The sequence below is a fragment of the Muscardinus avellanarius genome (assembly GCF_963383645.1).
Source record: "Muscardinus avellanarius genome assembly, chromosome: 7".
Taxonomy (NCBI): Eukaryota; Metazoa; Chordata; class Mammalia; order Rodentia; family Gliridae; genus Muscardinus; species Muscardinus avellanarius.
Genome location: NC_137793.1, coordinates 32987084 through 33057235, shown reverse-complemented (window position 1 = coordinate 33057235; position 70152 = coordinate 32987084). Strand labels below are relative to the sequence as shown.

At 51.3% G+C, this 70152-nt stretch overlaps 2 protein-coding genes across 3 annotated transcripts; one reads left to right on the top strand and one right to left on the bottom strand.

Annotated features, from left to right (window-relative positions):
- Positions 1-10856: 10856 nt before the first annotated feature.
- CD74 (CD74 molecule) lies at positions 10857-19836 on the top strand (the record flags this gene model as incomplete). Of its 2 annotated transcripts, XM_080698287.1 has the most annotated exons (6): positions 10857-10933; positions 16528-16700; positions 16829-16908; positions 17383-17445; positions 18117-18212; positions 19795-19836. In XM_080698287.1, 6 exons carry the CDS (start codon positions 10857-10859, stop codon positions 19834-19836), a joined length of 531 nt encoding a protein of 176 aa, XP_080554413.1. The 2 variants fall into 2 exon arrangements, with proteins under 2 accessions (XP_080554413.1, XP_080554414.1); XM_080698288.1 differs by lacking the exon at positions 18117-18212.
- Positions 19837-22880: 3044 nt separating this feature from the next.
- TCOF1 (treacle ribosome biogenesis factor 1) lies at positions 22881-66129 on the bottom strand (the record flags this gene model as incomplete). Its single annotated transcript, XM_080698680.1, has 28 exons — positions 22881-22926; positions 23492-23586; positions 25235-25771; positions 27101-27281; positions 27824-27909; positions 28351-28597; positions 28869-28982; positions 30392-30510; positions 32477-32663; positions 38697-38804; positions 39492-39578; positions 40455-40658; positions 40755-40976; positions 41131-41244; positions 41407-41535; positions 43687-43881; positions 43965-44192; positions 44367-44576; positions 44694-44906; positions 45006-45227; positions 45631-45825; positions 47329-47535; positions 51957-52030; positions 52609-52792; positions 54031-54104; positions 58400-58539; positions 62759-62814; positions 66022-66129. 28 exons carry the CDS (start codon positions 66127-66129, stop codon positions 22903-22905), a joined length of 4560 nt encoding a protein of 1519 aa, XP_080554806.1. The 3' UTR covers positions 22881-22902.
- Positions 66130-70152: the final 4023 nt, after the last annotated feature.

Here is a 70152-nt window from a genome sequence, read left to right as displayed (position 1 = left end):
AGCCAGGACTCATACAGTTTGTGTAAATCCTCTGAGACTTACAGGGCTGTTTTAACAATCAAGTGAGAAACCACATGAGATTCATTTATATTCCATCAAAAGAAGTGCCTGTGCACAACTATAATCGCAGCTACTCTGGAGGCTGAGGCAGGAGGATCATGAGTTTGAAGCCAGCCTGAGTAACCAAGTGAGATCCTGTCTCAAAATAAAATATCAAAGGGTTGCAGATGTAGCCCAGTAATAGAGCCCTTGCCGCACATGTAGGCTTTGATCCTACCCATGTAACACACACACACACACACACACACACACACACACACACACACGACCAGAGCTCCCCAGTCAGGAGCTCAGGCTGTGATTCAGAACTCCACTCTATCCCGCACCCCACTGTGTGGAGGGTAGAATGAGCAGAGGGTGTGGTTCTGGGGAGCAAGAGGAAGGGAGGGTGGCAGGGGTTTGGCCCGGCTGTCTGGAGAGGCATCCCCTAGGCCATGCTGCCTTCAGCGCCTGCTCCTCCCCTCAGCCTCACGGCGTCCTCTGCCCACGGGCTCCCTTCCTCAGTCCACAACATGCCTGCACACCGGTGCCCGCTCCCAGCTGCGGCCACACCTCTGCTGGCTCTGGTCAGCGTCACCAGTGCCCCCACGTGGCCACGTCCAGTGGGCACTTCTCTGCACTCGTCTGGTGTATCCCTGGGCGGTGTTTGGTATTGGTGGCCACTCTGTCCTTCTGAGCTGGGATCCATGAGGGAACCTTTCTGCCCTGCTCCCCTCAGCCCAGTTTGGAAACATGGGGGATCTTTATAACGCGGCCTCATCCTCGGGCTTTAAACATGGTGCGCGCTGGCATTCACAGACGTACATCTTCGCTCTTTTTTTAACGTCTCAGTGTGGTATCTTCAGCTGTCTACTTGGTGTCTACACGTGGGCGTCACAGCAGAACCCAGTCAGTCAGAACAAATCTCCGTTCCAGAATGTGCTCTTCTCGAATCTTCCCCAGCGGTGACCATCTCACGGTGCCACGGCCACAGGCTCTGTCTTACGTCTCCCTTCTCCCTCCCGTAGCAAATCCTAATATTTCTCCCTTCCAAACAGCTATGGAAAGCTGGGTGAGGTGGTGTATGTAGGCAATCCCAGCATTCGGGAGGCTGAGACAGGAGGATCCTGGTTCGCTGACAGCCTCAGCTACTATTTAGTGAGGCCCTTTGCAATTCAGTGAGACCCTGTTTCAAAATAAAGAATAAAAGAACAGGGCTGGGGGTGTATCTCGAAGATAGAATGTCCCTGGGTTCCATCCCTAGTACAGAACAAAAACATAAACAAAAACAACTATGGAAGCTGGGCATGGTGGTACATGCCTGTAACTTCAGTGCTTGGGAGGCTGAGACAGGAGGATCATAGGTTCAAAACAAGCCTCAGGAACTTAGTGAGACTCTGCTTCAAAATACAAAAAAGCTAGTGAGGTGTGGTACCACATGCTTGTAATCTCTGTATTTGGGAGGTTGAGACAAGAGGATCACAGGTTCACAGCCAGCCTCGTCAACCTAATGGGGCTATATGCAATTTAGTGCGATCCTGTTTCAAAATAAAAAATAAAATAGTGCTAAGAGTGCACTTCAGAGGTAGAAATCCCCTGAATTCAGTTCCCTGTACAAAAAAAAAAAAAAAAAAAAAAAAAAAAGTTCAACGGGCATGTTAGGAGGCTGAGATGGGAGGATTACAGGTTCGTGGCCAGCTTTAGCAATTTAGTGAGGCCCTCTGCAACTTAGGGAGACCCTGTTTCAAACTAAAGAAATAAAATAAAATAGGACTGGGGGTGTAGCTTAGAGGTAGAATGCCCCTGGGTTCAAGTTCCAGCACCAAACAAAACCAAACAAAACCAAACCAAACCAAGCCAAGCTATGGAGGCCATTACCTGCTGTCCATCTCCGTCACCACCAGCAGTTACCATATCTTTTCTGGAGGGCTAGTAGGGATTGAACCCAGGGGCATTCTGCCTCTAAGCTATACTCCCAATCCTTTTTATTTTTTATTTTGAAACAGGATCTTGATAAATTGCTGAGAGCCTTGACAGTTGCTGAGGGCTAGCCTCAAACCTATGATCGTTCTATCTCAGCCTCCCAAAGTAGTAGGATTGCAGGCGTGTACCATGGCGCCCAGTTCACCACCGTCTCTAACCTCCTTTGACTTCTTTTTTTTTTTTTTTTTTTTTTGCGGGTCTAGGGATGGAACCCAGGGGCATTTGACCTCTGAGCTACACCCCCTGCCCTATTTTGTATTCTTTATTTTGAAACAGGGTCTTACTAAGTTGCAGAGAGCCTCACTAAGTAGCTGAGGCTGTCCACGAACCACAATCCCCTGGTCTCGTCCTCCGGAATGCTGGGATTACAAGCGTGCGCCACCACACCTGGCTTCTTCTTTGACTTCTAACTAGCCTCCTGACTCCTACTCTGCCCCCTTAACTCTCTATGCCCCCACACATAGCACCCCCTGCCCATTGCCCTCTGCCATCTGGTGCACTGTGCTCTGAATCACCCCCAAGAGGCTGGAGGCCTGGCTGACATTCCTGGCCTGTGTCTTGTGACGTGAGTGACATCTGAAACCCTTCTGCTTTCCCCCCTGCCTGCTCACTGCACTTCTTTCTGTTCCTCAAATGTGCCAAGGACTTCCTGTTTTAAGAACATCATCCTCTCTCCCGTCACTCACAGGAGGGCTCAGCGGCACCTTGGTCCCACCCTCTCTCCATGCACAGTCGCCTGAGCCAAGTGCACTCTCCAGTCTCATCTTACGCTCTTTGTCCCTTTCCCCCACGCCTCACTGCTACTGCATCAGGCCACAGCTTACCTCCTGAGCACGCTCCCTGCCTCTGAGCTCGGCCTCGGCCCAGCCAGACTGACTCCTGGGCCTCGAGCCCACCCCCCAGCCATCGCAGCCTGCACTCCTGCCAATGCCTGGCTCCTGTACAGACCCGACCTCACTCCACCAGGGAGTGGGCCGTGGCCCTTGCCGGTGTCCTGGCTCCTGTTTCAGATCAGTGCTTAAAACATGTGGTTGAAACCAGGCATGATGGTGCACCCTGTAATCCCAGCACCTGAGAGGCTGAGACAGGAGGATTGCATGTTAGAAGCCAGCCTCAGCAATTTAGTGAGACCCAGTTTCAAAATAAAAATGAAATAGGGTGTGGCTTAGAGGCAGAATGTCCCTAGGTTCAATCCCCAGTAACACACACACACACACACACACACAGTGGTGGCGTGCATACCTGTAATTACTTGGGAGGCTGATACAGAAGGATTGCATTTGCAGGTTTGAGGACAGCCTCAGAGCAAATAGTGAAACTCTCATTAACCTAGTAAGACCCGGTTTCAAAATAAAAAATGGAGCTAGGTGTGGTGGACTCATGCTTGTAATCCCAGCATTTGGGAGGCTGAGACAGAAGGATGACGGTTTGCAGACAGCCTCAGCTACTACTTAGTGAGGCCCTTTCCAACTCAGTGAGGCCCTGTTTCAAAATAAGAATAAAAAATAGGGCTGGGGTTGTAGCTCGGAGGTAGAATACCCCTGGGTTCCACCCCCACTACCACAATAAATTAATAAATAAATAAAAATTGAAAAAGGGTGTAGCTTATAGGTGGAATGCCCCTGAGTCCAATCTATTCTCTGTGTTTAGTATAAATTAAAATTTGGGCCTAAAGGCAGATTCTAGTTAACAGATTTTTTTTTTCTTTTTTTGTGTGTGTGGTCCTGGAACATTCTGCCCAGAGGCGTCCTACCTCCAAGCTATACCCCCTCGGCCCTTTTCCTTCTTTTCTTTTTTTGTAGTACTGGGGATAGAATCCAGGGGTAGCACCCTAGCTCTTTATATTTTTTATTTTGAAATAGGATCTCACTAGGTTGCTGAGAGTCTTACAACATTTCTGAGTCTGATCTCAAACCTTTAATCCTCCTGTCTCAGCCTGTCTCAGGAAAGCAGCTTTCCCTGTTTGCAACTGGGATGACAGGTGTGTACCACCATTACCACCATGCCCAGTGGGTTAACAGATTTTTTTGTTTTGTGGTACTAGAAATTAAACCTAAGAGTTTAATTAAAGGCACATGCCTTTAATCACAGTGCTTGGGAGGCTGAGACAGGAGGTTCGCACAGGTTCAAGCCAGCCTCAGCTACTTAGTGAGGCTCTCAACAACTTAGTGAGACCCTGTTTCCAAATAAAATATAAAATAGGCCTGGGAGTATAACCCAGAGGTAGAAAAGCCCCTGAGTTCCACCCCCAGTACCATAAACATACAAACAAACCTGAGTATTCTACCTCCAAGCCACACCCCCAGCCCTATTTTTTATTCTTTATTTTGAAACAGGGTCTCTCTTAAGTTGCTGAGAGCCTCACTAAGTAGCTAAGGCTGGCTATGAACCTGCGATCCTCCTGTCCCAAGTACTGGTGGGTTAACAGATCTTTAGCAAAGATATTGGCCAGCTGATGCTGAGGGCTATCATCCTACCCTACCAGGTGGCACATAAAGTCAGGTCGTCTCACCACTGGTGTCACTGCTTGACGTGGTGACAGCAAGATAGCATTTTCTTTTTTCCGGTTGGGGCTGGAACCCAGGGCATTCGACCTCCGAGGTACACCCCCTGTCCCATTTTTTTTTTTTTTTTTGGTGGTACTGGGGTTCCTGGAAGCCCTTCTAACTCCAGGCTACACTCCCAGACCTATTTTATATTTTTATTTGGAAACAGGGTCTCTTAAACCAGCGCGGCTGGCTTCGAACCTGCACGATCCTCCTGTCTCCGCCTCCCAAGCGCGGGGAATTACAAGCGTGCGTCACCACGCTGGGCTGATACTGAGGTTTTAACCCAGGGGCATTCTACCTCTGAGCTACACATCCAGCCCTATTTTATGTATTTATTTTGGAACAGGGTCTTGCTAAATTGCTGAGGCTAGGGGTAAACCTGTAGTCCTCGTCTCAGCCTCCTAAGTACTGGGATTAGAGGCATGCACCATGGTGCCCGTCTCCGTAGGTCTTTTTATTTTTATTTATTAAATTATTTATATTTAGCCAAAATGTCCTTTATTTTTTGTAAGCATCCAGCATTTGTTTACACACACACGCACACACACACACACACACGCACATGCACACGCGCACACACACTTTTATTGATACATCGTAGTCTCATGTCCCAGTGCAGTTCAGCAAGATAACATACTTGCACACAGCACTCATGAGCCCCTCAGCTCTCCCCACACATGACATCGAGATTGGCTTTGGTGTTCTCACACGGGTACGTAAGTCGGTGGAAGTGTTTTCTTCATTAATTCCCTCCCCCTGCTCCCACCTTCCTCTGGACTATCTCCCTTGCTCCTCTGGGCTTTCTCCTCCGTTATCTAGTTTCCCCTGTGTCCTGTCTTTCTAAAGAGGCAGGTAAAATGGCTCTAGGTAAGGCTGGCATTGTTCTATGGTTGGCTAGTTGGAACCCCTTCAAGCTGACTCCTTCTACAAACCCCAGGAGTCTTCGAGGCTGAAGAAGATGTCCCACACACCTGACTTTCCCTCCCAGCTCTGGAAGCCACTTTGGAGCTGGGATGTGGCTCCAGGCCTGGAGCTCCTTAGTTTTTAACACTCCTGCCTGGCTGCAGGGCCAGTCCCGCCTTTGCAGATCTTGCCGTGTGACCCTGGGCCAGTCCCTTCCCCCTATCAGTCAGATTTTCTCATCAGAGTCGTGGGGAGCTAGATTCCACCACACCCCATCTCCCCATAAGTGTGCGGCATCCAAGTCCCCTGCCTCCTGTCACTCTGTCTCCCTCCCCAGTTAGGCAGGGGAGGGTGGGACAGGGCTCCTTCAAGGGGCCTGTGTGGCCTGGGAAACTGGGACCTCTTACTCAGTTAGGGAGGATGAGAAGCCATGACCCAGCTTGCCCTGGGACACACAGCCTTGGGACCCACCATCCCGACTGGAATCAGGCTCCAGCCCCCCATGGGCGAGGACAGGTAACCCCGGGGCCACCCCAGCCTTGTCCTCCAGCCCCCCGTGGGCAAGGACAGGTAACCCCGGGGCCACCCCAGCCTTGTCCTCCAGTTGCTTTAGAGAGAAAAGGCTTTGCACCGCCCTGTCATCAAAATCAGCCTAGAATCTATTGGCTTTGATGTATTTTTTCTTTATTTTAAATTTAGTTTTTCTTTGTATCAAAGTTATGAATTCACATAGTTTAAAGAATCAAGTACTCCTGCAAGGCTTGCTGTGAAATGTAGCAGATACTAACCCTCTTTTAAAAAATTTTTAATTTGTGGTACTGGGGATGGAACCCAGGGGCATCCTACCTCCGAGCCACACCCTAGCCCTATTTTTTTTTCCCTTCCTTCCTTCCTTCCTCCCTCCCTCCCTCCCTCCCTTTCGCAGTTCTGGGGATGGAACTCAGGGCCATTCTACCTCTGAGTTACACCCCAGCCCTGTTTTTATTATTATTATTATTATTATTATTATTATTATTATTATTTATTTTGAAACAGGGTCTCACTAAGTTACAGAGGACCTCACTAAGTAGCTGAGGCTGGCCGTGAACCTGTGATCCTCCTATCTCAGCCTCCCAAGTACTGGGATTGCAAACATGTGCCACCACACCCAGTTCCTATGTATTTTCTATATGACTTCTGTTTTCCCAAGAGTTAGTAGTGATCTTTGTCTTTCTTTCTTCCTTTCTTTCTTTCTTTTTTGCGGGTCTGGGGAGGGAACCCAGGGAAATTTGATCTCTGAGCTACACCCTCTGCCCTATTTTTTATTCTTTAATTTGCAACAGGTTGCAGAGAGCTAAGTTGCAGAGAGCTTCACTAAGAGGCTGAGGCTGTCTGCGAACTGAGATCCTCTGGTTTCAGCCTCCCGAATGCTGGGATTACAAGCGTGTGCCACCACGCCCAGCATTTTTTTTCATTTTCTACAAAATTATTAAAATTAAACCTCCTAGCTGGGCATGGTGGTGTACACCTGTAATCCCAGCACCTGGGAGGCTGAGTCGGGAGGATCTCAGGTTCATGGCCAGCTTTAGCAACTTAATGAGGTTTTTCAGCAATTTAGTGAAACCCTGTTTCCAAGTAAAAGATAAAATAGGGCTAGGGATGGAGCTCAAAGGTAGAATGCCCCTTGGTTCCATCCCCAGTACCACATATACACACACACACACACACACACACAAATTCTATCTCATATTCTCCATAAATGATTTTAATTGCCTGTTAGTTCATTCAGACACGCGCTAGATATCTATTAATTTTATTATATTTGGGCCTGGTCCAATCTGGACTTGTTTCTTTTCTACTGGTATTTTTTTTTTTTTTTTTTTTTTTGGTACTGGGGGTGGAACCCAGGGGCATTGTACCTCTGAGCTATGCCCCCAGCCCTAGTTTTATTATTTATTTTGAAACAAGGTCTCACTAAGCTGCGGAGAGCCTCACTAGGCAGCTGAGGCTGTCTGCGAACCGCGATCCCATCTCAGCCTCCCCAAAGCTGGGATTACAAGCGTGCGCCACCACGCCCGGCTCTACTGGTATCTCTTCTGACTAACATCCTGGGAAATCCCCATTCTTGAAAAAGCTGAGTTTTAGTTTCCTGTTATCCCGTGTCTTCATTTTTTTCTTGGCAAAAGTTTTCATTTTTGTGGAAGACACCTCCCTGAGGTCTCCAGAGGATGGGCGTTATGAAAGAGTTGTGTGTGTGGTGCCGGGGATGGAATCTAGGGGCATTCTTGCCTCTGAGCTATACTCACAGCCCTATTTTTTATTCTTTATTTTGAAACAGGGTCTCACTGAGTTGCAGAGGGCCTCACTAAGTATCTGAGGCTGCCTGCGAACCGTGATCTTCCTGTCTCAGCCTCCCAGGTACTGGGATTACAACCGTGCGCCACCACGCCCGGCTTGGAAGTCATTTTCTTATAGGATTTTGAAGGCATTGCTTCATTACCTCGGTTTCCAGGGTTATTTCTAAGAAGTCTAAAGTCACTTAATGAGACTCCTAGCAACTGGGCCAGAAGTCTGACCCTGTTTCAAAATAAAAAACAAAAACAAAAAAACAAAGCAAAACAAACAAAAGTGGTTGGAGGTGTAAACTGGAGGTAGAATGCCTCTGGGTTCAATCCCTAGTACTCCCCCACCCCATAAAAGCAAAGTCAATTGATTTATTTATTTTATTTTATTTTTTTGTGGTACTAGGGTGGAACCCAGGGGCTTTCTACCCCTGGGCTACACTCCCAGACCCATCTTATATTTTATTTGGAAACAGGGTCTCACTAAGTTGCTGAGAGCCTCACTAAGTAGCTGAGGCTGGCCTCGAACCTGTGCGAACTTTGTCAGCCTCCCAAGTACTGGGATTACAAGTGTGCATCTCCATGCCCAGCTCTAAAGTTAATTTTAAAAAAGAAAAAATAAAAAACAAAAAAAAAGTCTAAACTCATTTTTATTTATTTATTTATTTTTTTTTCGGATCTGGGGATGGAACCCAGAGGCATTTGACCTCTGAGCTACACCCCCTGCCCTGTTTTTTATTCTCTATTTTGAAACAGGGTCTCACTGAGTTGTGGAGGGCCTCACTAAGTAGCTGAGGCTGGCCACGAATCACGATCCTCCGGTCTCAGCCTCCCAAATGCTGGGATTACAAATGTGCGCCACCATGTCCGGCATAGTCTTTTTATTTTTGAAACAGGGTCTCAGAGGACCTTGCTAAGTAGCTGAGGTGATTCATGAACCGCGATCCTCCAATCCCAGCCTCCCAAATGCTGGGATTACAAGCATGCGCCACCAAGACTGGCTTCCCAGCCCTATTTTAATTTTTTGGTGCTGGGATTGAACGTAGGGGCATTCTACCTCTGAGCTACACTCTGAGCCCTTTTTTTAAAAAATTTTGAAACAGAGTCTCACTAGGCCATGAGACTGAGGCTGGCTGAGAACCTGAAAGTTCTCCTGTCTCAGCCTTTCAAGTACTGGGATTTACAAGCATGTGCCACCATGCCTGGCTCCTATTTTATTTATTATCATCATCATCATTATTATTATTATTATTATTATTATTATTATTATTATTATTATTAAGTACTGGGAATAGAATGTAGGGGCATTCTATCTCCAAGCTACAACCCCAGTCCTATTTTTTTATTCTTTACTTTGAAACAGGGTCTCACTGAGTTGCAGAAGGCCTCAATAAGTAGCTGAGGCTGTCCAAGAACCACAATGCTCCTCTCTCAGCCTCCCAAATGGTAGAATTACAAGCATGTGCCACCATACCCGGCGAATCTGGACTTTTAATCATGGCTGCTCTTGTCTTGTCCCTCAGGTCTTTCTACCTTCCTTTATGTCTTCTATCTTACTTCAAAACTACACAATTTGAGTATTAAGAGGGAAAGAATAGCCAGGCGTGGTGGCTCACGGTTATAATTCCAGTACTTGGGAGGCTGAGACAGGAGGTTCGCACAGGTTCGAAGCCAGCCTCAGCTACTTAGTGAGGCTCTCAGCAACTTAGTGAGACCCTGTTTCCAAATAAAATATAAAAGATGGTCTGGGAGTATATCCCAGAGATAGAAAGTCCCTGGGTTCCATCCCCAGTAACACACACACACACACACACACACACACACACACACACAGAATAGTGTGGCCAAGAATATGGATGCCATCACTCCTTGGATGTACAACCCTGGGCACATTTGTAGCCTCTCCAGGCCTTGGGGTCCTTACCTTGGGGTCCTTACCTTAAAACAGCTGATAGAGTGGGCAGTAAAAATTCTTTTTTTTTTTTTTTTTTTTTTTTTTTTTTTTTGCGGGTCTGGGGGTGGAACCCAGGGGCATTCAACCTCTGAGCTACACCCCTTGCCCTGTTTTTTATTCTTTATTTTTGAAACCAGGTCTCACTGAGTTGCAGAGGGCCTCACTAAGTAGCTGAGGCTGTCCTTGAACCGAGATCCTCCGGTCTCAGCCTCCCAAATGCTGGGATTACAAGTGTGTGCCACCACACCCGGCTTGGCAGTAAAAATTCCATAAAGCCAGATGTAGTGGCACATACTTATAATCCCAGTACTTGGGAGGCTGAGACAGAAGGATCACATGTTCGAAGCCAACCCCAGCTACTTAGTGAGGCACTCTGTAACTTAGTGAGACCCTGTTTCAAAATAAAGAATAAAAAATAGGGCTGGGGGTGTAGCTCGGAGGTAGAGTGCTCCTGGGTTAATCCTCAGTACCACACACACACACACACAAAAGGACAAAAGAGAGCTTAGTAAATTGTAGAAAGCATTGGTGCTAGCACCTTGAGACCAGGGACTCGCAGGCAGGAGCAGAGGGGACACCGAGTCCAGCCTTCTCCCCCATTTTGAGATGACAAAGCTGGGGCCAGAGAGAAGAGGACTGATTTAACTAAGCTCAGAGAGATTGTGCAGCCCCTTTCTGCCTGGAAGGGCAGGGGAGACAAAGGCACTTGCTGCCTCAAAGTGATTTTCTGTTTAGGAAGTGAACATTTGCCTTTTTCTGGAAACATCCAAAGAGCCTTATGAATACAAAGGTCTGCCCGGAAACAGATGACGAGGGCCCCAGACAGCCAATGGGATCGTGCCGGCCTTTCTACCTGCCCGGGGCTCCCCCTCCTCATCCTGCCCCTCAGAGGCCAGCTTTGCCTGAGTGGGGATTTCCAGCTTGGTGGCTTTCACTTCCACATCTGCCAGGTGGGCGGAGTGGCCTCCTGTGGACGAATCAGAGTCCTCCCAGCACAGAATTCAAGAGGTGAGCCAGGGGGCCAGGGTCTCAGATACTCAGGCGGCGGCAGCAGCAGCAGCAGCAGCAGCAGCAGCAGGAGTTGTGGGAAGAGCAGAGGCTGGAGCCATGGAAGACCAGCGTGACCTCATCTCCAACCATGAGCAGCTGCCCATTCTGAGCCAGCGCCCTGGAGCCCAGGAGAGGTATGTAGGAGTTCCCAGAGACGGCACACACGTCCTGGACTGCACAGATGTGCGCAGGTACCCGGAAGGAGCATTGACCCTAATCTGCAGCGAGGCTGCTTTGAGGATCCGACTCGGACACTGACTTTCGGATTGATTTTGAGCAAGTCTCTGCCTCACTCTGGGCTTTTTGTTTCTCCTCCTGTAAAATAAGTTTTTTTTTTTTTGTTTGTTTGTTTTGTTTTTTTGCCCGTGCGTGAGTGTTATGTTGCTGGGGACTGAACTCAGTGGTATTCTACCTCTGAGCTACACTCCCAGTCCTATTTTATTTTTTATTTTGAAACAGGGTCTCTCTAAGCTGCTAAGGGTCTCGCTATATTGCGGAGGCTGGCCTCAAACCTGCGAGCCTCCTCTGGGATTACAGTCGTGTGCCGGGGGGTTCTTTTAGAGCAGAGGTTTGTAACCTTCCTTGCAGGGTGCACGCCCTCTAATGAAAACCAGAAGAGCCCTGGTTCTCTTGCTGGAGTTTTACACAATACTGAAGTTTCATAGTCTGCTCCCCTTCCCCACCCTGCTGAAGCTGGGCCATGAACCCTAGGTTAGAAAACAAAAACTTGGGCCGGATTTTGAAGATGTTTTGGATTCCAGCAGAGAGCTTCTAAAAGAAGATGGTAGAAGCTGCTCCTTATAGAGGGGCTTCCCTGATGGACCACGGGGCCTAGGAGTCAGGGTCAAGGGAATGTGACCTGCAGGTGTCCATAGGGCAGATCACAGCAGCAGCCCAGAGATGAGGGAGGAGCGCCTGCTAAGTCTGCGAAGGGTTTCAGGGTGGACGGGGTCCTGCTTCTGCCTTTGTCCTCTTAAGGCAAAAGGCTGGCAGAGCCCTCTAGAGGGCCCTAGACCCCTCTCGTAGCCCCAGATGGCCTCACTCATGTGTTCTCCCCATAAAGAACCCCAAAAGGCTGGAATGTAGCTGCCCTAATGCCTCTGCTCCCCCAGTCTCCAAAAGTAATTTGCTAGCTGTGGGGACTTACACCAGAGGTGATGTCAGCGGTTGCCAGGCAGAAAGGGGCTTGGGAGAGGCACTGAGAGGTGTCACGAGGAGCGGTGTTCTGGAAGACAAGGTAACCAGATATAGACCAGTAGAGCCGCAGAGTGTGAAAACCCCGGGGAACCCATGAGGATGTGAGGACTGGTGCTGGCCCAGGCTCTGCCCTCCTCTCTGTGACCTGCCTCTCTCCCATCTCAGTATGATAGTCAATGGCAGTAGTTCCCGTCCACTCTGTCCACTGGGCATTGTAACCAGTTCTCAGCCACTGGGAGTTATTTCAGTGATTACTTGCTAGACACATAACTAAAAGCTAAAGTCAGCCTTTTTTTTTTTTTTTTTTTTTTTGGCAGTACTGGGGATTGAACTCAGGGGTATTCTACCTCTGAGCTACTCTTAGCCCTTTTTTGTTTTTTTATTTTGAAACAGGATCTTGCTAAATTGCTGCAGCTGTCCTTGAAGCTGCAATCCTCCTGTCTCAGCCTCTTAAGTACTGGGATTATAGGCACTGGATACCACACCCAGCTAAATTCAAGCTTATTTCTCACATTCATCCTATGGGTTGGGTACATCTATTTTATTTATTTTTTTTGGGGGGGAGATAAATTTATTATCCCCAAAGTTATACAAAAGGAAATTGGGGCTTCAAACTTGCGATCCTCCAGTCTCAGCCTCTCAAGTTCTGGGATTACAAGTGTGTGCTACCACACCCGGCTTAAATTGGGGCTTTTATTGGTAAGTAACTTACCCAGTTATCACATCTCGTGAGTGTTAGAGACAAAATTTGAGCCAGGACTAGTTTGAGTTCATTCTTCCATCTGGTCCCCTTTCAAAAGGCATGGTTTATGAGGAGTGGGACCCCTCCAAGCTCAGGCCATCCGGTGAGTTGCAGACCCAGGGGGGCTTGGTGTTCAGAGAGGGAACCCCCCTCCTCAAATCCTGTCTGGTTTTCACTTTCGTTCAGTTATTGCTGCTAACGCTGGCCTGGCTTTGTATGCTCAACCCATTCCAGACTGGACCCTGACTTGGAGCCTTTCTTGAGCAGTTCTGCCTAGCAACACCTGTTGTCATGATTCCTGCTGGTTCTGGTTGGTTCTCTTTGGCTCCTGACTTTCCCCCTCCACAAGGAGGTAGTGCAAAGGAGGAAATAAAAAGGGGGGAGGTGACAAGAGTTGGCACGATACCAAAGCCAGGGAACAAGCCAGAGGTGATGACGCCTACCTGTAACCTCAGTACTTGGGAGGCCCAGATAGGAAGATCTCAAGTTTGAGGCCAGCCTCAACAACTTAGTGAGGCTCTGTTTCAAAATAAATAAAAAGGGCTGGGGCTGTAGCTCACAGGTAGAACACTCCTGTGTTTGATCCTCAGTAACACACACACACACACACACACACACACACACACACACACACACACACACACACCAGGGGAGAAGCATTCCGAAGGCACAAAGAGGAAGTCAGATGTTAAACTTATCTATGAACTCCTCTGAGAATAGTACTGTCATCCATGTAGAGCGCCAACAGTGTGCTAGGTGCGCCGTAAGAGCCTCACCCCGATGATCTTAATTAGCGATGCGCTTACTCAATTTTACTCTTGCAGAGGAGCTGAGAAAGGCAGAGCCAGGGCTTCACCCCAGGCCACCTGGTCTCATCTTCAGTATGAATCTCTCCACTGAGAAGCTGAGGTTCAGAAGAGGCAGGGACAGGACTTCCCCACGCTCCTGTGGTGGGAGGTAGAGCTGGGGCCAGAATTGGACGTCAGGCTGGGGAGGAGGCTCGGGGGGCTGGGGCAATGGTGTGAAGACCACGTTGGAGAGTTTGAACCTAGGCAAGTCTGAAGACAGGTGGGTTTTCATATCTATAGAGTGCAGGCCACCTCTTCCTTGGGAAAGACAAGAAGTAGAATTTTCAGGCAGGCTTGGTGGTGCACACTTGTAATCCCAGTACTTGGGAGGAGGCTGAGACAGGAGGATCACAGGTTTGCGGCCAGCCTCAGCAACTTAGTGAGGCCCTCCACAACTTAGTGAGACCCCGTTTCAAAATAAAGAATAAAAAATAGGGCTGGGGGTGTAGGGGGTGTAGCTGGGAGGTAAAATGCCCTTTGGTTCAATCCCAAGTACTGCAAAAAAAAAAAAAAAAAAAAAGAAAAGTAAACATTTGTTTCCCCCTCCTGTCCAGTTAGTCTACTCCCACAGAATTTTTTCTTTCAGAATAACTCCCTTGGGGTTGGCTTCAGTCCAGAAAGCACAGGGCTCTCAGGCAAAGCCAACGAGAATGAGCTCTGTCTGTGACGTCATGGGTTACTAGGCAGAAGGGTCTCCTGAAGTTTCCAAACCATCCTTGCTGGTGGCTAGAGTAAGCAGGGCACAGACTCATCCTGACAACTTCCAAGGGGTCTGTCTTAGTCTGTCTGTGCTGCTATAATAGAATACCACAGATCTGGTTATTTATAAAGAGCAGAGATTTAGCCAGGCGAGGCTGAGACAGGAGGATCACAGTTCTCAGACAGCCTCAGCTACTTAGTGAGGCCCTCTGCAACTCAGTGAGACCCAGTTTCAAAATAAAGAATTAAAAAATAGGGCAGGGGGTGTAGCTCGGAGGTCAAATGCCCCTGGGTTCCATCCCCAGACCCGCAAAAAAAAAAAAAAAAAAAAAAAGGGCTGGAGGTAGAAGGTTCCTGGGTTCAATCCTTAGTACAACAACAACAACAACAACAAAAAAAAAAAAAAAAAAAAAAAAGAGAGAGAGAGAGCGAGCGTGCAGAGATTTATTTCCAGTGATTCTAGAGGCTGGAAATCCAAGCTCAGTGTAGCAATCTGGTGACAGCTTTCCTGCTGCATCCTCATGCAGCAGGCAGAAGGGCACAAAAGGGTGGTCACGCCCTCTTAAAGGGCCCCTAATTTCGTTCAACTCCCAACTCTATCACATTGGCAACACCTGAAGTTTGGAGTGGACACACTCAACCACAGCAGGGTCCTGGTAGTCCTGCTGCACCCCAGGGTAGGTAGAGGTTTGATAACAGACCAGGAACTCTCAGAGTCTTGGGGCAGGACGGGATCCTTATATCCCCACACTGTAACACGTGCATACATCCTCAACCCCTATCCACAGCCCACAATCGCTTGGGCTCCCTGAGAGCTGAGGGTCGGGCTACCCCACATTGTACAAGAGCATAGAAATTCCCGCGGGTCACACAGGCGCAGGCACCTATATTTCTGTCACGCCCCCCCCAACCCCAGTTGGCAGCTCACTTCTCCTTTCCAGGTGGGCCATATTCTCTGCTGATCAGGGCCCATTTCCTTCCCTTTTCTCTTTAAATCTGACTTTAAAGTAGACGAAGAGGGTTTAGTAAAAATCCCCTTCCCTTACACAGTAAATGCATACATCTTCTTTTTGTTTGTTTGGGGTTTTTAGTACTGAAGATTGAATCCAGAGCCATTCTATTTCCATGATACACCCCAGTCTTCCTTCCTTCTTTCTTTCTTTCTTTCTTTCTTTCTTTCTTTCTTTCTTTCTTTTTTTTTTTTTTTTCCGGGACTGAGGATTGAACCCAGGGGCATTCTATCTCCGAGCTACACCCTCAGCCCTATTTTTTTATTCTTTATTTTAAAACAGGGTCTCACTAAGTTGCAGCAGGCCTCACTAAATAGCTGAGGCTGGTTGCAAACCTGCAGTCCTCCTGTCTCAGCTTCCCAAGTACTGGGATTACAAGCACATGCCCCCATACCTTGTGCATACATCTTTTTTTTTTTTTTTTTTGGTGGTACTGGGGTTCCTGGAAGCCCTTCTACCTCTGGGCTACACTCCCAGACCTATTTTTATATTTTTGTTTAGAAACTGGGTCTCCTAAGCCAGTGCGCGTGGCTGGCTTCGAACCTGCGCGATCCTCCTGTCTCCGCCTCCCAAGCGCGGGGATTACAAGCGTGCACCACCACGCCCGGCGTGCATACATCTTTTTGTCAAGTCAAAACTAACAAAACCCCTCTGCTGCCGGGCGTGGTGGCACACACTGTAATCCTGGCATTTGGGAGGCTGAGACTGGAGGATCGTGGTTCGCGGACAGCCTCAGCTACGTAGTGAGGCCCTTCGCAACTCAGTGAGACCCTGTTTCAAAATAAAGAATAAAAAATTGGAATGGGGTGTAACTCGGAGGTCGAATGCCTCTGGATTCCATCCCCAGACCCACAAAACAAAACCAAACAAAACCACCACCACCAACAACAAAAAACCCTCCGCTGAGGGCCTCCCTGCTCCCCAGGGGATCCTCGAAGCAGAGGAAACCTGGGAGACCATCCACTCCGAACTGCCACTGCACTGAGGCCCTGAGAGGGCAAGGGACTTGGTCTTGTTCTTCCCCACTTAACCTAAGCCTGGGCAGCTCCAGGATTTCCACTTGGGAGGACTTTGGGGGCATCAGCGAGCGAAGGCGGGGTTGCGGTGCCCCCAAGCTGCATTTCCACAGCCAGTTTACGGTGTGACATAACAGTGGTGTATGCTCCCCTGCGCCCACCGGCCCTGGGCAGCTCTGGGGATTCTTGTGTGACCGCTCCCCTCCCTCCCCACAGCGGTTGCAGCCGTGGAGCCGTGTACACAGGCTTTTCTGTCCTGGTGGCTCTGCTCCTGGCTGGCCAGGCCACCACCGCCTACTTCCTGTACCAGCAGCAGGGCCGGCTGGACAAGCTGACCGTCACCTCGCAGAACCTGCAGCTGGAGAACCTGCGCATGAAGCTCCCCAAGCGTGCGTGCCCCTGCCTCCCAATGCCTGCCCCGCCCCGTCCTGTCCCCCGTTCTTGCCCACCACCCTGCCCTCCCAGCGCCCTCCTCCCTGGGTGCTGGCCCACACTCACGCTGTACTCTGCCCCACAGCTGCCAAGCCCTTGAGCCAGATGCGGATGGCCACCCCTGTGCTGATGCGGGCGGTGCCTATGGGAGGCCTGCCACAGGGGGTAAGAGCAGCCCCCGGGCAGTGGCAGGAAGACCTGACCTGACCTGGTTGGAGGACAGGCAGCAAGGAAGGGTGGGGAAGACGGCTGAGCCAGGAAAGGCCCAGTGGGTGTGGGGGTCCTGGCTGCTGGGGGAGGATCAGGGACCCCTCAGGTCTCCCCATGGTAGTGGGTCTCTTGGGGACATCCCTGGGAGGAGAGCCAGCCCTCCAGCTTACCAAGTACTTTTAATTTTCCATCGTGTCTTACAGTCCCCTTCTCTTCTCTGAGCCCTTGAATTAAAAATGGCCCTGCTCACAGCACTGACCCCGGGCAGTATGAGGCGGGAGGGCGGCAACTGGTGCCAGCTCTCCTGTGTGAGGGGGTAGAGATGCGCCCATGGAGTGCACCAGGCTTGAGTCTTATCAGACCCTGCTGCTGGCTCCACTGTGGCCCCCCAGGCCACTGCCAGTGACCCTCTGTTCCCTCCTTCCACAGCCCATGAAGAATGCCACGAAGTACGGCAACATGACCCAGGACCACGTGATGCACCTGCTCCTGGTGAGTGTGGGGAGCCAGCGGGCGGCCCCGCGGCCCACGCAGCACCACCCCCAGCTCCCTGTAAACCCGACACGTGCCCCGGAGGAGTGCAAGGGTGGCCCTTAAACACCGAATGTAGTTCAGACTCCCCCAGGTTTTAGATGGAGAAACTGAGGCCAAAAGCTGTGAAGGGACTTCCTAAGATAGCCCTTCTCTCCTTTGCAATTTTCACTGCCTGTCGGCTCTGTGCAAGGCTCTGGGCCACAGGGAAGCAAATGCAGCTTTGTCTCCCCTGAAGCCGTGGGATCCCACGCTAGTGAGGGCGCCCCGGGCAGTTGTCTAGGTGATAAGAGATTACGGGCGACTTTTTGAGAAAAGAGGCAGAGAACCCAACCTAGCAGTGGTGGTCAAGGCAACCTTTCTGGAGGAGGTAAATATGACAGATGGGTAGGTATCTACAGCGAGGGAGAACTGGAGGGTCTGGTAGAGCTGGTCTGGAACCTGGATCCCACCTCCCAGCCCCGGGGCCAGGTAGGTGTGCAGCTGGACAATCCCTTCCCCCTCCTATCATGATGAGGTCCAGGGTCCAGGCTTGGCACTGCTCAGGTCCACTCCTTACCAGGGAACACGGTCTGCCCATTTCACCTCCCCTGCCAGGGAGCTCTTCTTGACCCTTCCTTCCTGCTTTGCAGAAATCTGATCCCCTGAAGGTGTACCCAGAGCTGAAGGGGAGCTTCCCGGAGAACCTGAAACACCTTAAGAAAACCATGGATGGGCTGGATTGGAAGGTCTGTAGGTTTCCCCGCAATGGGGCCTCATTTACAGTGTCTCCAGTAGGGTTGAAAAGATATGGGGAGGGCTGGGCTGGGGGAGCCCATCTCTGGAAGCTGCCAAGGAGCTTTACCAGGACTTACAGACTCCCGGACACTGAAGATTGCTTGGAGTTGAGGAACCTCCCAGACAAAGCCCTGCGGGCCTTTAAGGGGAATGATGCTGTGGCTGGATTCTGGGTGTTAGGGTCCTGTCCAGTCCTGCGTGCCTGATTCCAGGGGCTTGTCTCCTGTGCCTGACCCCTTGCCTCTGCTCCCATTAGATCTTTGAGAGCTGGATGAACCAGTGGCTCTTGTTTGAGATGAGCAAGAACTCCCTGAAGGAGGGACCCACCGAAGCACCAACTAAAGGTACAGGGAGAGGCACCAGGGCTCCTTTGGCCCTCCTACCTCGGCTCTCACTGCCTCTCTGTGTTCCCTCTGGGCTTGGCTGCCTGGCCCCCTCTTGTCTATACTCTGCTGCCACACCTTAAGTGCCCACAGGATACAGGGGCTTCCAGTCACAAAGTCACCTCCTTCATAGAAGACGCTGTGCAAGAGGGCCTGGAATAAAACCAGCACAAAACACACAGGTCCTCGTCAGGACACCCAGCAGTGCCCAGCACCGTGCACCAGGAGTGTTTAGCCCCAAAGCCTTTAAGAGCGATGCAGTCTCATCCAATTTGCTGTGTGCTCACAGTAACGGGAAGCTCAGACTTCCAACGGTGTCCACTACTTCATCTAGGAGTCAGAGTCATCTGTAAGCCACCAAACTTTAAGGGCTGTCAGAAGAAATGGTCCTGTTGTAGGGTGAATTAGCAGCACAGCCGTTCACTTCTTTGATCTAGGACCTTTCGGGTCTAGGCCGGTTTCCCCATCTGCAGTGGGCGGAGTGAGCTAGGCCAGTAGGCAGAAGGCATCAGGCTGGGGAGGGCTGTGTCTCTGGCTCCGAGACCAGCCGCGCTCACCCACTCACTGTCTTCATCATGCTTGTCGCTTTAGTACTGACCAAGTGCCAGGAAGAGGTCAGCCACGTCCCTGCCGTCCACCCGGGCGTGTTCCGTCCCAAGTGCGATGAGAATGGTAACTATATGCCGCTGCAGTGCCACGGGAGCACCGGCTACTGCTGGTGCGTTTTCCCGAACGGCACCGAGGTCCCTCATACCAGGAGCCGTGGGCGCCACAACTGCAGCGGTAAGCAGGCCTGCTGGCCAGCAGCCAAGGACTAGGAAGGACTAGGAAGCTGGAGGGGCGAGGTCCCTCCTGGCACACAATGCCGGGGCACGGGATGGCAGCTCCCAGGGGCAACCAGCCACGCGCTTACGCTGATCCAGCACACATCTGGGCACTCCTCTGTCCTCGTGTATCCACACATCTGCCCACGGCTGCTCTCCTGCATCCAGTGGTCCCAGGCTGTCTCACCGCATCATCCCTTCCTCGGCCTTGCTCACTTGGCCCCGCCACACCGCAACGCCCCCTCTCCTGGCTGAAGCCTGTGCTTAGCTTGGGGCCAAGGTAGACAGGCCTGCAAGTAACAAATGACTCTGACGCTTCTTCGCAGAGCCACTGGAGATGGAGGATCAATCTTCTGGGCTGGGTGTGACCAAGCAGGACTTAGGCCAAGGTAAAGGCCCCGAGGAGGGGGATCTGGACACCTGTAGCTCGACCCATCCTGATATCCCTGGGACTGCGGGGTGGGGAACATGAATCTGTTGGGCAGTCCAGTAGCTGAGCAGGAACAGGGGAGGGTGGAGGGCCCTGGCTGCTCTGCAGACCTAAGGTGCTGGGAAGGGGCAGGGACAAGCAGGGGACGCCAATCCTCACCTGCTGCTTCTCTTCCTGTAGTCATCATGTGAGAACATAAACCGTCTCCGGCACCCAGTCAGCTCTGCATGGCCACAGCTTCTTGTCCCCCAGCCCTCGCCCTGACTCCCACCCTGCACCTGATCCTACGAGACCCTAGCAGCTAGCTCTCCACTGCCCTTGAACATGACCCAAACAGCACAGGTGAAGAAGACACAGGAGGGCCTGCTCCCCAACACCCACCCACCAGCAGAGATGCAAAGCCTGAGGAAGTGGGCCCAACTAGGAACACCCCCATCTCTGACATCACAGCAGTCTCCAACATGGGGCTCAAAGTACAGGTCTGTGGACAGGAAGGGACCTCCCCAACCCTGGGCCAGACATTTTGCTATGCTCTCTCCTGGCCCCCACCCCTTGCCAACAGCCCCTCTTTACTTCCTGCCAACCCCCTGCTCAGACAAGCTTGTCAACAGCCCGGAGGGCCATGGCTTATGTAAGAATAAAAGGTAATAAGTAGAACATTCTGGCTCCTGGCTCTTCTACTTGGATCTAACTCATTTGCCCTAAGGATGTTAAAATGAAGACCCTCATCTGGGAATGAGAATGCAGCCCAAGGAACCCACAGGGAGACCTATGGGTTTGGGGCTTTACCCCTGGACAGACATACTTGGTTCCACATTTAATACACATGAATACTTTTCTTCCAAAAAGCAGGCTTTTTTTCATTTCCATTGTTGGGGATTGTTACCCAGGGCCATGTGCATACCATGCAAGCGCTCTCTGAGTTACACCCCCAGCCTCAAAAGTAGGCTCTTGCCTATAGTTTTTTAAGCACAAACTCTTCTTGGTCCAGCTTCCATTTTCCCATGTCCCCAATTTCATTTCTATACTAAGAACAACACAAGTATGATGACAGATGGCAACCAACACAGGGCCTCAGTGTCAGGAATGGACAGGAAGTGGGGGCTGTGGAGGAGGGGTGCCCAGGAGGCCTGCGGCTGGCAGCCGCTCAGCTTGTTACTGCCAGGAGGGGGCGCAGGCTCTACGGCCAGGTTGGTTGACTTAAGTCCCGGAGGAGCCAGAAACCAAGAACATTAATTAGCAAAGCTGCCCCATTTCTTCAAGTTTCAAGACTTGTGGAGCCAGGAGTGCCTATAATCCTGGCTACTTGGAAGCCTAAGGCAGGAGGATCATAAGTTTGAGACTGGCCTGGGTAACTTGGCAGGATTCTGTCTCAAAATATAATAACAACCAGGCGTGGTGGCGCATGCTTGTAATCCCTGTGCTTAGGAGGCTCTCAGCAACTTAGTGAGACCGTTTGCAAATAAAATATAAAACAGGTCTGGGAGTATAGCCCGGAGGTAGAAAGCCTCTGGGTTCCACCCCCAGTACCACCAAAAAAGAAGATAAAATAACAAAGACTGGGGATGTAGCTCGATGGTAGAGCACTTGTCTAGCATATACGAGCATGAAAAACAAAGTTCTGTGCATCAACACAGTCCAATGAGACCACTTCTCTGCCACCTCTGATCTAAACCAACACATTTACAGGGGAGAGATGAGAGGAGGGGAGGCGGCCCAAGGCGCGCGTACAGGTGGACACCAGCCTGGTCTCCAAGCCATGTCCCATGCTCCCGCGTTGCCTCAGAGCAAAATCTCCAGGAACTCTGCTGCTCCACACCACGGGGCCAGCAGCTGGCATCTCTGCTACCCGCCCTTACCTCAGCCTCCGGTCCTTTGACTTCTTCCACCTCTTAATTTTGTCAGCACACAACCAGTTACCTGGATGCGAGGATGACTCGCTCCTAGTATTTTCTGTTCCTACTGCACCCACCACAGCCGTTCTTCACCACTTGCCTTGGAGGGCCTCACTCAAGCCCTGGCTCTAAAAGATGCTCCCTGAGGCCTCTTCTGCTTCTCGCCTCTGGGAATTCATTCAACCTGCTGTGGCATCTGGAGACCAACCAGCACCACTCAAGCTCCGTTAGGCTTAGATGCTGTGTCCTTCGAAGTCCTTCCCCCAAGGCAGCCCTGGGGGCTTCAATGAGAACAGCCTACCCATCACCTGCTCACAGCATCCCAGAGCCTCCACGCAGCATGGCTCCCTCACCTCCCATGTCAGCAGGACCGTCTTTCCCAAGTAGCCAGCTACACAGCTTGTGCCCCAGATGCACTGGAAATGTACACTTTGTGAGTCTTTTATTTTGAGTTCTTTTAAAAAAGAAAAGCCACAACTGGAAAAGCTGACAAAAAGGACGAGGCCTTGGGATCAGCCAGAGACCAAGTGCATGGGATGAGCACAGACCTGTCCCTGCTGGGTCTGCGGAGCGAGAAGTCCCGCGCCTCTGGGCTTGTGGGATTTGGAGGGGAAGAGGCAGATCACTTAAAAAAATATAGATACTGTACACCTCTGTAGGAAGTGCCCCGTGTTGGGGAGAGTGGGGCGAGGTCCCGGGAGCTGGGCGCACCTTCCTCCTCAGGCGGGCCCCTGCAGGCTCATGGTCTTGGCCAGCACAGGTACACTGTGCTGGTGGTCGTCTTCTGTCCCAAGCCATAGTGCACAGAGGTCAGAGGTCTGGGGATGGTCACCACTCCGCTAAGAAATCCCTGTGGGAAGGAAACACCTGGACGTTAAGACTTCCTGACCTTGATCTCCATCAAATAAAACTTGGCCTTTCTGGTGCCAAACTTCCCCCAGAGCCTGTGCTGGCCATTGCTGTTCTGGGTCCTTCTGATGCTCAGCTCAGCTCCTCGCACCACCCCACTGGCCCTACTGACCCTGAGAAAGCGAACCTGCCCCAGCCCCGGGCCTCCCCAGAGTTGCCCAGATGGGCGGGAAGCGCACCTGTACCTCCGGCTGGGCCCCTCACACGGTCTGCTCTGCTGTCTTCTGTGAGAAGAGAAGTATGACAGGCGTTTTCTGAGGTCTCTCCCCACGGCCCCACCTACTGAGGACTGGTGGTACCCCAGGACATGCCAGGTCTACGAGGATCCCTGGGGACGGGGGCAGCACCCTCCAAAGAAGGAGCCCAGGGCCTGCTGTTCAACTCTCCTGCCACAAGAGGCTCTGCTGGCCCTGGAGATGCATCCACACCCAAGAAGCTGCACCTCTGGGAGCAGTGCAGCGTCTGTTCAGGGGATTGGCCGCTACCCGTAAAGTGGACAGGTGCAGGAGTGTCTTCAGGGTGGACGCCCTGCCAGCTGGGGCACTTGAAGCCCGGGTCATGGTTCCTCTCACCTGGAAACCTGTGACAGGCACATGGTCTCCCCCTCCCTCCCCATGGCCTCTGGAGCCTGGGGAGGGACCACACCCTCCTGGACTTTGTTACCAGGTCTCCTTTCGGAACTCTCCTTTTGGAGAACAGAAGTGGGACAGAGATGGGTCTGGGTGTGGGAATGGCTAGCGTTCACTGGACCTGGGCCCCTTTCTGAGTTTCCTCAGGAACTCATTCTACCTTTTTCTTCTTTTTCTTTGGAAATGGTGAGTCAAGGTCTTTGGCTGAGGCCTTTTTTCCTTTCTTCTTTTGCTTTTTTCCCTTGTCTTTTTTCTCTGAGGAAAGAAAGCAAGCTTTCTGAGTGAATTTCTGGGTGCTGATGTCCATGGGCACCCAGGGCAGAGCAGGGCAGGGCTCCAGGACTCGCCCTCCTGACGCTGTCCCCGGCTCTCCCCATGCCATAGGGCCATCGAAACAGGCCACCATGGCGCCAGAGTGTGCCTTTCAAGGCTGGCCTGAGGATTTCTTACCACAGACTATGACTGTTTTTCTTACTTTCTGTAAAATTTGAAAATTTTTGTAGTACTGGAGATTGAACTCAGGGGGCATTTTAACTCTGAGCCACAACCTCGGCCCTCTATTTATCTTTTGGTACTGGAATTAGACATTGAACCCAAGGGTACTCTACCTGAGTACCCAGTACTTCTTTTTGGTGGTACTGGGAGTGGAACCCAGAGGCTTTCTACCTCTGGGCTATACTCCCAGAACTATTTTATATTTTATTTGGAAACAGGGTCCCATTAAGTTGCTGAGAGCCTCACTCAGTAGCTAAGGCTGGCTTTGAATCTGTGTGATCCTCCTGTCTCAGCCTCCCAAGCACGGGGATTACAAGTGTGCGCCACCATGCCTGGCTTTCTTTTAAAATTTGAAATAGGGTCTTGCTAAGTTGTTGAGGTTGACCTCAAACTTGCAATCCTCCTGTCTTGGCTTCCCAAGCACTAGAATTACAGCATCCGCCACCATGATTGACTTCTAATTTTCCGTAAATTAATTCCCTTTTTCCTTCCTTCTTCCTTTTTTTTTTCCCACAGTGCTGAGGATCGTACCCAGGGCCATGTGCTTGCTAGGCAAATGTTCTATCACTGAGCTACACCTCCAGCCCCAAATTAACTCACTTTATAAACACCCACACAGGGCTGGGGATGTGGCTCAGTGGTAGAGCATTCACCTAGCATGCGTGAAGCCCTGGGTTTGATCCCCAGTACTGCAAAAACAAAAAGCTTCCCACTCATTTAAGGAGAGTGGGAGACCAGTCTGGCCTGCGAGTCAAGGGGCTGCCCCACCCGCTCTGGAGCGGCTGGGGTGTTGGGCTGTCTCCCCACGGCTGCACCTCTGCTCGAGAGGACTGCTGAGGTTTAGAGCTGGCTTCATCCAGTACGCCCTGTGACCCTGAGCAGTCACCCCTTTGAGCCTCACTTTGCCATGTGGAAAATGGGAATGAAATAGCCTCTACTGTCCAGGGCTGCACGAGGACCACAAGAGGTCCTGCCGCATGCAGACTCCAGCAAAGCACTGAGGGGAGAATGAGGCTTGAGAAGAGGACCGAAGTGTTTGGGTTTCCAGTCCATCTGTATCCTGGGCTGGTGGGAAGAAAAGCTTCCTTCAGGATCTGCTGACTTGGGCCAAAGGGGAAAGGATGCCGTCTCCTGCCTTCATCAGCCTAGATCCTGAGCACGGGCCTTCCAGAAACCTGAGCTGGGAGCACATATGGCTCCTGGCTTTGGAAACAGGCCATATGGTGTTGGCTCAGGTGCTCTAGAATTCCACCTGGCTTGGCTACCAGCTGCCCCCAAGACTCTGAACAGCACTTCCCAGGCTCCCCCTCTGCACGAGAAGAACAAGACCAGGAGCTGGCCGGTCCCTGCCACTCCCGGTGGACCCCAGAAGCCCTTGGTGTGGGCCCAGGGGAGCAAGGCCACTTACTCTTATCGGCTTTTTTCTTTTCTTTCTTGGTCTTTGGGTCATTTTGATCGCCACCCTCAACCTTCACCATCCCCAGCTCCCCTTCTGGCACGTCCTTGGCCCCTGGAGGACCAGAAGGCCCCTTCTCCTTCTTCTCCTTGCCGCCAGCAGTCGCTTTGTCTCTCTTTGCTTTCCCCTTGGAAGTCCTGGAGGCCTTTCCTGGAGAAACAGCAGCCTCCCCGCCTTCCCCAGCTGCCAGCTGCTTCTTCTTCTTGCTCTTAGGTGCGCTGGTGGCCGGCTGGTCTGCCGACAGCTTCCGCTTGCAGCCCTTCCTGCTGCTCTCCTTGGCGGCATCCTTCACCTTTTTCTTCTCCTGCTCCAGCAGCTCCGTCAGGACCTTCATCACAGAGGCCTGTACCTGGGCCTCGCTCAGGGGCCAGGGCTCGCCCAGGAGGCGCTGGGCGATGCTGCTCTGCAGCGTCTGTGTTGAGGCGGTGGAGCTCATGGCCCCCTTTTTGGGCTTCTGAGGTGTGGTGCCTGAAGCAGCGTCTTTTCTACCTGTAGGGAGAGGAGTTGGAGGTCATGGATCTGGGAGAGATGGGGGACAGACCTCATCCAGGATGTGAGAAGTGAGGATGCAGCAGTACACCTCCTCTTCAACAGTCCCCTAGGAAGGCGGGGCCCAGGGTCACTCTGCCTGTCTAGTGCCCTGAACTCACGCCCTCCTCACACCTAGATCTCGCTTCCAACCTAGAGCTCTTCAGCCTCCTCACATGAAAACCTGCATTCAAGTTACTGAGAGATGGACAGTGACCCCAGAATTTCAAATGGCACACAGGCTGGAGAAGCAAGACAGGCACGGTCTACTCAGGAGTCCAGAGCCTGAAAGCAGATCGGGGCTCCAGATCTGACTCTACCATCCTTACTGTGTAACTCTGGACAAGACCCAGATCCTCTCAGAGCCTCAGTTTCCCTGTTTGTAAAGTGAGGAGCTGGATGAACGCTGAAGTCCCCATTACTAACTACAGAACTATAATAACAGCTAGGCCTTGCAGACCCTTGTGATCATGGACACAGGGGCCGAGTGGGCCAGGGCTCCCGGCAGGTTAGGGGAGCAACTGGGTGTGTTGGGTATGCATGTGGTGGCTGACTAAGCAGGTTTACTGCCTGCCAGAGTGACTTCTGGTGCAGCCTTTGTTTAGAATTTTCCACGCCTCTGCTTGCCTTTGATAATTGTGTGCTGACTACACGTGTAAAAAAAAAACCTTCCACAGCCCCCTCTAAAACATCTCCTTGTCACACCCGCCTCTCACAGAGCGCTGGGGAAGAAAGTGAGCAATGACTCTGCTTTCTGACCCAGCGCGGGGAAGTTGCAGCTGAAGCCCAGAGCTGGGTCCCACCATCACCTGTTTCTAACCTCCCAGGGCATCGAGGCAGTTCTCTATTGCATCCTGGGCCACTTGGGCACAAAGCCCCTGGATGCTGGCCTCTGAAAGGGGCTCAGTGGTTGAGCAGCTCTGGGATCAGCCTGTCGTTACTGAATTCTCCCAAGTAGACGCCCAGACTTTTGTCAGAGCCATCCTCTGATCTCTACAACCCCACACTATGAGCCCATTTTCAGGGGAGAAAGTTCACAGGGATGTGGAGAGAGCAAGGCCTACTCCACAAGCTGAAAGACACTGTGCACTTCTTCCGGGCAAGCACTTTCCTCCCTCTGCACCAGCTCCCCAGGGCTGATACACCGGCTGCCAGACCAGGGGAGACAGACATTTGGGCGTAGGCCCCACCTGCACTTTGAGGAGCACCTCTAGATCACCAAGTTGTCGGCGCTGGGCTGCAGGAGGGCAAAAAGGGGCCACCACCTCGTCCTGCCACCCCTTGACTCACCTGTTTTAAGGGACATGGTGCCTGCTGTGTGTTGGGACTCTGCTTCTTGCTTGCTCTCTGAGTCATCTTTGGTGGCCAGAGCAGCAGAAACTGAGAGGTTGGAGTTTGGCCTGGTAGTTGTCTTTGAAGCCTGGGAATTGGCCAGGGTCAGTCCAGGGGTCACATAACCTGAGAGGAGAGACTGAAGAAGCCCAGTGTGAAAGAGGCCAGCAGCCCGCCCGCCCAGCCCTGAAGCATGAGGAGGAGACCACCAGGGATTCAGGACCAGGCGGGCCAACGGTGCTGAGCAGCTGGGCCCCGAGGCCCAGGTGCTTCCAGCCTTGGCTTATATATGTACCTCCTGAGTGATTCTAACTAACATATGTTTTAGATAGACATGTTTTAAAAAGAAACATCTTATTACTAATGTGAACACAAAATCATCAGCACTTGCTATGTGCAGAGAGTAAGCTTAAAAGATAAGTTATAGAATGCTTTGTCTATGCAATGCCCAATATCAAGGTGGACCCTTTCCACAGACCCAGAGGGTTAACTTCCTGTGGCTCCGTGCTGACGGGCCCTCAGAGAAGGCCAGCCTGGGTCTCTTCTGCTGGCTAGGTCACACATAATGCCTACCAAGTAGGACCTCACCGGGGGCAAGAGGAGGGGGTCCAGAAGGCTGACTGGAGGGAGTCCTGGGCCCAGGACTGCAAGGGCCAGCCCTCTCCCCACCCCAGCAGTTACCTGGGAAGGCGCCACCACCTCATCCTCGCTGGACTCTGCTGTGGTCTCCTCCACTAAGGTCTCCTTCTTGGAGGGGGCTGGACATACTGGAGAAGCAAAGGTATCCTGTCGGTGGTCTCTGGTGGCCGGCCAGTAGGGCAGGGCAGGCCCTCAGAAGGCCACGAGATGCCCAGGTCTGCTTCCTTGCCACTCCTACCCAGGCCTGCTATGGCTCCCTGCCACCTAAATGCTGTGCACATCGCAGGTTCCAGCTCTATTTCCTGAGCTCCCACTTGCTTTCCCCTATCTGGGAAGCATGACCCGAGGATTTGGGCAAGTCACTAAGGGGAGCCCGATACCACAAAACTGCCTGCGGTTAAATGGCACAGTCAAGTCACTGAAGTCATTTTGAGACTTCCTTATGGAGGTGTATCAAGTGGGTAAACTGAGGCTGTGGTTAAGCTGGGATATGTAACCGAGTCCACAGCCTAGGGCTCTGCCAGGCTGCAGCTCACCTTTGCCCGTCACCTTCCCTCTCAGTGCCTCACCCAGTCCGGGGGCCGACTTGGCCTTCTGGGGTCCCTCGGCATCCTCCTCGCTCCCTGAAGAGCTGTCGCTGCTGTCCTCGCTGTCATCCGAGCTCCCGGGGGCTTTGGCTTTGGGGTGGCCAGAGGGAGTGGGTGTGGCCTGTTGGCCCTTGGGAAGCTTGGATTTTCCAAGCTTGTTGGTCACTCTTGCCTGGACAGGGGTGCTCTGGGGATGAGTCACAGGGAGTATTCCCACAGCACTGCCGACCTAATTTGGCAAAAAAGAAAGAGTAGAAGGTTTGGCAGAGAGGCCTGGTGCTTGCTGAGCATGACTGTGTCCTCACTGGATTCTTCCCACAAGTTCTAGGGCAGAACTATAGTTCCTTCTCACAGCCCAGGCTAGAGATCCAGGAGTGGAAGAAAGGGCTGGTGCTGGGACTCAGGGCCATCCATGCCTGTGTCTTCCCTGTGGCAGGGCTGAAGATCAATCTGGCATGCCCCTGGGAGCAGAGCTGGGTGGGCCTGGTCCGCAAGCTCACCTCACTTGAAGATGGGGTCCTGGCAGGAGGAGGCTGGGCCTCACTGGCTTTCTGGGCCAGGACCTTCAGGGCAGCCTGGGTCAGTGGGAGGGAAGCCGGGTTCCTCTTTACCACCTGGGGACAGCGAGAGGCAGCCCTGTGGGTTCTTGGGATGCCATCTACGCCATGCCCATCAGGTCTTGCCTGGCTGAGCTGAGAGGGGATCCAGCCATGGGGCTGGAGTAAGAGCCCGAGGGGCAGCATCACTGTGTGCATGGAAAGACTGGCACCAGGCTTAAGGTTATGGGCAAACCACTTTGTTCTCATAGCACATAGACAGCTCCCAGCCCACGAAGGAAATGGCTCAGTCCCCATCACAGACCACCACTCTGTCAGGCACATGGGCTCTGGTGCCACTCCTACTTCCTATACCCACGGCAGCAAGAAAAACTTAAAAAGAAACTGCGTTCGACCCTTTGCTGAGGGCCTCTAAACCTCCCACGGTCCTCCAGACCCCGGGCGGTCTTTGCCATGGCCCGGCCCCCGGCCCTTGCTACTTCATCTCCCAACCCCAATTTCTCTCAGATCCACTTGCCCCAGGTGCTCCCCAGAGGACCCTGGCCCTGCAGCCTCCCTGCCTTCAGGGTACCCTCGGCTTACCCTGGGTTAGGGCTTCCTTGCTCATCCTTCCCAAAGCAGGTCACTGGTTACTCTCTAGTTTATACGGCTTCCTTCCTAGTACTTGGCAGTTGGTGAGGATTTTATTTCTATTTGGTTTCCTCATTTAATGGCTACCTCCCTGCTGGCGCAGGGATTCCATAAGGGCGGGGACCCACTCTGTCTTGTTCCTGCTATAGCCCTAGTGTCTGCACGTGCAGATGCTCAGCACCATCTGCTGGCTGAGTAACCAAATGGAAGCAGGCTTTCTAAGTGTAGTGACCAGCGTGGCTACCTGCCCAGCACCCACGCTCCCAGCAGCTCTTCTCGGGCTATAGCTTATAATGTGCCCAGTAAGCGGGAAGCAGGCCAGCCCCTCCGAATTGGGGATGCCCAACTTCCTCCAACACACTGCAGCTCTCCTACCCCCTCAGAAGTGGGTAGCCAGACTCCTCCCTCTTGATGGGATAACAAACCCACAGGGCAAGGGTCTGGAAACTGGGGGTGGGGGCTCTGGCCTTGCCTGGTGCCCTGGGATGTGTGTGTATGCTCAGTTTTATCATCTGAATAGTGGCTCTGAGTTTCCCCTTATGGAATCCTTAGATTCAGGTAAGGGCCAAATTACAACGCATTGAAAATGGGGCAAACTGGGAAGAATACTACTGTCATTGTTCCAAACCCCCCAAATGGGCCACTTTTGTTCACAGCATTCCAGAATTGGGGAGAAAAAAGAAGAAAGAAAAAAACCACCAACAACAGTGTAATGCCCCAACATGTTAGAAAAGCTGGAGCCGATGCAGGTCCCCAGACTGTGAAGTGATTCAGGAGCCTGGCTTCAGGACAGTGGATGCTGGCAGCCCTGGCCCTCCCGGCCTGGCCGCAGGTACCTGGGTGGCTGTTGCCTGCTGTCTCTTGCCTTCTGACGCCCGACCGGACTTCTCACTGCTGCTGGCTCTGGGGGACGGCCTTGGGTGGGCAGTGGGCACGGCCACACTGGTTCTTATGGCTGAAATGGAGGACAGGGGCACATCAGGCGCAGAAGCCCGTGCCCTGCCCTGCAGTGGCGTAGCTCCATCACCAGCCGTTCCAGGGACGGACACTGGGCTCAGGCCTCACACAGGGAGGAGCTTCATGTCCCTCCCAAGCCTCAGGCAGGACTGTCACTGTGTCATTTGGCAAGACTCAGGGATGTCAAATGGCTGCCGCTGCAGTGACCCAGGCTTTTTCCGCATCCCCTCTCCCCTCTCAGCTGGCTGGGCCCCTGCTCCTGAGCCATGCACTGAAACACTGGTGCCAGAGAGCCCTCACAGTGAGAGCTGTCTCTTAGGACAGTGGTGACAGGTTAAGTGCACAGCAGAGCTGTTCATGAGGGCCAAAGACCAGACCCTCCGCCTTCTCCAACAGGAATCACACTGCGGAGAAGTAATGATGGAAACCCACAGTGTGACAGCACACCACTGAAGACTGAGCATCACGGAGAGTCTGGTCACTCTAGCAACACGATGCATCTCAGTCCCAGGCAAGTTAGTGGGTGTGAATGTGAGTTAGCAGGTGATTTGGGTAGTGGGACTACAAGGGAGCTTTTCTTTCTTTCTTTTTTTTGGCAGTATCTGGGATCGAATCCAGGGCCTTGTAATGCTAAGCCAGTGCTCTACCACTGAGTTATAGTCATTCTGAGACAGGGTCTTGCTAAATTGCTCAGGCTGAGCCAGGCGTGGTCGTGGTGGTGGTGCACGTTTGTAATCCCAGTATTCAAGAGGCTGAGACAGGAGGATTGCAGGTTTACAGCCAGCCTCAGCAATTCAGTGAGGCCATATCTCAAAATAAAAAGTAAAATAGGGCTGGCAGTGTAGCTCAGAGGTAGAATGCCCCTGCGTTCAATCTCCAGTACCACCATCACACACACACACACACACACACACACACACACACACACACACACACACACACAGAAAAGCCCAGGCTGCCTTGAACTTGTGATCCTTCTGCCTCAACATCACAAGCAGCTGGAATCAGAGATGTGCACCACCACTCCTGGCTGGTATTTTTTTCTTTTGGTGGTACTGGGGATCAAATCCAGGGACATTCTACCTCCAAGCTATACACATAACCCTTTCAAAATTTTTTGTTTTGAAACAGGGTCTCACTACGTTGCTGAGAGTATTGCTAAGTTGCTGAGCTGGTCTTGAACATGTGAGCCTCCTGTCTCTGCCTCCCAAGTACTGAGGTGTCCACCATCAGGCATGGTTCTATTTCTTAATTCTCTTACCAGTATCAGCTATCATTTCCTCATTAAAATGTTACAAAAACAATAGTGATATTAAGCATTTTCTGCTATTATTGCTGCAATCACATATTGTTAAAAGTCAAGGAAACTCCAGATTTGGTTCTGCCTCCTCTGATAGATTAAATCCCTTTCTGCAACCTCTGCTTAGGGATTATCTAACTCCTTTTTTTTTTTTTTTGGTGGTACTGGGGGTGGAACCCAGGGGGCTTTTCTACCTCCGGGCTATACTCCCAGACCTATTTTATACTTTATTTGGAAACAGGGTTTCACTAAGTTGCTGAGAGCCATAGTAACTGAGGCTGGCTTTGGACCTGTGTGATCCTCCTGTCTCAGCCTCCCAAACGCTGGGATTACAAGCGTGCGCCACCACGCCCAGCCCTATCTATCTCCTTTAACATGTCACCAGGGACAGGAAGCTCACTGCTACCTGATAGTCTACTCCATAGCTAGTCAATTATCAGAGCTCTTCCCTAGGCTTGTAGGATTCTCATAACTGCAGTTTCTAGCCACTGTCTATCTTGGGCTCCAAGCCACTTGGACCAGCAGGGAGAAGCCCTGGAAATGGATTCTCCAGAACTGGCCTATGACCTGTCCCTTCCCGCCTTAACGTGGGGCGGCAACAGCAGCTGCTCTCAGCCAAGCCTGAAGGTGTGCGGGGCAGCCAGCACCGCAAGGGCTCGCTCACCAGGAGAGAAGGCCTGTGTGGCGGGGATCACATCCTCACCCTCGCTCTCGGAGGACGAGCTCTGAGTGGTGCTGTCCGAGGCCTGGGCCTTCCTCAGGGCGTTTGTAGCTTGGACTTGTGTGGAGGTAGCAGCTGGGCCAGCTGGACTACGATTAGGGTCGACAAAAATCAGAGATGGTTTACTCACCTTGAAAAACAAAAACAGAACACACCCCATCCAGTGATTAAAGGCTTGGCCAGGGGAAGAGAAAGACAGGGTGGGGGAGCACTTTACAAGGTAGGGGTCCATGGAGCTTATGGGCAGCCTGACAGAGGCCTTTGTAGCTGCCCAGGGCACTCCTAGTCTAATCCAACTCCCAGTCTAATCCCAGTTCTGTGCTGGGCCTGTCTAGACAAGCTCACAACAGTTCACAGACCCTGACGGCAACCCTGAGGTCGGTAGACAAGCGCTAATGTCCAGAGGGGGAATGAGAGCTGCCTGCAGCCACACAGCCTACGAAGTGGAGCAGGTGTCCCACTTAGCCTTCTTTCTTCTGGCCGACTTCACAGCCACCTGCTGAGCAGGGCGCTAAAAAGTTTCCCACAGGACCTGACCCTAGGATAAGATTCCCTGGGGAGGAGTTTTTGGTCTAGCTGTCCCCACCGATACAGCTCTCCAAAGATGTGGCCCAGGATATAGCCCCCAGATAAACTGACTGACCTAGTTTCTTCAACATGTAAGCATGAGAAAAATAGTGGTGGGTGGGTGGGTAAGGTAAAACCACTAAATTAAGATTTAAGGGAAGCCGGGCATGGTGGCGTACGCTTGTAATCCCAGCATTTGGGAGGCTGAGACAGGAGGATCACAGTTCCAGGACGGCCTTAGCTATTCAGTGAGGCCCTTTGCATCTCAGTGAGATCTTGTTTCAAATTAAAGAGTAAAAGATTGGGCTGGGGGTGTAGCTTGGAGGTAGAATGCCCGTGGGTTCCATCCCCAGTACTGGGGGGAAAAAAAAAAATTTAAGGGAGCCAGGCACAGCGGTACATGCCTATAATCTCAGTACTTGGAAGGATAAGATTGTTTTGAGGCCAACTTCAGCAACTTAGTGAGACCCCGTTTCAAAATAAAATAAAAAAATAAATAAAATAAAATGGGCCTGAGGGTGTAGCTCACAAGTAGAATGATCCTGGGTTCAACCTCTAGTACGTATGTACACGCACATTCTCTCTCTCTCTCTCTCTCTCAAGGGATTAATAGCCTAATGTATGGCCCTTATTTGGAGTCTTACTTAGACATACCTAATATAAAACAATACCATTAATGAGACAACTGGGTAAATGGGGACAGTTTCTAGGTAGGTCAACTTTTTAGAAGTGACAGAGTACTGTGGTTGTGCTTAAAAGAAGAAAAAAATGTCCTTATTCAGAACTGCACATTGAGCCGGGTGTGGTGGCGCACGCTTATAATCCCCACGCTTGGGAGGCGGAGACAGGAGGATCGCACAGGTTCAAAGCCAGCCTCGCTGGAGATCCTGTTTCCAAATAAAAATATAAAAAAAATAGGTCTGGGAGTGTAGCCCGGAGGTAGAAGGGTTTCCAGGAACCCCAGTACCACCAAAAACAAAACAAAACAAAACAAAAACTGCACATTGAAATACTGGTGGATGAGATGACATGTCAGACCAGCTTCAAAACAGCTGGGCACTGGGCAGTGAGGATACAGCCGAGGAGGATGGGAGGATGTTGTTTCTTCACACTGTTTTGTCTTTGGATTTGTTTTAGACATCTTAGGAAGACTGAGAAAAAAGGCAGCAGCCTCGGTGGTTGCCTGGTGCAGAGCAGGCCAGCCTGGAGAGAACCACAGCTCCCAGCCTGTGCCATCAGACACCAGAGACTCCAGGCCCATCCCTTCCCAAAGCCCCAGCTAGTGGGAGTGCATGGAGCCACAGCCAGGGAAGTGGGGACATCTACTTGCCACTTCTCAAATCAGAGCTGACTCGAGCTGACCACTCTCTGTTCAGTGGGGAGATTCAAGGCAGAGGGAGAGGTGGCTAAGGCTGGGGCGGGGTCTCTGTCTGCCACCCCACCATGCTACCTCCTGGGCCTGACTTGGCACACCCCATCCAGGGTACTTTGGAGAGAGAGGTAAAGTCAGAAAGTAAAGCAGAAAGGTAGTGCCCGAGGGCGGAAGCTCTGCTGGGCTCAGGCCCTTCTTACCCCTGCCAAACAGTCTCCCCCGCGGCTGCTCTGAGCTGCCACTTCCAGAGCCTTCCTTCCCATGTGATGAAAAAGAGAAGGATAGAAAGTGGGAGAAGGCTTGAGGCGGAGGGAGGGGGATCTATATATATGTGAGAAGACGAAGGAACAGATTGTCGGGGACCAAGAGAGGCAGCGAACCCACTGAGGCAAACAATAGCGTCTTGGGATGTTAAAAGCAGCTCAGCGGCACAGCCTCCTCCTAGCTCCACCTGCCCACGCCGCCTGCCCGCCCAGCCGCTGGGCTGCAGGAGGGAGGGGCGCAGAGCCCCGGATGCTGAGGGCCCGCTGCTGTTCTAGACTAGAGCACAGAAATCAGGCCTGGACAGCTCAAAACATGGTGGGCTGTGGCTGGGTGTGGTGATGCACATTTGTAATCCCAGCATTTGGGAAGCTGAGACAGGAGGATGGTGATTTGAGGACAGCCTCAGTAACTAAGTGAGGCCCTTTGCAACTCAGTGAGACCATGTTTCAAAATAAATAAAGAATAGGGCAGGGTGTGTGTGGCTCAGAGGTAGAATGCCCCTGGGATCCATCCCCAGTACCGCAAAAAAAAAAAAAAAAAAAAAAAAAAAAAGAAAGAAAGAAAGAAAGAAAGAAAGAAAGAAAGAAGGAAAGAAAGAAAGAAAAAGGTGGGCTGCGTGCCCCAGGGTGTGAGCAACTTGCATCTTCCACTGCTGTCCTGAGTACTCATGCCCTGAACGCCCTACCTCAGTTTCCACCTGTTGACAGAGCTGCCAACAGTCCCACTGGGCTGGCTCACTGGAGGGGAGAGGGACAGGCACAGCAGGTGCCGGAACACATCCTGGAGCTGGTTAAAAGCTCCCTGGAAGTGAGCAGCTTTACATCACTGCCTGAGTCTTTAGCTATGCCTCTCAGAGGTGTAGTACTAAGGAACTTGCAGCCCGATGCCTGCAGAGATAAACCAGGGATTTTCTGGACAGTGCCTGCTGCCTCCTGTCAAATGGGAGTTCATCACAACTGTGCTTTCATCTCAGCAAGTCTGGAGCCAGGGGGAGAGAGGAAGTGGTCCAGGCTGCTGACACAAGTCAAAAAGGCGCCATTGCTCCAAAACCTCTCTTGAAACTGCCTAGAAGTGCAGCTCAATGGTAGGGTGAGTGCTAAGCATAGAGGAAGCCCTGGATTCATCTCTAGCACTTAAAAAACCCAAAAACTAAAGCTGGACATGGTGATGCATATTTATAATCACAGTACCTGGGAAGACAGGAGGATTGCAAGTTTGAGGCCAGTCTCTACAATTTACCAAGACCCTGTTTCAAAATAAAAAATAAAAAGGGCTGGAGTACAGCTCAGTGGCAGAATGCCACTGGGTATAGTCCCCAGTACTGGCTGTGGGGTGATTCCAATATGAAATAAAAATTGCCTGGGAGGTGGTTAACAGATCCTGGGCCAATCATACCCTAAGAGACCAAGAAATCCCACTCTTTAGAGATACGACCAAGGGCCCTGAAGTTTATAAACCCCAAGAGCATCTTGCCCCTGGGGATTAGAATTGAGGCCCAGAGAGGGCAAGGGGCCTTCCCTAGGGTGACCAGTGAGCTGGCTCCAGCTGCAGGATTAAAAGTTAAATCTACAGGGACCAACCAGGAGCTCCTTTCAGAACCAGTCATGCTGGGCATGGTGGTGCATGCTTGTAATCCTAGTACTTGGGAGGCTGATACTGGAGAATCACAGGTTCGAGGACAGCCTCAGCAATTTAGTGAGGGTCTCAGCAACCTAGTGAGACTCTGTTTCCAAATAAGAAATAAAATTGGTCTGGGGATGTAGCCTGGAGGTAGAATGCCTCTATGTTCAATTCCCAGCACCACAAAAAAAAAAAAAAAAAAAGAACCAATCTTGTCAGGACCTCATTTAGTCTCTAATAGGTTTCCCTTTTCCGACTCAATCTGAAACTTGGAGGGCTTATCCCCTTTTTTAAAATGTTGTTTTGGCAAAGTGATAAAAGAAATGGCACTTAAAGATTTACTTAATTCTAATTGGTAGGTAAAAACCATATTTATGGCGTAGACACATGCTGTGGCCTACTACACACTGGGGGATGATTCAACCTTCACACATTCATGGTTTTCTTCCTAATTTGGTGCTCACCCGGGATGCCGCAGCCCCTAGCCTGAGGTTTCATGTCCACACAACAGAGCTGAGGCCAGCGAGGGACCTGGGAAGAGCCAGTCTCCATTGCTGCCTGGAGGCCGCGGGCTCAGTCCAGCACCCCAGCACCCAGCCGTCTCCCCCACCAGTGAGCTCACAAGAAAACAAAAGCACAACCTGTCGCTAGAGAAGCGCTTGGTAAATGCCTAGTAACAACAGAAATCATAATTAATGAACTGGGGACTGAAGAGCTGCAAGCCTCTCAGGCACAGGCCACGCGGCCCCAGGCTGAGCCTGTCTTCCCCAGTCCTCCCAGGAGGATGCACAAACTGCTGGGTTTTTTCCTTTCTGCTTTTTAAAAAGGGGCTCTAGAATCTTCAGAACTAACCTACCAATTAAAGGGTTCAGTTTAAGCATGATGTTCATTTTAATTGTGTTAGGCCGCCCCCACAGAGAGGCAGAGGGGCCCTCCCTCTCAGCTGTTCCAAGCCCTCCAGGATGGAGGCACCTCATAAAAGCTCCACAGAGAGCCAGGGCCAGAGTGCAGACCCCAGAGAGAATTGTCAATGGGCCAGAGCGCAGGCGAGTGTGAGCGGGGCAGGTCCCTGAGCTCTGAGCCTCATCCTCAGGAAAATCCTCCATAGGGACCATAGGGAGTAGGCTGAGTACCTCAAATGGCAGGCTCAGTATGGTGCATAATAATGATGGCAGAAAAGGGCCATGTTAGTTGTCGTTCATTATTCTCATGATCTGTACCATTAAGAAGAAGATGGCAGAGTCAGGCGTGGTGGCGCACACTTGTAATCCCAGCATTTGGGAGGCTGAGACAGGAGGATGGCAGTTTGCGAGCAGCCTCAGCTACTTAGTGAGGCCCTTTGCAACTGGAACCCTGTTTCAAAATAAAGAATTAAAAAAATAGGGCTGGGCTGGGGGTGTAACTTGGAGATAGAATGCCCCTGTGCCCCTGAGTTTCATCCCTAGTACCAGAAGAAAAAAAAAAGAAAAAAAAAAAAAAGAAAAATGAAAAGATGAAAAAAAGAAAAAAAATTAAAGAAAAGAAGGTGGCAAGCACCTCAGCCCTGGAGGTGTCAAGCAAGTGGATGGGGCAGACCTGGCTGGTAGAATGAGAACAAGGCGTGGGACATGGGAAGGAGATGGTAGGAGAGCCTGCTGGTGGGGCTACAGGTTCAGCTGCTCTGAGGCCCAGGTACACAGGGAAGGTGGACTGTAGCAGTTGGCCGACTGGAGCCATCGACTGTGTTGGAGGACCATGGGTACAACGGAGCATGGGAAGGTGCCACAGGCACTCGGGCGGGCCTCAGGAGAGGTCTGAGGGATTCTGCAGAGGCCACAGGGCTGTACGGGGAGCCAGGAACCAGTGTGGTGCCTCCCTTAGCTTCTTCATGAGAACGTGGGGCAACTGCTTCAACCCTCAGGCTTCCAATTCCTGATCTGTCAAAGGAGCGCCAACACCCGTCCTACTGACCACCATAGGCAATCCCGCATGGGCAGGGCTCATGCCATGACTTGAGGTGCATCTGTGTGGACGAGGGGCCAGGGCCATCGCCTGCCCTGTCTTACAACCAAAACTGGGGGCCCCAAAAGGTCATAGCGATGGTAGCCTTAGGGTCTCAGGGCCAGTGGGTGGGACCCACCTTGGCCTTTCACCGCCTGGCTTGGAAGCCTGGATGTTTAACCTCGCTGTGTGGCCTGCCTCACATCCTGCCTGTCCAGACAAGTGTCCAAGGAGAAGGCTCTGGACACTGTGAAGCGCCACTGAATGTGGCAAGATTTCCCTGTGGAGAAAAACCTGCCCGCCCCCAGACCCACCACCCGCGCTCGGAGCCTGCAGTGTCCTCCAAGAGGCGCCGCCTACCTGGCTGGAAGGCAGCTCGCTGTCGCTGCTCTCGGAGACTTCCGTGCTCTTCTCCCGGGCTGCAGAAGCCGCGGCCTTGCCTCTGGCAGTTTTGGAGGCACCATCCTTCTGAGGGGAGAAGACGTGGATAAGCACAGGCTAGGGGAGGGGTGGTGGCTAAGTTCCGGCTCTCCAGGGAGACAGCACAGCCTCCTTCTGCACATGTATAGGAGGAGACAGCTGTGGCCAGCATGCCCCAGCCGCTAGATACACACCTCCACCCGGCTGACTGATCCTCCAGAGCTGACCCTGAACTCAAAAGGGGCATATAGCTATAATCTGGGGGCTCTAGGGCTGCTGCCTACAGCATCCTGAGAAAGATGCACATGCAGTCTGGACGAGGGTGTGGGTTGACGGTCCCCACACAGCTCCATCTGTTCCTAACACCCCCAGCTAAAAGCGGGACCCCCTGGAAAGGTCCTGATGGCAGCATCCCTTCCTGCCAGCCCAGGCCAGATAAGGCTGGCTTGATGGTCCTGCAGTCCGAGGCTGAGAAGCAGGTGGGGGAGTTTGGAGGAGCTGGCGGCAATGCCTCAGGGGAGGGCAGGGGGCGCCATGCTTCCCTCCTAGGCAGAGGCTCCTTCGCACTACTCAGCCCAGCCAGGGCTGCCTGAGCTTCCAATTTCTCAAGAGAAGCTGAAAGATCCTGAGCTGCCTGTGCCATTTCCCAGTTTCTAAATGGAGTAACTACAACACACACTGCCGGCTGGCTCCCCAACAGCCAGGCCCCCTTCTCCTTGCTCTCAGAACCCCAACCCTTTTCTGGTGGCCCCACATGTTCTGGAGAGGGTGGGAACGGCAGAGCCTCATCAGTGCCCGGAGAAGGGTGCTGGGCACCACCAGCTGCGGTGTGGACAAGGAGACAGGTGAAGGGCCTGCTGGGGGAGCGCCACAGCTGTGCTGTGACCGTCAGGCTGTGCAGAGATGGGGATGAAAGAGCCAGTGTGCAGCAGCTTGACCCCAGTGTTAGTGCACTGTGAGGCAATCTGCGCCATCAGTATTGAAGCTCTTGAGCTGGGTTTTCTCCTGCAGCCTGGGACACCCTAACTGATCCAGCAACTCATTTAAAACCTAAGAACTGCTGGGCGTGGGGGCGTACGCTATAATACCAGTACTTGGGAGGGTGAGAAAGGAGGATCTGTTTGCAGCCAGCCTCAGCTACTTACTGAGGTCCTCCACAACTTAGTGATACCTTCTTCAGGCTCAGCTCAGTCACACTCCCTCTGGCCTTTCCCACTCCTCCTCTCACAGCTCCAGGATTATCAGAACATTCTTCTCTGACCCGGTCATTTGCACCACCCTACAGACCATAGGCTCCTTCATTCTTCTTTCATCCAGATGAAAGACAGACACTCATCCCCTCTCTCCATTCCCCGAGGCCCAGGGGAAGATAGGATACTGTCCCACCCTGGGGCTGCCAGTCACTGTGACAAGCCTTCTGACTGAGACATCTCTGGTGGCTTGGCACCCTGGACCTGAGGGGCTGACATGGCTGTTCAGGCAGCGGAGGCAGTTAGTTATGAGTGCCTAGGGAGCCCTTTCATCAAGGAGCCCCAAGCGTGGGGAGGGGTGTATAGTGGGTGCCATACAAGGGTGACAGGGAACAGCAGTAAGGGAAGGGAGCCTGGAGCCAGAGCCTCAATGTGCCCTTCCCATCTACACCTGAACTCAAGGTTCCAAGTAGCGTACGGTGGTGGCTCAGGGCCTGGCAGGTCTCACCTGGGCTGGAGTCAAGGCTGTGGGGGTGGCCCCCTCACTGTCCGACTCCCCACTGCTGCTATCGGAGCTCTCCTGCTTCCCTGGCGGGGCTAGAGCAGCTGCAGGCCTCGCCTTCCCAGGGGGCGCTAGAGAGGCCCCCGTCCCTGGGGACTCCTTGGCAGGGACACAAGCTCGAACCTGGGGGCTCTTCCCCTGGGATTTCACCTGAGAGCAACACAGGGTAGGGTCAGGGAAGGTGTGCAGAGGGCGTGCAACCTGCAGGAGGCCCTCCTAGCAGGGCCCTGGCGGCCTCCCCCTCACCTGAGCAGCGTTCACGGGCAGGGACACAGCTGCTGGGGTGTCTGCGTCACTGTCCGACTCCTCGCTGCTGCTGTCTGAGTCCTCCTCACGCTTCCCCACGGGGACTGGGGTGGCTGCAGGTCCTGTCTTCCCGGGGGGTGCTGGAGGCACCCCCTTCCTGGGGGGCTCCTTGGCAGGGGCTGAGGCAGCTCTGACTGGAGGGGTCTTCCCTGAAGGCTTCAACTGGAGGAAGAGACAGAGTGAGGGGGAGCCCAGCGGCTGGAGAGGTATGAGAGGTCAGCATGGCAGATGGAGGCCTGTCCCCTGCAGAGGCTGGGCTGAGGCACACCAGAGGCTCAAGGCACTGGAGCGAAGTGGCCAGCCCTGCTGTGCTAACCTGAGCTGGTGCCCCTGCGTCCTCCTCACTGTCCGACTCCTCGCTGCTCTCTGAGTCCTCCTCCTCTGCCCTGCCGAGGGGCTGCTTTTGGGGGGTCCTCACAGGCAGCTTTTCCTGAATTGGAGGGGACAATGGTACCAGTCAGAACGGAACAATGCGGCTTCTTGCAGGTCAAGCTCCACCATGGCGTGACTGAGGTCACATACCAGACTGGGCCACTGCCTTGTTCTCCTCTCCACCCACCCCAGCCCCTCCTGCGGCTCTGGTCCCACTTGCCTTGGCCGGGGACCTCTGTTTGGTTTGAGTGACGGCAGTGTCAGCTTTCCGGGATACTGAGGGTGTCCCTCTCGCTGAAGAGGCTTTAGAGGAAGCTGTGTTGGCTTTGGCCTGAGGGGTTGCCTTTGCCTGGAAGGAGAAAAGAAGTTACTGAAGGGAAGGTGGTATGCAGAGGCATGGTTAGCCAAGAACACCGATTCTGGGTCAGATGCCTGGACCTGGGCTCCTTCATTTTGTAGTGATAACTAGTGACCAGTAGCTCAGTCGACAGAGCATGAGAGTCTTAACAGTGGTGTGAACCTAAGTAAAATATTTGATCTCAACGGACCTCACTTTCTGTAAAATGAAGATGATAGCAAGGCCCAACTATACAGTCATTATGATTAAGAGATACCGTGTTAGTCAGGCATGGCGGTGCTTGCAGGTTCTGAGGCCTGCCTCAGCAAGTAGTGAAACTCTCATCAACCTAGTGAGACCCTGTTTCAAAATAAAAATAAAATAGGGCTGGGAGTGAATCTCAGAGGTAGAATGCCCCTGGGTTCAATCCTCAGTACTACACCAAAAAGAAAAAAAGAAAAAAAAAAAAAAGAAAAAAAAATAGAGTGTTTTAACAAAATGCCCAGCAAATATTAAATACTCAAACTCATTACTGCAAACACTTTTGTGTAGCTAAGCCTAGGACTACCCAGGGCAAAGGTTCTTTCTTTCTTTCTTTCTTTCTTTCTTTCTTTCTTTCTTTCTTTCTTTCTTTCTCTTTCTTTCTTCCCTCCCTCCCTCTTTCTTTCTCTTTTTCTTTTTCTTTTTTTGCAGTACCAGTGATTGAACCCAGGGACATTCTACCTCCAAGCTATACCCCCAGCCCTATTTTTTATTCTTTTATTTTGAAACAGTGTTTCACTAAGTTGCAGAGGCCTCACTAAGTAGCTTAGGCTGGTCAAGAAACTGTCTCAGACTCCCACATACTGGAATTATAAGCGTGTGCCACCACACGGGACACAAAGGTGTTTTCTAGGCTCCCTTTCAGATATATGAACATGTCATTAAATTCTGGTCAATGGGTGGGACACCGTGAGTGTGTCTTGTCTTTACAGGAACACAAGAAACGACAGAAGACAAGAAGGCTGTCTTGACCTAGAGAGTTGCAATACACGAAAAAGGAGTGCAATCATACAAAGTATGTTCTCTAACCAGAGTATGATTAAATTAGAAATCAACAACAGAAGAAACCTAGGTAATCCCAGATATCTGGAAATTAAACAACCCACTTCTAAATAATCCATGGTTCAAAGAATAGAAATAAAACGCCCACCTCACAGTACAGGTGGGAGGCTCAGATGGGAAGACAAATACTTAAGTGATCTGCACAGCACAGCCTTGGGAGGTGCTGGATCTGATCTGGAATGCGTGGCTGCAGCATGGGGGTGGGGAGGGGCACAGAGCTTCAAACCTCAGGAGGGGAGGCCTGAGACCGTGGGCGCCACAGGTCCGCATGCAGAAGGGAGAAGGGGACAAAAAAAAAAAATTCAGAGAAATGTGTACTCAGCTACACGAAGAAAAGAAATGGCTAATTTCTGAGTGATTATTGAGAAAAACAAGAGCGATAATTAAAAATAATGAACGTGGGGGTGGTGCGTGGAGGGAGTAAGCTATTTATCTTCACTTCTCCCTGCTTTTCTGGGCTCTTGATTCTGCAGCACATCAGCTTGGTCTTCTCAGGAGAGCGCCTGCCACACGCTGGCCCCTGCTGGGTGTGGCAGCTGAGGCCCACCCTCTCCCCACCCACCTGGGAGGGGAGAACCAGCGGCCCCAGGATTCCATTTTTGCTAGGATGTGGAGCTGGGACTTGAACCAAAGTCTGGCTCTAAATCCCTGCCATCTGCCCCTGCTCATTGAGGCCTGCCTCCATGCAAGGGCGACTCTCAGCCTGGCTCAGATGCTACTCTCCCTGAAAACCCCCAGGTTTGACAGCCCCTTGCCCTGATGCTTTGGTGCAATCCTCTACCGCGACCCTAGCCCACACGCCTGGAGTAACATGCAAGCGTCCGTGCCCCGCTCCAGGGGACCTCCCCAGGGCCGGGCCACAGTAGCACCAGGCAGGGTGGGCACTCAACAGAGTGCACAGAAAGTGCTGAACCCACAGGCCAGAGGGGGCCCTCGCACCCTGCTGGCGGAGGACTTCTGGCCAGCAGTAGAGCAGAGCCAAGTGGAGGCTGTCCCTGCCAAGGCCATCCTCCGCCCAGCGCTGGCCAGGTGTGGATGGTGCACGGCTCCCTGGCCTACCTGTGCTGGAGGAGGCATCGCAGACTCACTGTCGGACTCCTCGCTGCTCTCGGAATCTCCCGGAACCTTAGCTTTGACTTGAGTGGATGAAGGCCCTATCTTCCTGGGGGACACTGGGGTGGTCCTGGGTCCAGAGGGCCCCTTGGTGGGTGCCAGGGTGGCTCTCGCTTGAAGGCCTTTCCCTACAGGCTTTGCCTGGAGTGGAGAATGAGAAAGGGTTTCAGGGAGCTCAGAGAGTACACAGGCCGGCTCAGGGTCGGCGGTAGAGCGCGCCTCACTTGCGCCATGGCTGCCTCATCTTCTGACTCTTCACTGCTCGAAGAATCCTCCTCTGGCCTCTGGGCATTCCGGGCCACGGCTGGGGATGCTGGAGAGGTCACTGCTCCTGCTTTCCAGGGGGCTGGGGTGCCCACTCGCACTGGGGCGACCTTGGCAGAGGCAGGGGTAACGGGAGTGCCCTTCCTGGGAGAAGCCTTGCTCTGAGGGGTCTTCAGAGCTGGTTTTGCCTGTGAGACAAGGAAGATAGATGCTGCAGAAGGTTCTCAGATTCAGAGCCCCATCTGTTACTATGTAACCCCACTGCCATTCCTCCCTGCTAGCCAGGAGCCACACTCTGATGAGAAGCCCAGCTCCCTAGGGCCAGCAAGTGGCAAGGATGGCTGCTACCCTGTAGGCCTCACCTGAGTCAGAGCTGAGGCTGCTGGTGCCCCCTCCTCACTGTCAGATGAGGCCTCACTGCTCTCTGAGTCTTCCTGGGGCCTTTCAGCCTTGACCTGCATGGCCCCAGGCCCTGCTCTCTGGGGCGGAGCCAGGGAAGCCCCTTTCCCCAAGGGCCCCTTGGTGGGACCTGAGGCAGATTTTACTGGGAGGCTTTTCCCGGAAATCTTGACCTAGAGGGAGACACAGAGGCTCAGGCGGGGAGCCAAGACCCAGACAGCAAACAGGGCCCCAAACGGGACAGAGCTCCAGCGCTGAGGGACAGGGCAGCCTTTCTGGACAGGCCTCACCTGGGCCAGTGCAGCCACTGGGGATGCCTCCCCCTCACTGCCTGAGTCCTCCTCACTGCTGCTCTCAGAATCCTCCTCTGACCTTCTCACCAGGGCCAAGGGGGCCACAGAACCTGCCTTCCCAGGGGGCACTGGGCCAGAGCCTTTCCTGGAAGGCTCCCCACTCACAGAGGCAGCAGTTCTGACCTGGGGGCTCTTTCCCAGGGGCTTCACCTGGGAGCAACACAGGGTGGGGTCAGGGTCAAGTCCTCAGAAGAAAGCCTAAGCCCACAGAAGGCCTTCCTAGCAGGGCCCTGGCAGCCTCCCCCTCACCTGAGCGGCGTTCACGGGCAGGGCCACAGCTGCCGGGGTGTCCGCGTCACTGTCCGACTCCTCGCTGCTGCTGTCTGAGTCCTCCTCACGCTTCCCCACTGGGACTGGGGTGGCTATAGGCCCTGTCTTCCCGGGAGGTGCTGGGGGGACCCCCTTCCTGGGGGGCTCCTTGACAGGGGCTGAGGCAGCTCTGACTGGAGGGGTCTTCCCTGAGGGCTTCGACTGAAGGGAGAGACAGAGTGAGGGAGAGCCCGGCAGGTGAATAGGCGGGAGAGGTCAGTGTGGCTCAGGGCCTGGCAGGTCTCACCTGGGCTGGAGTCAAGGCTGTGGGGGTGGCCCCCTCACTGTCCGACTCCCCGCTGCTGCTATCAGAGCTCTCCTGCTTCCCTGCCAGGGCTGGTGCAGCTGTAGGCTTCGCCTTCCCAGGGGGTGCTAGAGAGGCCCCCTTCCTAGGGGACTCCTTGGCAGGGACACAGGGACCTCGAACCTGGGGGCTCTTCCCCTGGGAGCAATACAGGGCAGGGTCAGGGAAGGTGCGCAGAGGGCGCGCAGCCTGCGGAAGGCCTTCCTAGCAGGGGCCTGGTGGCCTCCCCCTCACCTGAGCGGCGTTCACGGGCAGGGCCACAGCTGCCGGGGTGTCCGCGTCACTGTCTGACTCCTCGCTGCTGCTGTCTGAGTCCTCCTCACGCTTCCCCACTGGGACTGGGGTGGCTGCAGGTCCTGTCTTCCCGGGGGGTGCTGGAGGCACCCCCTTCCTGGGGGGCTCCTTGGCAGGGGCTGAGGCAGCTCTGACTGGAGGAGTCTTCCCTGAGGGCTTCGACTGGAGGGAGAGACAGAGTGAGGGAGAGCCTTGCGGCTGGAGAGGTAGAAGACAGAAGACCTGACAGACCTATAGCCCCACAGGTGAGAAGGGTGAGAGCAGGGCCCGGTGCAGAGTGGGCAAGTGAGTCCTCAGAGGACTTCTGGGTGTCCTCCCTGGGCCCACCTGCTGCAGGGCCGGGGCACCTGGTGACCCCTCCTCACTGTGAGACTCTACTGCTCTCTCTAGGTCTTCCTCAGGCCTCCCTGCCTGGGCTGGTGTGGCTGTAGACCCTGCCTTCCCAGGGGGTTCCCTTTCCTGGAATCCCCTTGGCAAGGACTGATACAGTCCTGACTTGGATGAATTTTTCAGAGGCCTTCACTTAGAGGAAAAAGGGCAGATCCTCAAGACCCTGTAGCAATGCCTTTGGGACAAAGCCCAGAGGCCCCAGTGGAGCTCGCAGGATTCCCCCAAACTGACCCCCCTTCACCTGTTCCCAACTCTACTCTTAGACTCTGCATTTCTCTGGGGCTTTGTTAGGGTAGCTGCAGGCTGTCTCCCCCACAAAGGCTCTGCCACCCAGCCCTGGGTTAGTCCCCCCCAAAAGCTTTCATTTGCTTTGCTCCTTTTCAGATTTGAGCCAACATGAAAAGGCAGATTTTCTGTACAGGTTCTCACTTGGGCTCCTTCTGGACACCCATGCAACACTCGCTCACCTTTGGGCACCACAAAATAGCCCAGGCACAGTGGCCCCTTAGAAGCAGAGTCTGTACCCTCAGATCTACCAGGTTCCCACTGTGACTCCCACCGGGCCTCAGCGCCTGCTGTGCTCCCTGCCTGGTATGACCTTCCGGGAAATGTCTAGGTGAGCCCTCCCCCAGCTGCCGGTCTCCACTCAAGATGGCTCACTCCTCCTGCAGGACCCACTCTATTTCACATTGCCATTCCTATGCTGCCCACCTCACTTTCTTTTTTTCTTTTTCTTTTGCAGAGCTGGAAATTGAACCCAGGGCTTTGTGCACCCTGTGGTGCACTCTACTGTGGACCCCCACCCCCACCCCAGTCCTCCTGCTCTGATTCTAAGGGCCTCCCAGGCCCTAGGCTTGCATCTGGGATGTGCTCAGAGCCTTGGTGGCCACAAGCCTAACCACTCCCCAGAGTAAAGTTTGCAGCAGATAAAAGACAGATTCCCTTCAGCTAACAGAGTTTGCCTGCTCAAGGTTTGGTCTGACCTGAGAAACCAGAGGGCTATGCAATTAACATGTCTCAAGTTCCTCCAGAGCAGGACTAGCTGAGATAAGGACAACAGTCCATTACTATAGCCAGAGACACCGAGGCAAGAGTGGCTGCAGACTAAGTGGGATGCAGGACACAGCGCCTGGGAACTCGCCATTCTAGGCCATGTGTGGCCCGGAAGGGCAAGGTCCTCAGGCAGCTGAAGCCTGTCAGTTTGCTGTCACTGTCCTCCCAGGCTCAGGTGGGGCTTCTCTGGCAGAGGTGCTTCATAGAGCAGCAGAGCCTCACCTGGTTGGGTGTTGCCACAGGAGCCTCCTCCTCACTGCTCTCAGACTCCTCTGCCCTGGCCCTCCCAGCTGGGGTCAGAACACCTCCTCGGCCCTGGGGTGCCACATCCCCCATCTTCCCAGGGCTTAAGGCTGCCTTTCTCGCTGGAAACTCCTTGGTAGGGGCTGGTGAAGCTTTGACCTGGGCTGGTTTTACTGATGGTTTTACCTGGAACAGAGGGATAGAATTAGGAAATAAACAATAGGCATTCTGCTGGGCAGGTGGTACACATCTGTAATCCCAGTACTTGGGAAGCTGAGATAGATAGGAGGATCAGGTTCAAGGCCAGCCTCAGGGACTTAGTAAGGCTGTTTCAAAATAAAAAATACCTGGGCGTGGTGGCACACACTTGTAATCCCAGCATTCGGGAGGCTGAAACCTGGAGGATCGCGGTTCGCGGACAGCCTCAGCTACTCAGTGAGGCCCTCTGCAACTCAGTGAGACCCAGTTTCAAAATAAAGACTAAAAACTAGGGCAGGGGGTGTAGCTCGGAGGTCGAATGCCTCTGGGTTCCATCCCCAGACCCGCAAAAAAAAAAAAAAAAAAAACCAAACCAAAACAAAACAAAACAAAACAAAAAAAAAAAAACAAAACACAGAGTAAGTGGGTGTGGTGATACACACTTATAATTCCAGCATTTGGGAGGCTGAAACAGGAAGATCATGGTTCATGGACAGACTCAGCCACTTAGGCCCTTTGCAACTTAGAGAGACCCTGTTTTAAAATAAAGAATAAAAAATAGGGCTGGGATTGCCAGGCGTGGTGGCACACGCTTGTAATCCCTGTGCTTGGGAGGCAGAGACAGGATCGCGTAGGTTCGAAGCCAGCATTTTTGGCTTAAGAGACTCTGTTTACAAATGAAAAATATAAAATAGGTCTGGGAGTGTAGCTTGGAGGTAGAAGGGTTCCATCCCCAGTACCACAAAATAAATAAATAAATAAATAAATAAATAAATAAATAAATAAATAAAATAGGGCTGGGGTATAGCTTGGAAGTAGAATGTCCTTGGGTTCAACCCCCAATACTGTAAAAAATAAAAATTCTAGTAACACACACACACACACACACACACACACACACACACACACGGCTGGAGGTGTAGCTCAAAGGTAGAATACCAGTGGGATTGGTCCCCAGTACCAGAAAAATAAATAGGCATTTCCCCTTAGATTTATAGAAGTGTCATGGTTTAGTTTAAGACAGCCTCTCATCTAATATCATCTGAACTTCAAACAGCTCCCGGAGACAGATATTATCTTCACGTCCATTCTTCCAATGGCTACAAGTCACTCAAGGTCAATGAAAAGCCCCAGTTAGAACTGCTGGCTGTCTGGCTCTGAGGGCAGAATCCGCAAGCACCATGCTAGTCTCTCACGTGGCACACAGGGTTCAGCCCGAGGGCGGCCAGCCTCTCAGTCAGGATAGCACCTCCTTGTCTGAACCTTAAATTAACGCAGGTGATTGTGATGGCCATGCCAAGAGCCAGTAGCCTAGGGAGTGAATGCCAGGCCTGCCATGGCTAGCTGGACACCCTGAGCACACACCTTTCTCCTTGAGCTGCTTCTCAGACTTCTAAACTCCTGACATTTCCGAGACATCAGCCTGCTCCACCTCATGTTCCATCAGACCCCACCTGACGCTGAATGTCCACATCCTCAGTCCCAAACTCTTCCTCACTGCCACTGGAACACCACGCTGGTCTCTGGCCCATGGCTGTGTCTAGGCACTGTTTCTCAGTGGCAGAAGTGGTCCTTTTTCCCTTGCAAGCCTGGAGTCACGGGAGCCAGAGGCAGTCTGACAACTGACCATATCTAGGGTCCAGAGGCAAGGATGGAAGGTGGGAAGAGCCCACGGCCAGACCTGGGGTAATGGGGGTGGTCCCAACCTTCACGGTGTTACTGGGCACCAGACTGGTCCATCCCTGACTCTTGCTGGTCCTTCCAGCTTTCAAAACAGACACTTTGGTCCCAGCCATCAAAGGCTCCAGCTGGAACTGCTGGCTGTTTGGCTCTGAGAACAGATATAAGTTAGCCATCTTACTTCTGTTCTCAAAACCCTGTAATCAATTCTCATAGAGCCTAGGATGAAAATCCAAACACCTACGGCAGTCCTCTAGGTCAGGCATAGTTAGGTTAGTGGATTCGGCCCTTGCCAACCTGTGTCCTCCTCTTCTATCACCTTGCTTCCTGTTCACAAAGCTGTGGATCAATATTCCTAGTTTTCTGTGGTACTAGGGGTCGAACCCAGGGCCTTGCACATGCTAGGCAAGTAAGGTATAAATATCTTTTACGATTGGATACAGAATGTCTCCAGAGAGTTCATGTATTTCAAAGTTGATGTAATTAAGTTGTGAGGGCTGTCACCTCAGTATCACGTGTGTGGCCGAAGAAGCTGGGTTCCTGGGGGTCTGGCCTTAGGAACTGTGCTTTTGTCTTTTTGTGTGTGTGGTACTGGAGATTAAACCCAAGAGCATTCTACCTTTGAGCTACATCCCCAGCCCTATTTCACTTTTTATTTTGAAACAAGGTCTAATAAAGTGTAGAGGGAACCGGGCGTGGTGGCACATACTTGTAATCCCAGCATTTGAAAGGCTGAGAAAGGAAGATTGTGATTCGAGGACAGCCTCAGCTACTTAATGAGGCCCTCTGAAACTCAGGGAGACCCAGTTTCAAAAAAATAAGGAATAAGCCGGGTGTAGTGGCGCATGCTTGTAATCCCCGCGCTTGGGAGGCTAGGACAGGAGGCTTGCACAGGTTCAAAGCCAGCTTCAGCTGCTTAGTGAGGCTCTCAGCAACTTAGTGAGACCCTGTTTCCAAATAAAGTATAAAACAGGCGTGGGAGTGTAGCCCGGAGGTAGAAACCCCCTGAGTTCCACCCCCAGTAACACACACACACACACACACACACACACACACACACACACACACACACACGGAATTAAAAAAAGGGCTGGGGTGTAGCTCGGAGGTAGAATGCCCCTTGGTTCCATCCCCAGCACTGCAAAAAAATAAAATAAAAATAAAAGTAAATAAAAATAAGCCGGGCGTGGTGGCGCACGCTTGTAATCCCCACGCTTGGGAGGCAGAAACAGGAGGATCGTACAGGTTCGAAGCCAGCTGCACTGTTTCCAAAAAAAATATAAAAATAGGTCTGGGAGTGTAGCCTGGAGGTAGAAGGGCTTCCAGGAACCCCAGTAACACCAAAAAATAAATTAAATTAAATTAAAAATTAAAAAAACTTGTGGAGGGCCTCACTTAGTAGTTGAGCCTGTCCGCAAACCTGCGATCCTCCTGTCTTAGCCTTGCAAGTACTGGGGTTATAAGTGTGTGCCACCTCGCCCAGCTGTGCTCTTGTCTTTGAATCCCCTCACTCTCCCTCTCTGCATCCTGCTGTCACGCTGAGATCAGCAGACCCCAGTCTCCTCACATGGACTGAACCTAAAATCTCTCAAACCGTGAGCAAATAAATCTTTCCTCCAAGTTATGTGGTCAGTCTTTTGGGGTCATAGTAGCGAGAACGTTGACTGAGACAGCATCCCTACCATGCCCCATCCCACCCCTTTTTTTGTAGTTCTGGGGATTGAACCTAAGGGCATACTATCTCTGAGTTATACCCCCAGCCCTATTTTTATTTTTGAAATAGGGTCTTGCTAGGTTGATGAGAATACCACTACTTGCTGAGACAATCCTCAAACCTGCAATCTTCCTTTCTCAGCCTTCCAGGTACTGAGATTATAGGTATGTGCCACCTCACTCAGCTTTATTTTTTATTTTGAAAAAGTATCTCCCTTAAGTTGCTGAGGGCCTCAGTAAGCTGCTGAGACTGGCCTTGAACCTGTGATCCTCTTGTGTCTGTCTCCCAAGTACTGGGATTGCAGGCATGTGCCACCATACCTGGCAATAGCCCCTTTGAGACAGGGTCTAAGTTGCCCAGGCTGGCCTGGAACTTGTAATTCTCAGTCTCTCTAGTGCTGAAATTACAGATTTGTTTTTGTACATTGACATTTGTAGAATGTTTTTTAAGAGCACAAACTCCCTCTGGCCCACCTCTGCTATGCTGCCCCTCCTGCCTGTGCCTATTCACCAGGGTTGGGTTCCTGCTGTAGCATGGCCCTCCATCTCCCCTTAACAGTGACCAGTCTCACTGTAGGTAAACAGTTGGGAACCTTCTGTTTCCCCAGAGGCAGGAGCCCCACCAACCCAGCTCACTCATGTGCTCTCAAGGCCTCATACTTAGTAGGTATATAAGGAAACAATCTGCAGGGACTTCTCCCAGGTCAAAGAGAAGAACCAAGGCCACAGATCCAGCATAATGGCTAGGCTAGCATTCATCCTGACAGCCATGCTGTTGCCCAGGGCCACTGGCCTCCTTCTGTCTGGAATATACTCCTGCAGCCCCGCTCCAGGGCCACCTCTCCAAGGAAGCCTTGCCCACCTTCCAGGAGGAAGCAGCTCCTTCCCCCAGCCTTGGTTCCCAGCCCTTCAAGCTCCTGAAATGATCTGGACCTGCTGGCATCTGACTCCTGTTTAGAGTCCTGGTAGGCTCAGCGGCTGGGAGAGGGTGACTCCTGAGGAGCAGTGACAATTACCTCCACATCCGTCTCGTCACTTGAGCTGGAGGTGTCCTCACTGGAGCTGCTGGCCTGGTGCACCACCACCATCCCTGGGGGGAAGACACAGAGGACCCAGGGCCCTCGTTTTCACACACCCCCGCCCCTCCCCAGGACCTCCCCATGCTGACCCTAGTCAAAGCCAGGTGCTAAGCACTCGTTCCTCATGTGCACTGGGCTGTGGATCTGTCCTCTCTTGAACACCCCCCCACACCCCCCTTATCCATTTTCTTGCACATCTGAGGCCCTGGTAAGGACCAGAATAGGACCCCACTCTCCATTCACCATGATGTACATGGAGGTTGGCAGGGCAAATCCTCACTTACTTAAGAAACAGAGATAAAGCCAGGTCTTTCTTTTTAGTCTCTAAGCCACTGTAACAGTCTTTATAACTCCCCAGAGTGACAAATATGCCCCAATGGCCACCCAGGCTGCTCAGATGGCTCTGGCAGGTCCCACTGGTGTCCCATGGCTGACCCTTTCTCCTCCAGGGAAAGAGAACATGGCCCAAGGTGCAGGAGCCTCACTGTCATGGAGACAAACTTCTGAATTCCAGAAATGTCTCAGAGCTCAGCAAAGCACTGCTGAGGCCATCTCCCCAGCTGCAACTGTGACAGCTGCAGCGTCTCACCAGGCTTGGTGGCTCCAGGGGCCTGGATGCTGCCCTCCTCCTCAGTTTCCGAGACCAAGATGATATTTGCTGAGGGTTCTGCTGACTTCTTGGGTGACTTTCCAGAGAGGAGGTGGGCCACTGCCTTCCCGGAGGCAGGATGCATCACGGAGTTCACTGTCTTGCCAGCTTTCTTGGTCTTCACCTGCAGAGAACAAGGGGGACAGGCACACCTGCTCTGGCAGGCTGTGGGAACACAGCACACCCACCCCAAACTTGCTGCCCCCACCTCCTAATCCACAGGTTTAGGAAAACTGCCCCTTCCCAGGCCACTATCTCCTCCTCTTTAAATTGAGGGTTAAATGGGCAGGGTGGCACACTCCTGTAATCCTAGTACTTGGGAAGCTAAGTCAGGAGGAGCGCAGGTTTGAGGTCAGCCTCAGCAATTTATGAGAGCCTCAGCAACATAGCAACACCCTGTTTCAAAACAAAAAATAAAAGCGGTGGGGGCATAGCTCAGAGGTAGAATCCTTCTGGATTCAATCCCCAGTAGTACACACACAAAATAACAGCAACAACAATAAAGTAAAGGTAAAACTCCCTCCAAGAGACACTGGAAGAACTATGCACAGTACTTGTGTCATCACAGTTATCTGCCAAGTGGAGGGCAGTGGTCTGCTGCAGGTATTACTTTTATAATTAGCTTTACATATTACTGCTAATGTTCCAGTTTCTGGAACACAACCCTTTATATGTCTGTAACAGTGCTCTATCAGAAAATATCCTACTTTCGCCGGGTGTGGTGGCACACACTTGTAATCCCAGCACTTGAGAGGCTGAGACAGGAGGACTGCACAGGTTTGAAGCCAGCCTCAGCTACTCAGTAAGGCTCTCAGCAACTCAGTGAGACCCTGTTTCCAAATAAAATAGAAAATAGGTCTGGGAGTATAGCCCAGAGGTAGAAAGCCTCGGGGTTCCATCCCCAGCACCACAAAAAGAAAAAAAAAAGAAAGAAAGAAAGAGAAAGAAAGAAAAGAAAAGGTCCTACTTTCTAAGTAGTTTCTGATCCAGAAAATGCCACCAGAATTCTAGCAGCACAGGTGTCTCGCTCACTACGGCACCTGCGCTGCCTAGTGCAGTGCCTGGAACTCACTGGGGACTGGCCAAGAGCCCCGCATGAACCACTGGGCGCAGGGATGAAGCAGCAAGGAAACCGCCAACCCCAGGGCCTGCTGTGCCACCTGCGAGAGGTTGCACCCCCACTACAGAAAAGGAAGGAGGCTCAGAGAGGGGAAGGGACCCGTCAGGATCCCATGGCTGGCGACACAGGTGGAAATCTGAATCCAGGTTGGGTAATTAGGTCCCTAGCCTCTGACATAGGGGACTGTCCTCAAGGGCACATCAACTCCCACAGACAGCATCATGGAAAATGGTCCCACTCACCGTGGCCTTCTCTTTCAAACTTGATGGCAAATCTGTCCTCTTCACTGAGGAATTGGTAGACACTAGTCTTGAGGCTGCAAGACACAAACACCCGCTGCCTGAGCCAGATGGGCTTTCCCCTGAAAGAACAGTACACAGGCTCCTTCCCAGCTAACAACTCAATTTGTGCTGGTGTGAGAAGCTAAGGCTGAGCCTCAACTTGTGGGAAAGTGTTGGGTATGATGCACTGGCCCTGGCCACCAGGCAAAGTGAAAGCTCCAGGCTTGACCCCTAAAGGCCTCCCAACAATCCTGTGGTATGAGGGTGAGGCCCCAGAGAAAAGGACTGGCCCATGTTCCTGTCACTAACCACCAGGGAGCACTGCACAACTCTGGTGGAGCTTTTCACAAAGGCCACTGTATCGTATCCTTGAGAGCTGCTCAGCAAGGGGTGTGTGGGGGGACTGGGGTGCAGTGCAATGGTGGGGCACATGCCCAGCATTCATGATATTCTGGGTTCCACCTCCATCACCACAAGAAAGAAAAAGAGAAAGAACAAACATGCAGTGCCCAGGTGGCAAGCCTCAGGTCTACAGAGAAATCTACTTGAAGTTCCAATGGCTCCACGGTGGAGGAGCTGGACCACAAGAGCAGGACCCAGGAGCGCTCTGCGCTGGTGTGTGCTCCCTGGAGGCGTGATGTCCCCCCCCCCCCAATCTCTCTGAGACATGGAGCTGTTACTCTTACTTTTATAAAAAGTCTTTTTTTGCCCTGGACCAAATTAAAGGAAAAAAAAAAAAAAGAAAGACCCAGTTAGATGTTGAAATTTATAGACGCTCTGCTTTGAAGAGGGTATGGTCTCCTTAGATCTCCAACAGCAAAGATTTCTAAGCTGTTGTTAAAGAGAATGTTTGCTGAGATGAATGCGTGATCTCATTTATTTCCTGGCACTTACCTCCATCTCTCTCTGTAATTGTGAAACATTTTGAACACATTCATTAAGTAGAGAGGAAGTTTATCAAACTACCCAGCTTTAACCATTAACAAGTTGTAGTTGATTTTATTTCATCTATTGTCTCCTCCACCCTTCCCCATCATGAGTTATTTTGGAGAAAATGCCAGACATGCTGTCATGTTGCCCAAAACACTTCAACCTGTTTCTCTCAATGAGGTGTGAGTGAGTGAGTGTGTGTGTGTGTGTGTGTGTGTGTGTGTGTGTGTGTGTGTGTAGTGTGGTATGTGCTGGGAATTGAACTCTGGGGCAATCTACCTCCAAAATACACCCCTAAACCCTTTTATTTTGAAATAGGGTCATGCTAGGTTGCTGAAGCTGGCTTCAAAACCTGGTATCCTCTTGTCTTAGTCTTCTAAGCACTGGGATTAGAGGCATACACCACGAGCTAATGAGGACTCTTAAAAGTATAATTAAACCGGACATGATGCTGAGCGTGCTGGCACACACTTGTAATCCCAACATTTGGGAAGCTGAGACAGGAGGATTGCAGTTTGTTGACAGCCTCAGCTATTTAGTGAGGTCCTTTGCAACTCAGTGAGACCTTGTTTCAAAATAAAGAATAAAGAATAGGGCTGGGGGTGTAGCTGGAGGGTAGAATGCCCCTGGGTTCTATCCCCAGTACCAAAAAAACAAAAAAATAATAAAATAGGACTAGGGATGTAGCTCAGAGGTAGAATACACCCCGGGGTTCAATCCCCAGTACCACACACACAAAAAAACCCTGCAATTATAATTTCATTATCATATCTTTAAAATCGATTAACATTAACATTGAGTAGCCTGTAAGTGTGGAATTTGACCATTTGTTTAAAGTGAATACAGGTCTGCACATGCACACACAGAAGGATTATCTGTATAAATACAAAGGAGGAATTTTTTACAGGCTATGTTTTACAGGCTAAATACCAGAATTTTTTACAGGAATGTTTTACAGGCTAAATACCAGAAGAATATGGAAAAAGGAAGGGAGCAGGGAAGAGTAAGAAACCTTTCACTTTTCTTCTATCTGCTTTTGTGCAGTTTAAATGGAACTTATTATGCATTTATAATTTAAGATTAAGCAAGATATAAAATAGCCAGTATGATCTCTAATATCTTTAAGACAGGCTAGCCAGGCACGGTGATACATGCTTATAATCCCAGTACTTGGGAGGCTGAGACAGGAAACTCACGCAGGTTCAAAGCCAGCCTCAGCTACTTAATGAGGCGCTCAGCAATTTAGTGAGACTCTGTTTTTTTTTTTTTTTTTTTTTAGTTTTATTACCTTTTTCTGGTGGTACCGGGGTTTCTGGAAGCCCTTCTACCTCCGGGCTACACTCCCAGACCTATTTTATTTTTATATATATATATATATGTATATATATATATATTTTTTTTCCCTAAAAATGACATTTATTTATTTTTATTTTTTTGGTGATACTGGGGTTCCCGGAAGCCCTTCTACCTCCAGGTTACTCTTACAGACCTATTTTATACTTTTTTTTTTACTTTTGGAAACAGGGTTTCTTAAGCCAGCGTGGCTGGCTTCGAACCAGCACTATCCTCCTGTCTCCGCCTTCCAAGCGCAGGGATTACAAGCGTGCGCCACCACGCTCAACTCCTATTTTATATTTTTATTTGGAAATAGGGTCTCTTAAGCCAGCGCAGCTGGCTTTGAACCTGCGCAATCCTCTTGTCTCTGCCTCCCAAGCGCGGGGATTACAAGTGTACGCCACCACACCCAGCTGTGAGACTCTATTTTAAAATAAAATCTAGCCGGGCGTGGTGGCGCACGCTTGTAATCCCCGTGCTTGGGAGGCAGAGACAGAAGGATCGTGCAGGTTTAAACCAGCCTCACTGGCTTAAGAGACCCTGTTTCCAAAAATAAAAAAAGTCTGGGAGTGTAGCCCAGAGGTAGAAGGGCTTCCAGGAGCCCCAGTACCACCAAAATTATAAATAAATAAATAAATAAATAATAAAATATAAAATAAAGCCAGGCATGGTGGCACATGCTTGTAATTCCAGCATTTGGGAGGCTGAGACAGGAGGATCACAGGTTCGCGGTCAGCCTCAGCTACATAGGCCCTTTGCAATTCAGTGAGACCTTGTTTTAAAATAAAAAATAAAAAAATAGGGCTGGGGGTATAGCTTGGAGAAAGAATGCCTCTGAGTTCCATATCCAGTACCATAAAATAAAAATAAATAAATAAATAAATAAATAAAGTAAATAGGTTTGGCAGTGTAGCCTGGATGTAGAAAGACCCTGGGTTCCATCCCCAGTACCACAAAAGAAAAGAGAAGGAAAAAAAAACCCAAAAAACCAAACCAAACCAACCAACCAAACAACAACAACAACAAAAAACAGGCTCAGAGCCAGGTGTGGTGGCGCATGCCTGTAATCCCTGCACTTGGGAGGCTGAGACAGGAGGATCGCACAGGTTCGAAGCCAGCCTCAGCTACTTAGTGAGGCTCTCAGCAACTTTGTGAGACCCTGTTTCCAAATAAAATATTTTAAAAAGGGCTGGGAGTATAGCCCAGAGGTAGAAAGCCCCTGGGTTCCACCCCCAGTACCACCAAAAAAATAAATAAATAAATAAAAATAAAAAACAGGCTCAGGACAAATAAACAAAAGAAAAAGGGCTAAACTGTAGATGGCAAGGATGTGGGTGATTTTTTTTTCCCCTTGTCTTTTTTCAAAGTAATTTTCAAATATTCTATAATGAGCACTTTATAATGATCCCTTCATTTCTTTTATAGTTGAAAAATCAAGAAAGTGTCCTCTACGTAAGCAGAAAATGAATATGATGCTGAGGTGACTTAGCAACTGTTCAGGAGAGTTATGGATGCTTCTGGAAAAGCTAGGAGCCTGGATCTTGGTGGTGGTGGTAGGTGCTGAAGAGGCCAGCACTGGGTCACTGTCCACGCTCTGAAACCAGACTACCCGACACAGCCCCTGTCACTAGCGTGCACACTGCCAAACAAAGGGAAGATGAGCAACTTTCAGCACAGAGAAGGGGTCAGCCAGCTGCCTGCTAAAGCGGCCCCAGCAATCCTTCTGAAGATGTGGTCTTTCCATTTCCATCGAAATCACCTGAGACCTTGTAAAAATGCAGCTCCTGGCCCCCCTGGATGGGCTGTCTGTCTGTACCATCAGGGCCCACCTGTTTTTTGGGTTCACATTTTGATGCCCAGGTGGTGGGGACAAGTCTAGTCCTTTCAGAAAGGCTGAAACAGATCCATGGCTCCCTCTCAATCTTTCCCCAGGAAGGTCCTGTCTTCCTAGGATTCACACTAGAGGAGAAGGGCTCCATCCAGGAGACAATCACTACCCCATGGGCTGTTCCCAAAGGTGCAGGCCCAGTCCCCTAAGCAGGACCCCAGCACATGGGGCTCTTACTGGTTGTGGCATTCTGGGCTTCTGCCTCCTCCTCGTCTTCTGAGCTCTCCGAGGTGCTAATGGGGTCCGACACACGGTTCTTCTTGGCTTGCAGAGCTGCATCTTCCTCCACCTTCTGCTTCTGGCCGAGCTCTGAGGTTCTGCAGGACAAGGGTGACTAGCTATAAGAGCTGCAGGACAGGACACCTTTACAAGATCGGAGAAGAGACCTCCCCACGTCCACTGAGCTCCAAAAGAAATGTGCACAGAGTTTAAACAGTGACGAAAACATGCGGCAGGCACAATTTTGTATTTTGCGTTTTCAGTCATTTTATAAAGTGCTTTTACAGTTCTTGATTAGTCTTGAAAATAATAATCATAAGTGATTAATAATGTTACAGAACAGAAGCAATTGGCAGTCATTCAAGTGATAGGCATTGATGCCTGTGGGCACTTTATGGAGCCATACACTATATGGGCTTTGGAGTGTTTTTTTTTTTTTTTTTTTTTTTGGTACTAGAGATTGAACTCAGGGATTTTCTACCTTTGAGCTATACTCCTAGCCCTTTTTTATTTTTTGGAACTGGGGGTTGAACCCAGGGCATTCTACCTCTGATATACACCCCTTGCCCTTTTTCATTTTTTATTTTGAAACAAAGTCTTGCTAAATTGTCGAAGGTGGCTTCAAACCTGCAATCCTCCTATCTCAGTCTCCCAAATACTAGGATTACAGGTGCATACTACCATGCCCTACTTGAAATAGTGCCTTGTTAAGTTGCTGAGGCTGTCCTTGAACCTGTGATCCTCCTGTCTCAGCTGTTTAAGTATTAGGATTACAGGCACAGGCCACCATGTCTGGCCCTTCCTCAAGATTTTGCTGCACAGGCTGTACCCTCTTTTTGCACTGGGACCCTTGCCCTGTTTTTTTGTTTGTTTGTTTGTTTTTTACAGTACTGGCGATGGAACCCAGGGGCATTCTACTTCCAAGTGACATTCCCAGCCCTATTTTTTATTTTGAAACAGTCTCACTGAGTTGCAAAGGGCTTCACTAAGTAGCTGAGTCTGTCCACAAACTGTGATCCTCCTGTCTCAGCCTCCAAAATACTGGGATTACAAGCGTGCACCACCTTGCCTGGCCCCTTTCTGTTTGAACTCTAATTATGAAATGTCTATTAAGGGTCCCCTCATGGGACCCTTGCTGCAGTCCCCTCCCCCAAGGCACGCTCTGCCCTGTCATCCAGTTTCATTTCCTTCTGAGCATATTTTCCTCTATTTCCTGTTATTTTACTTATTTCAGGCCTGACGCCTTCACTACACAGAAAGTCCCAGGGTAGAAGAGGGTGCTGGCAGCTCACTGTAGGGTACTCTGTGCCCTTGCACACATCCTGAGAAATTACCTAAGTGACCTGCGGGGAGGGGGGTAAGTTTCAGCACTGGCAGGACAAGCACCCCGATAGCCAGGTCTCTGAATTTTCAAGTTATCACCACCTTTGGCCCCACACTCCCATCTCCAAGGAGTCACTGTGCCTTGCGCTTTCTGGCTATGAGCCCTGAATTTTCTAGCTGTGAGGTGCTACACAGGTCCCTTCCTCCCACGAAGAGCACTCGCCAGGAGTTACCCTGAAAAGAGAGGCTCTAGGCTGAGCGTGGTGGCGCACGCTTGTAATCCCAGTACTTTGGAGGCTAAGACAGGAGGATTGCAGGCTCTTGGCCAGCCTCAGCTACTTAGGCACTCTGCAACTTAGTGAGACCCTGTTTGAAAATAAAAAGTTAAAAGGCTCAGACAGGAGGATCACAGTTCATGGACCGCTTCAGCTACTTACTGAGGCCCTTTGCAACTCAGTGAGACCCTGTTTCAAACTAAAGAATAAAAAAATAGGGCTGGTGGTATAGCTTGAAGGTAGAATGCCCCCGGGGTTCCATCCCCAGTACTTTAAAAAAAAAAAAAGGGCTGGGGGTGTAGCTCAAAGGTATAATCTCCTGGGTTCAATCCCCAGTATCACCACAAATAAATAAATAAATAAATAAAAGAGAGAGAGAGAAAAAAAATGTATCATTTGTTCTCTCTTCTCCCAACAAAATGTAAGTTCCCTGCTGTATCAAGCACAGTGCTTCGCTGGGGATGCAGCTCAGCAGGAGAGCGCTTGCCTGCAAACTATGAAGCCGGGGTCCATCACCAGCACCCCCACACAAAACAAAGTGGTGCTTAATAAATACCAGCTAGAGGAGCGGAGGAGCCTCCAGAGGTCAGCGTGAGCACCTTATTATACAGCCTACCATGTTTAATCTTCACAATGCAATGAGATAATTATAGTATTTAAATCTAACAGACAGATGAAGACAGACCCAAGGAAGCCCCAAAACATGCTCAAGTTCATATGGCTGGTTGCTGGGCTTGAACTCTGTGAGGAATCAAGGGGCCATGTGCGATCCTTGCCCCACTTGGTTCCCCTCAACCACAAAAGGGGCTGGGGCAGGGAAGGGTGGGTGCAGCGCTGCTCACTGAAGCCATCTTCTAGGGAGGAAGTACTGTCAGCAACACCCATACAACTAGGTAGGACGAAAGAGAGAGGAAGTAGGGGTATGTGCTGTGCTGAGCTTTGCTAGCAGCAAAGGAAAGCCAAGAACTGAGGGCTAAGCCGGGGATGGTGGCACGGACTTGTAATCCCAGTACTAGTTGGGAAGCCGAGACAGGAGGACTGCACGGGTTTGAAGGCAGCTTCAGCTTATGAGGCTCTCAGCAACTCAGTGAGGCCCTGTTTCCAATATAAAAAAAAGTAGGTCTGGGAATATAGCCCAGAGTTAGAAAGCCCCTGGGTTCCATCCCTAGTACCACCACCAAAAAAAAAAAAAAAAAAAAAAAAACCAACCACCAGAAAAGAACAACTACACACCTGAGGGCTGGCAGGGTCTTCAGTGATCTCGGCTCTTCACCAGAGGCTGGGATCCCTTTCACACCATTCCTGCCTTTGCTTACACACCTCTGATGACAGGGAGCTCATCTCTGCCAGTGTCACCCAGCTCAATTTTGGACAGCTCCAATGACCAAGTGTTTACATTCTGAACTGAAACTTGTCTTCCTCAAGCAGGTACATACATGGGGCCCATCTCTGTCTCCTAGGGCCTCACGGAACGCGCCACTCCCTTTGTTCTCAAAGATGTGCCCACAATGGTCCCTCCCTCCCTCCCAATTTTGCTGCCACTCCTTGCGGACTTTCACCCACGCAGTCAGCTGTGGTCAGGGCGGCACAGGAGAACAATCACCCCCTCCTTCGTTCTCAAACCATCCCTGTGGATACACACTGGAATTTTTCCCCCTCCCCGGAAAAGCACCTGTTTTATATGTTTCACAGGCATGTCATCCTCAACTTGTTCTCAGATGCTTCTCCCAACTGGGTTCCCTTCTAGGCCCACGTGTGGGCCCACTCCACTACGATGTGCAAGCCACAACGGGGACTCAACCAGGTACTTCCTCTCCAACCCACCCACAGGTCCTGGTTTCAGTCTCAAATACTTCTGGGACCCGCTGTCCAACTCCTGTGTGTTCCTGTCTCCTGCCCAGAAGCTCTGGCCTCATAAGCTAGTCTCAGCACAGTGCAGTGAGCTCACTCTCTGCCCCACCTTCCACGTCCTGCTCAGGTTACTCTTTTTTGTAATCCTTATTACCATTATAATTTCACATCCATTTGTTTCTTTGACTCATGCCTATCTCCTTGACTATAATATTAGCTGCAGGAAAAAAAGAAGCCAGGCCCACCTCACAGCAGTATCTCCATATTTAGGACAGGACTTGGCACTCTGTAGGTGCTTAATAAAATGTTTGTCAATTAAGTGAATAACAAGTCAGGCATGGTGGCGCATGTTTGCAATCCCAGCATTTGGGAGGCCGAGACAGGAGGATTGTGATTTGAGGACAGCCTCGGCTACTTAGTGGGGCCCTTTGCAACTCATTGAGACCCTGTTTCAAAATAAAGAATAAAAAATAGGGCTGGGGGTGGGTTCAAACCCTAGTTCCATAAAAAAGAAGAAGAAGAAGAAGAAGAAGAAGAAGAAGAAGAAGAAGAAGAAGAAGAAGAAGAAGAAGAAGAAGAAGAAAAAGAAGAAGAAGAAGAAGAAGAAGGCGACAACAAAGAAGAAGACTAAGAAGAAGTAGCAGCAACAGCAGCTGGTGAAAAATGTTTGTTCTTTTACCACAGCTCAAAGTCCTTCCATACTATCAGAACCAGCAGATAGCCAGACTTGTGATGTGACCTTGCTCCCCAGGACTGACAAAAATTGTCCACGGTGGGCTTCAGGGACAGATCTTAGACCAGTCATATCCTAGCTTATTCCAAGCTGACTGCTTGGGGTGTAGAGCCCCTTCAGCCCCACCAGACTTACTGTTGCCAGTGTGTATAAATGTCCAAAAGGGTGACAGGCTGAGTCAGAAAACTTTTCTGCAAAGAAAAAAGAGAGATGCAATTAATCTCCAGTGCAGTAAGAGTCCTCCTTGGACCAAACTCTCCCTGAACTTAGGGCTTCGAGACAAGTGGCTCAGAGCCGGGTCTTTATGCTCTGGGAAGAATGTCTGCTTGGCCCCGCTAGTATCATTCAAAATCTTCCAGAGACAAGAAGGGCAGGCAATCCTAGCTAAAATCCTTCTACCACAACATCTTGGTAAGAGGCACCTTTGAGAGGCATTGAGATGTTTCAAGTTAGCATTTATCCAACCTCCCTGGCACTATCCACACGGAGAGGCCAGGAGACAGGGCTTTTCCTACCCCTGACCTTTTAGAAGGCTTTCAAAGACCTGGCCAGGCAATCTTCCCAAAGGACAAACCACAGCCCAGACACTCAGGCATCCAGGTGGCATGACCGCAACCCACTGGTCCACTGGGAAGAGACTGAGCCCCCACAGTGTAGGTGTCTCGGTGGAAGCAGGGGGAATTAGGTGGAATCCAGACCCCTGGAGCTGAGGCCAGCAGGCCCACCCTCCGTGAATGTCAGATGACAGCGCATTGAGTGTTCCAAGGAGGCTGAATGAGCAAGGTGGCAGGACTGAATATGTCAGCAACCAGAGCAGAGCAGCCAAAAGGTGCACCTGGAGCCAGGCAGTGCTCCTGTTAGCAGGCTGCACTGATCTCTTCAAATGTCAGGATCCTTCTTTACAACATGGGAATAACCATACGTACCTACCTTCCAGGCTGACATCAGGTATGAGAGAGATGACCTTCACCAGTGCCCTGCACAGTGAGCTAGTCACACTGAGACTTGGAGTGTCGGCTCTACTCTTCTCTCCCCAGGCCCAGTGGCCTCCTCACTGTGCTCCAGCCCCCAAGAGGGCTTGGCAGTTTTGTGTAAAACACAAGAGCTATAGAGTGGCCCAGGGAGACGGAGGCAGAAGCTGATTGGAGCTGTCCCTGGGCAATCTGGCCTGCACCTGAAGCCCAGTGATAAACCGCTGGAGAGTTTTAAGCTGGTGAGGCGCATACTGACCTGACTGGTCAACAGCACTTTAGCTACAGTGGAACCTCTGGCTGAATGCTTGCTCCCAGGACCTCCGGGAGAGACGAAAATCATAGCTAAGACATTTAAAAAGATAGCAGGATGCCAGGCGTTGTGGCGCACGCTTGTAATCCCCGCGCTTGGGAGGCTGAGACAGGAGGATCACACAGGTCCAAAGCCAGCCTCGGCTGGTTTAAGAGACCCTCTTTCCAAATAAAATATAAAATAGGTCTGGAAGAGTAGCCTAGAGGTAGAAGGCCCCTGGGTTCCATCCCCAGTACCATCAAAAAAAAAAAAAAAAAAAAAAAAGAAAGAAAAAGATAGCAGGAGAAAGGACAACTGAGGTCCAGAGAGAACATTAGCTATGAGTTTCCCACCCTCTCTGGACCTCAGTTGCCCTTTCTCCTGCTATCTTTTTTTTTTTTTTTAATGAGGTACTGGGGATTGAACTCAGTATTCTACCACCGAGTGACAACCCTAGATCTATTTTTAATTCTTTATTTTGAAATAAGGTCTTATTAAACCGCAGAAGGCCTCACTAAGTAGCTGAGGCTGTCCATGAACCGCGATCCTCCTGTCTCAGCCTCCCAAGTCCTGAGATTACAAGAGTGCCACCAGGCCCTTCACTCCCTCATTTCCTTCCTGCCTCTGTCCCAATGTCACCTTCTCCACCAGGCCTTCCTGACCACCCTACTTACAATGAACCCTGACATTCCTTATCCCCTTGTCTGCCACTGACTGGATATACCACAGCATGAGCTTATGTTTGATATCTGCCACTCTCTGCTCCGGCTGGAACGTATGCTCCCCAAAGGGAAGGTATTTGCCTAGAACATGCTACAGATGGGTACTATCTCTAGCTCCCCTTATCTGTTATGTGATATAACCAGAGTAAGAAAGGCAAGGCGTGGTGGCGCACACTTGTAATCCCAGCCAAGGTGGCGTACCCTTGGGAGTCTGAGGCCGGAGGATGGCAGTTTGTGGACAGCTCAGGGCAGGGTAGTAGCTCGGAGGTCAAATGCCCCTGGGTTCCATCCTCAGACTCGCAAAAATAAGTAAGTAAATAAATAAAATTAAAAAAAAAGAAAGGCAACTGAGGTCCAAAGAATGTTGGAGAAATTATAATGTCTTAGAGCCCACTGCTCTTTGGTGATGCGCCCAGGAGGCCCTGGGAGCAAGCATTAGGATAACACAGCTTTCTTTCACTGTAGCCAAAGTGATGTCTGACCATTCAGGTCACTATCCATCTCACAGCTTAAAAACTCTCCCGCAGTTTGCCACTGCTCTTCTGGTGCAGATAAAAGTGTCCAGGGACTACTCCAGCCAGCATCTGCCTCCATCTCTCTGGGCCACTTTACAGCCTTTGTATTTCAGCCACAGATGACTCTCTGGAGGCCAAGGTTCAGACCCTTACCTCTTACACCTCAGGACTTTTGCACCTCAGCCTGAAATACCCACCTACCTTCCTTCAAATCTCAAGTCGACTGCCACTTACTCAGGGATATTGACAAGGGCACTCTGCCAGCGCTGTGTTTCTTATTCTTACTCCTTTTACAGTGACTTTTGTGATTCCTTGATTCCTCTTCCCCTCCAGACTGCAAGCTCCAGGGGGCTGGGGAACAGTGTTCACCATTCTATCACCAGCATCCCGAGCACAAGATCAAGTTACCCAATGAATGAATAAAGTGAAAACGCGTGCACCACGAATTAGAGTCCCAGAGTTGTCCCATCAGTATCGAGGATGGCGAAGGGCTTGAGTTTTAGATCGACGACTGAGGTGTCCCTCCCCTTGGCGCTCCCCACAGGACTGGTAGCAACCACCCCCAGCGCGCACGGGCCTCAGTGCTCCAGGGCGGGTAGGGCCGAGCCACGTGGCCGGAGACTTGAGAAACTTAACCGGGAAGGGGGTGGAGGTAAGAGGCGCGGGAATTACAAAGCCCTGTACTTCAGATCACACGTCCTGGCCCGCCCACTGCACAGATGGGGAAACTGAGGCCCGTGGGGCTGGAGGTCGTAGCAGGGAGGCACGAGCTACCTTTTCTCCCGCATTCCTAGCCCGCGATTCCGAGCCCTGAGGGATCCCGCGCCCGACTGGTCTCTCGGGGAGGGGGCGCGGGCCGCTGCTCTCTAGATCGTGCACGCGGCCCTCAAACGCTTACCTGGCCGCTCTGCTCCTTCACTTCCCGCGCCGCGCGCACATAGCCCGCCTGCAGCAGATGCTGGTAGATGAGGGGGAGCAGCTCCCGCCGCTTCCTGGCCTCCGCCATGCCTGCAACCCCCAGCCGGCCAGCTCACCTGCACGCCCCCCTCGGTCCCCGCCCGCCACTTCCCTCGTGCCCTTAGACCTTGCGCGCCCCACTTCCGGCTCCTGGTCCGCCCCGGCCGCGCGGCACGCCGGGAAGTGTAGTCTCACTTTCTAGAGCGGCCGGCCCCGTCCTGGCGGCGAGGGGGGCGGAGACTCGCTGGGCAACCTGCCCTCCCATTGGAGCCGGAGCGGGGCGGGGCGGGGTCTGGTCCCGCCCCCGGGATCGGTCTTAAGAATGATTCTTCTTAATCCTCCCGGATTGCTCCTGCTAGGGATTTGTCTTTCATATTAATCCTTTTCACAGTTGGGACACGTTTAATCAGTTTTGAACTCCCTACTCAGCATCTGTCGCTGACCAGAACTTTCAGTACCTACTTTTTCATTTCGCACATTTTTAGGGCCGGTGAACCGTGCAGGAGCTCATTAGTCCATTCATCTGTTCATTCATTCATTCATTCACCGATTGAACAAATCTTTGCTGAGTATCGTACCTTGGGCTAGCTTTCAGCTATGTGGGGGCATAAAAAGATGAATAAGACATAGTGGTTGTCCTCAGAGTTCACAGGGCTCAGGACAGACTAAGCAACTATAGTTTCACTGCCTCCTGTGCGCAGTCAGAGACAGACACAGCCCAGAGGACCATGAAGAGGGACATCTAACCCTAGAGACATCAAAGTGAGACTGAAAAGACAAAGTGACACATTTTTGGTGCAAAGGAGAGGACTAACACATCTGGGAGAGCACAACATGAGTCAGGACACCCTGGTGTAGTCTGGGACCCCCAAACAACTATGTGCTGCCAGGCTGTAAAGGGGAGGAGAGGGACCCCATGAGGATGCCTGAGGATGCAGGAGTAGACTTACAACACGCCTTCTCCCTGGCAGAGTTTGGATGTTGCTTCAAGGGCAATCGATGGGTACTGACTAGTTTTTTTTTTTAATTTATTTTTATTGGTGTATTGTAATCATATATCACATTGGAATACAAGACTTGAGAGGATATACAAGCACACATCATCCAATTAGCCCTCATCCAGCCCCCATCCCATTCCCTCCCCCTCCCTCCATCCCATGCTTGTTTGGTGATTACATTTGATACATTTGTTTATGTACCTCCTGCTTTTAAAGAGGCTCCATCCTCCCCTACTCCATACCCTCTGATTGGTCACCTTAATTGCTTTGCTATAGGGCCCTTTCTATAGCTCGACCTCTTCCTGTTGCCCCTTTCCTCCTAGTTATTGCTGATTAGGGGAAGCATCTGGTTTTTATTTTCTGCGATATTTCTCTGTGCATGCCGCGTTGCAAATACCGATCCCACTCTTGACTGCCCCAGTAGTGGCCTGGCTACCTGGTGGACTGATCCAGAGCTCGCTGGCTCAAGCAGCAGCCTTGCCTCATGGGAGGCCCCGATTCTGGCCTCGCTGGCCTCCACACTGGCCTAACCCCTCGGCTGGCTCCGATCCCGGCCTCGGTGGCCCTAGCACCGGCCTAGCCTCAAGGCAGGCTCTGTCCCAGCCTCGCTGGCCCTGGCACCGGCCTAACCCCTCGGGTGCTGACTAGTTTTACACAGGAGGGTAACCTGGGTTTGTGTTTTTACAAGGAAGGTAGACTTTTGGAGAATGAAACTAAACGTGAGGCTGCTACAGTTGTTGAGTGGAAGTGGGTAGGGAGAGGGTGAGCTGGGCTGGGGAGTATGTGAGACAATTGTCTTTTTAATTTAATTTTATTTATTATTATTATTTTTGTGTGTGTGATGCTGGGGATTGAATCCAGGGGCATTCTACCTCTGAGCTACATCCATGCCCTATTTTTCTTTTTCTTTCTTTGTTTCTTTCTGTGTGTGTGTGTGTGTGTGTGTGTATGGTACTTGGGATGGATCCCAGGGACATTCTACCTCTGAGCATCACCCCCAGCCCTAGCCCTATTTCTTTTATTCTTTATTTTGTATTTTTTGTTTGTTTGTTTTTGTTTTTTATGGGTCTGGGGATGAAACCCAGAGGCATTTTGACCTCTGAGCTACACCCCTTGCCCTATTTTTTATTCTTTATTTTGAAACAGGGTCTCACTAACTTGCGGAAGGCTTCACTAAGTAGCTGAGACTGTCCGCAAACCGTGATCCTCCCACAGGCGTGTGCCACCACGCCCAGCTTTTATTCTTTGTTTTGAAGCAGGGTCTCGCTTAGTTGCAAAGGGCCTCACTAAGTAGCTGAGGCTGTATGCAAACTGTGATCCTCCCGGCTCAGCCTCCTGAATGCTGGGATTATAAGCATGTGCCACCATGCCCGGCTTTTAGTCTTTATTTTGAAACAGGGTCTCAATAAGTTGTGGAGGGCCTCACTAAGTAGCTGAGGCTGGCAGCAAACCCAGATCCTCCTGTTTCAGCCTCCCAAATACTGGGATTCCAAGCATGTGCTGCCACGCCGGGCTGAGACAGCTGTTCTTAACTTCACTGACCCTTGGAAAATCTGATGACAACTTGAATCACTCAGCCTCTTTGTTTTAGAGGTGTCGGATGGTGCAACACAACATTTTCCACCCAAGTTCAAGACCCAGATAAGCTCGTACCCTGATCTCATAGGGCCAGGGACGCCTGCTTTAGTGAGAACCAGACAAGACCAAATGACCAATAGATTGTGGTGGATACCACCAACCATTGAATACCTACTATTGGAGATCAAGCAGTCAGAACTTACAGTCTAATGAGAGAAACTGAATGCTAAGCTAGTGCTAAAAAATAGTCATACAGTGCACTGTTACAGACAGTGGGTAAATACAGGGCAGTATTTTCTTATGGAATAGTATAGTGTTTGAAAACTACCCTGGAGTCACACTCCAAATTCTAGTTTCAAATTGTGGCTTTGCCTGCCAGAATCTGAGTGCTCTTGGGCAAGTTACATAAATTCTCTGAGCCTCAGCCACGCTTGTAATCCCCGCGCTTGGGAGGCTCAGACAGGAGGATCGTGCAGGTTCAAAGCCAGCCTCAGCTACTTAGCGAGGCTCTTAGCAATTTAGTGAGACCCTGTTTCCAAATAAAATATAAAATAGGTCTGGGATTATAGCCCGGAGGTAGAAAGCCCCTTGGTTCCACCCCCAGCACCACCCCCCAAAAAAAATTCTCTGAGCCTCATTTCTTTCTTTCTTTCTTTCTTTTTTTTGGTGGTACTGGGGTTCCTGGAAGCCCTTCTACCTCCGGGCTACACTCCCAGACCTATTTTTTATACTTTTTTTATTTGGAAACAGGGTCTCCTAAGCCAGCGCGCGTGGCTGGCTTCGAACCTGCGCGATCCTCCTGTCTCTGCCTCCCAAGCGCGGGGATTACAAGCGTGCGCCACCACGCCCGGCTAAATTTCTTTATTTGTAAAATGTAGATAATTATAATTCCTACTGTTACGGTGAAATATGATACGGTTTGAGAGAATATGGTTTTGGGGAAACTGTTCCCGGGGACCCCTGTTAGGGTCCTGGACACAATTTCCCTCAAACCACAAAAACCCAAATGACCAAAACCAGAAAAAAACCACGGGTCCTTGTCCTGAGCTAAGGATAAGTATTCATAGCTCGAACACTTGCTGAAGATTTAAAGAAGTTTATTAAAAAGATAGAAATACAGAAGATAGTTATGGGGGGAGGGTGGTCCGAGCCAATTCACTACCCCCAAGATACAGCACGTGGACCGGATTTTTTATACCCATGACCTCCATCTTCTTTACATAATTCTGACGTAGTGACCCGTCCCTGTAAGGTACCTCCCCTTACCCTGTAAGGTAACACCCCCAGCAAGGTGTGGCAAGGTGTCTCTTTTCATGAAGGTGGAAGGTCAACGCCCTGTTCCACCCTCCCTAGACTATCATGTAGATCTGTCTTTAGAAAGAGGAAGCCCTAACTCTCCTCTTATTGACTTGTTAATTACTTTTAGCTTGGTTAATTTACATTGGAATAGCTGCCTGCTTTTAGGCAGAAATCAAGTCCTTTCTTTACCCAGGTCT